Source organism: Lactuca sativa, chromosome 3 (genome assembly GCF_002870075.4).
Source record: "Lactuca sativa cultivar Salinas chromosome 3, Lsat_Salinas_v11, whole genome shotgun sequence".
In the NCBI taxonomy this organism is placed as follows: domain Eukaryota; kingdom Viridiplantae; phylum Streptophyta; class Magnoliopsida; order Asterales; family Asteraceae; genus Lactuca; species Lactuca sativa.
This window is the reverse complement of record NC_056625.2, coordinates 290,849,797-290,921,885: the sequence shown is the minus strand read 5'-3', so window position 1 is coordinate 290,921,885 and position 72,089 is coordinate 290,849,797.

The following is a 72,089-nucleotide window of genomic DNA, read 5'->3' as shown; positions in this document are numbered from 1 at the left end:
TGCCACCTTCTTATTGCATGGTGGACATCCATGCAATGTCACCTCACTTCTCTCCCCTCCTTCTATTCTTCTTATCTCTCGTCCAAAGGAAGAACACACACACACACACACACACAATTTACTTAAGTTTTCTCTCGAGAACTCACAACAACTTCTCCTTTTCTTCATCAAAATTTTGAGATCTTGGAACATTTGAAGGAGATTCCTTCACAAAAAAATCATTATCCTAGGTAAGTTGATGCTTGGATCCATGATCTATATTCTTTGTTTTATCAAAATTCTCTTCTTAACTCATATAAACTCATGATCATCATCCTAGAAACCCCTAAGATCGAGATCCACCCAAGAAGGCTTGCTAGGACCAAATTTTCTTCATTTCTTCCTTCAAAACCGTGAGCAACAAAGCAAGGTGAGTTCATACCCCTCTATTTTCGGTTTTCACAAGTCTTATGGGAGAGAATACAATTAAAATGTGTAGATCTATGTGAATGTGAATGTTATGTGTGATTTCAAGTGTTTATGTGGTATATATGTGCCAAAAAAGAAAGAAATCTCGAGATCTATAGCTCAAGGAGGAAAATAAACATGATCTAAGATATATTACATTAAACAAGACAATAAAAATTACCCTCTAAGGTTATATTAAACATATTACAACATAAAACTCATTTTTCGGCTATATTTGTCAAATAAACAAAAGTTGGGTTAAAGGTTGTCATTCACCGTTTTCATAAGGACCAAAATGGTCAAAAAAAGTTAAAATAAATGTTTTTATGAATATTGTGCTCTTCAAGGGACTAGAAATGTAAATTGTAGCCTAATGGGCCAATTTTTGGGCTTTTCGGCCCATAGGCCCAAAATTGCAAAAAAAATGTGTTTTAAGGGGTTGAAATGGTAAATTTCTAAAAAAAAAGTGGGTAAAAGGGTAAATAAATATATTTCAGGGGTTAAAATTACCTTTTTTCCAAAAAGGATCAAAAATGCAAAGTTTTTTGATTTTGGGTCAAAATTGTAAAGTTTGCAAACAATTTGGACTTTAAATGAAAATTCTTTACTAAAGGGGCTGAAATGGCCAAAGTGTAAATTTTGAGTTAAAAACATTATTTAAACAAGTCTATGGGCCAAAAATGTCAAGAAAATGGTTTAAGGGCCTAAAATGTCTTTTTTATTATAAAGAGGGACTAAGATTGTCATTTTTAGTGAAGAATAGCTGAATAGGTCAAACCAATATTTTGAGTCAATTATTTTATTATTAAAATATTTGGGTCAAAAATACCAAATTATAACTGATGAAACTAGAATGAAGAATATACATATATTTTCAAATATCGTTATAAACATTCGAAAAGCTTCGTGCCTTTGCGATTTAACAATTGTTCAATCAAACTTCTGACAATTATACTATACCTAAAACAAGTAAATATTCAAATTGTTAGACTTGAAAGATTCTAATCATGCTCATTGGGCCTTCGTGACCCATTAACATGACTTTTGGGCCTAGCGATAACAATACATGTCTATTGGGCCTCTTGTGACGCAATTATATGCTTAAGGGACCCTCAATGGCTTTTACGTGCTATTGGGCCTCAGTGGCCCATTAGCATTGCTAGTAAGGTCCAAATAAATCATATGCGAAATGGGCCAACGCTTCCTTCGTATACCCAACAGCCTTAAATAACACACATAATTAGCAGGACCTCATAATCCTCTTCTCCTCGTGTCTTAGGCTTACCTTCAATTCAAGTAAACAAATACAGGTCGTTAATCAATGGTAATCAAATTCGTTTGGATTAAGTGAGTAATAACGGGCGACACCTTTAAATGTCCTTCGTAGTTGTAGTTATAATCAAATTCTCCTGGAGGGAGAGCGAGAGTTTGTGTATAGATCTATACGGCGGTGACTCACCCACACCTCAGTTGTTCGCTACAGTTAGAATCAGTCAGTCTAGGGTGACAAAATCTTAAGATCAATTACGGCGTCCACTAGAATGCCAAGACAGACGAACTAGTCATTATCATTCATGGTTATAACGACTCACATAATAAATCCTATACTATCCGAGTAATCAAAGGAATTCAAAATCATTCGTTGTGACGGTATAATAATTCGAAACAATCATATTATATTATCAGAAAATATTGGGTTTTTCGAGGAAGTCAACACCATTCACTCGTATTTTTAATAACTATAATGCAAAACTTCGTATATATACACACTTTGAAATCATTCATGCATGAACTTATGGATCTTCACACTTTAGTATAAACAATTGTCGTTTCAGAAAATATCGGATTTTCTGGGTTTTATAAACTGCACAAAACATTTTCATAACAACCCTGCTTATGAACTCACCAACATTCCGTATGTTAACGTTTTCAAAATAACTTGTATTCTCAGGTAACTGGTAAGCTGAAGAGTAATACCAAGTATGTTAGGATGTTATGCTTTGAAAACTTTCAAACAATTTATGCTATGGATATGTAATATTTAGACAATGTACTTGATGTGAACAATGTCAGTTGTAATGTATTAATGCATGGTGATGTTTATGTTATGTTTCATGTATATTCATTGTGATGATATTCAATTTAAGTCAAGCGAGCCCTCGGACGTTTCCGCCGTCTGGTTCGGGGGTATGATAATATCTTTTAAGATTACCATTGACCTTTTGACATATAAGGTTCCCTTTGTCAATAATCATTTCTTCACAAAACAAATATTCAAGAGTTGGTGCAGATTCTTATCAAGTTAAACACTTCACACAATTGGTCTTAGTTGGTCATTGTTTTATCCAAAACATCACAACTTACCAATTTCAAATGTACAAGAGTAAGAAACATGTTACTCTACATTTGATAAGTGTTATAAACATTCTAAATATTATGTCACTCAAGTTACAATCTTGGAGTATAACTCTAAGACTTGATTCTGGAACGAAGTATGATTTATCTTTTAATTTAACCATTTCAACAATTCATGATTTCCCTCCTTAACCAAATAAATGCACTAAGGTGACCTTAGAGGATCAACTGTGATATGGTTTCATAATCACTAAGATAATCATAAAACGTGATACTCAAGTACTCTCCCATATCTACAGATTGGCGAAATTTTTACCTTTCTGCCTAATTTGATTCTTCTTATCCGTCTTGCCATACATTTAAACTTTTCCAATGTCTCAGAATCACACTTAAACTTGTAAGAATAACCATATTTACTAAACTTTAGTAAATCATGACGAATAATCTTGTCGAGCTTTATGGTGGACTTGACCATCTCACAACCTAGTGTACCCGATGCCCTAGTCCTTCACTTGACTCACATATACATGTGAGCAAGGACTTAGTCTTAATTTCCCAAAGTTGAACAAATTCTCATTCATCATACAGTTAAAGTTACATGATTCCAAGTTTCTAGCCAACTGAAACTTGGGTGATGAGAATATTTCCTGATTTGGTAAATTATGACACTACCACAAATGAAAGAATCAAATCCGTTTTCCAATATTGCTTATCAATGGAAACATATAAACAACATTTTTCACAAATGGCATTGTAAGGATACTTAAAACTTGCGGAAAAACATATCCTTACAATGCAAATACATATGAAAAACATGTTGTTGTGTATTTCTAAACAATATATCATAACTCTTAAGTAGTAGCTCAAAATTCTGATCACCGAACCTTGCGATCGAAATCCATCTTTGTGATCAGAAGCAACATACTCTTTCTTTAGGTTTCCTTTTATTCTTCAAAACATCAATATGTAATTACATTATATCATATATTAAGAATATCCAAAAGTGACTTCATAGAGTTAGATAATGGACTTTAACCTGAAGCAAATTCAAAACCTTTTTGACTTTTACCATCCTTATGAACTTAAAGGTAAATTCGGAAGCTTTGCAACCAATGCCCCTTCCTTTGGCAATAGAAAGATATGGACTCTTTTGTAATGGTGCATGGGACTATCTCAGAGTTGACTAATGCCCCTTCCTTTGCTATTCTCTTTACCATTTGGTCAACCGAGTTGACTATGGTGGATCCCTTTCTATTGGGAAGAGAAACATTTTCTAGATATTCAGTGTTACCATTGTCAATGTCCATGGAAGTTTGGGAAGTTGATCTTCTTAATCAAATTTACTCTACCAGTGCTCCAAATCATTGTTGATTCAGCAGCACCAAGCAAATAGATAGGATCATTAAGGGTCATGTCATAGTCTTTCACATAGTAGTCCCAAAGAACACTCACTATGAGACTTAGAAAGTGATTGAACAACCAACTTTCTCAAGACTCTGAAACCCAACTCTCCTAGCTTGTCAATATGTGACTTCATCTCCAAGATGTGAGCACACATAGACTTTGCTTGCCAATGGGATTGAGTGACTTGGAACTTTTCAAGCTTTGAAACTTGTAGGATAGAGAAAATAATTGGAGGAGGTGGAGGAGGTGAAGTATGATTCCATTCATATTAACGCACAACAAAGGGATTAATCTTTCACCTTGATTGCCATGTGGGATATCATCTTCATTAGGAAAGCCAGTTCCTAAAGATTTGGGAAGACCATAGCTGTCTAAACTAGACATTTATAATGGGATAAATTCAAGTTAGTTGATTTAAAGTCCTTAATATAACACACAATATTAAATATTAAGGCTAGGACCCAACAAACTATTTATAATTGGAAGAGGGATGTCGTAAACCAAGTTATAAAATATTTGAAGGTAGGTAAATGACAATTTACCAATTTCCACCATGAAAATGAAATATGAGTAAGTTTTAATTGGATTTGAAACTCCTAGATCTTTTGAGATACATTGAACTTTCAATGGCATGTTTGAATCTCGATTGTGCCCTCTCAAGTTTGTGACTGGGATGTCAAGGATCACAAACAAGGTGTGTATAACCATGCAAATTGACTTGGTACCCTTAATTTTATCACCCAATCGATGTGCTAGTTAACCACACACGCTCTATCGATCTATGATAAAACTTAAGTCACCCTTTGCCACACATTGTCAGTCCCATGTTAGTGTGCCGGTTAACCACACACGCTCCACTAACGACTTAACAAAGGTGCAAAGTGCAATTTCATGGGTTAGCACCATTTCACATTTTCCCAAGTAACTAACATTGGGAATTTGTAAGTGTTTAGTTACTTAGTATTTATCATTATACTTTTAATGAAGGGAGAATTATAGTCCTTTCCTACCCATTTGGACACCCATTAAACTACCATTTTATAAGCAGTTACCTTATACCACCCTTAGAGACTGGCTTCGTGAATGAGGCCTAATAAAGGTAAGATATACTTTATGTTATACATATCTATATAATTAAAATTATAATAATAGTATAAGAGTTGAATTTTAAACTTTTAAAATTCTAGGGTTTGATTTGGAATTAAAGCATTCATGAGGGGTAACTTTACAAATTCCAAAACATGAGGGCAAGTCTTGAAACTATTCAAAACTCTTGGATTTTCATAACTTATTAGTTTAATTAAGGTTTTAAAATTTTTTAATGAAGAGACTCTTGAACATCCGTAACTTGAGGACAAGTTATGGAGTTCATAAAACTATTTATGACAAAAACACTCTTTATTTTGTAACCTATGGCAATTTTATGAGTTTTAAGATTCATAAATGTGACTTTTCATATAAATTGAGAACAAGTTACAAAAAACACATTTTATGAACTACTTTTAGATCAATTTGGATTGAAAACAACTAACACATAATGTTTTTCATCAATCTAAACTAACTCATTAAACAAGGTAACACAAAAAACTTTTTGGTAATTCATAACATGAGGACAAGTTATGGAGTCCATACAATTTCATTAAGATCAAGAATTACACTAACAAACTACTTGCACATAATTCCTATGATCTACCAAAATTCATAAGCATGAATAATTCATATCAACAATGTTCAAGAATCATATAAACATATATAATACTTGAAACTTATATAATAACTTTAAAATTGGTTTACCATTATCATTACAACATCAAAAAACAGGTTTTATAAGTCCAAAACAGTTTAAGGTAATGATTCTAGACCAATTCCAGCCTTAAAACTCGAAGATATGTTGTCTGAGGGTCCAACTCGTCAAGTGCATGAACCAAATCGACGAGTTGGATGATTTTACACATGGACTCGTCGAGTCCATCAGTGGACTCGGTGAGTCCCCAGCCCAGAACAACAAAAACTTCGATTTTCAGCAAATATAAGCAAGTATAATTGAAAACAAGCCTAGGTTCTGATACCACTTATGGGTTTTGAGCATTCTAACACTCATAAGGTGTACATGCGACCCTAAATACCTTGGATCTATTTTTTCCCTATTATACATGCAAATATCAATTTTTCAAGGTATTACCCTAACTAACATACAATCATATGTACTAGGATAACAAAACTAGAGAGAATACATACCTCTTTGTTGTAGTTGGATTCCATGGAGCTTGAGAGCCTAGTTCCCCAAGTGTGACACCTCAAATGGTTCACAGAACATCAAAACAACTTGGAATAACCATGAGAAGAGATACAAGTCTCTAGAAATTGGCTTTCCCTCTTGTGTATCCACTAGTGCCCATTTCACCAACTAATGTGATCTTTATATAGTGTGCCCATTAGGGTTACACCATGTAACCCATGTCTATACCCATTCCTTATGCTCTATGGGTTTTAACCTCCAAGGAGTATCCATGGGTAACCTCATGGATATAGCCCAACATAAGGAATAATGGATCATAGGCCCACGTATATAAGAATGAATGATTTACACAATCAATCCCCATATATTTAATTAGTCTCTGTTGATCACAAAATTATTTCCAAATTAATTCTTGATCAATACTAATTAAGTAATATGATTTCATATTAATGTATTAGAACTTATAATATATTAACATGTCAGAAATATCCTCTTCTCACAAAAGGTCTATCCAAATGTTCTGATTCCATGCAACCCAAATGGACCATGCCGGGTCGGGTCAAGTATATTCCAATTATAGTTATAGACTTACACAATAATCCACACATGCATCCCACATTCCATGTGTCAAAGTAAACAAGTACCTACACCCCAAAGAGGAACTTGTCGTGTCGAACCTAGTCATCCCATGTGATTTGTGACTTCTACTCTATGAGTCGAAGGACCCTGACTCGACGAGTAGAGGTTGTGCATGAGAATCCTAAATTTTAGGGTTTGCACCCTATTTAAAGAACTTATGGGCCGTTTCCAGCCTCCCTCTTCGTCATTACAGCCAGAGGAAACCCTAGATCAAGTCCTAAACTCCCATTGTGTGTTTTGAGAGCTTGAAATGTGTTATTTGTTGATTTTGGATGGTTAACTTGAAGAGTGAGGAGCTTGCATCGAAAAGAAGGAAGTGGATCTGTCATTTACTTTCTTTTGGCAACCAATCTAAGGTATAAAGCTAATACATTGACCCTTTCATGCTTAGATCTTCTTCTATGGACACTTATGGTCATTTTGGGGTTTAATAGAGGCACTCTTGGTTTTGAGATTGTCACAAGGACATGGTGTTAGATCTGGACTCCTCAAGGCCCCAAATTCATAAAGTTATCAACTTTATCTTGTATTGGCCATTCTCCATGCCCTAAATCTCATCCTAGACTTGGTTTTGGTGTTTTAAGCATTTGAAGACCTTGCATGCACGTAAAGTTAGCAACTTTACGTGATAACTTTACCTTGGGAAGCTAGATCTATAATTTGGAGCTTTGGAGTAGCTTAAAAACGTCTGAATAAGAAATGGACTGAAGGGACTCGACGAGTTGCATTGTCAGCTCGACGAGTTAGATGAAGATTGGCCATTTTTTATTTATGCATGGACTCGACGAGTCAGTGAGATGACTCTACGAGTTAGTTAGGGTTTTCCCAACATTATGGACACCACAAGGACACGGCGAGTTGTCTAGAAACTCAGCGAGTCAACTGGGGTTTTCACGGTTTCCCGAGTTTTGAATGATCTCGACTAGTCAGTGGACTACACTTAACGAGTTGGGTCAACATGGACTATTAACCTTGACCCTTGACTTTGACTTTGACCAAGGGTTGATCAGTTTGACTTCTGGTGCTATTTTAGTAATTTGGAAATTTGTGGAAGTGGATCATTGGTGGATGTATGTGTTTGAGTTGAAGCTGTGTTTGGGAGAGTTTGACATTATCATCCCGAGCTACTTGTGACGTGAGTTGTCCTCATTATACTAATAGGTTCGAAGGCACCAATGCAAACCCTTTTTAGATTTGTATATGGGGTTATTGCATAATGATATGTTTAGTGACCTGGTGGGTTGGTATCCTGGTATATAGGATAATGTTATGTTAATGACAGGTTAGGTTGGTATCCTGGTTATAACATGTTACTATATTAGTGATCTGTTAGATTTGTATGACTACCTATACATGCTAGCTAGCGTATGATATTTATGTGCACATGATTGTTTGATTTGGGGGTTGGGTTGAGGCGGATATTCTTTATGCCGAAGTCCAACATACCTAGGGCAGACCAGATAGACTGCAGGCCCGGTAGGGCATACTAGTCTGGCTGAAGGCCCAATGAGAGGTCCGGATAGGTTGAAGACCCTAAGAGGTAGTGCAGACATGTCGATGGCTCGAAGAGCGGTCCAGATAAACTGATGATCCTGCGAGGTGGTCGAGTCAGGTTAATGGCTCATTATGCATGCTGTTTGTTTATATGATCCAATTATGGTTTGTATAGCGTTGGTATTTTGGGGGAACTCACTAAATTTCGGGATTACAGTTGTTGATTTTGTTTCAGGTACTTCTAATGATTGCGGGAAGGAGAAGGCGTGATCGTGCACCCCTTAAGTTTTTATGATTTGATTCTGGGAAACTCTAACATGAAACCATTTTGAAAACAAATTTGTAATAATTACTGGTTTTTTAATAAATTAAAAAGTTATAAATTAGCATGATTTTTATGTGTGTTACATGTAGATAGACTGATCATATGTGTAGGTAATGCCTCCAAGGTGCACTGATTTGCTTTTATTGCAATCAGAAATGCAATAAATATGCCAATTGCCTGAGGATGATGGGAGGAGCCATGTCTGCACCTACACCATCCACTTTGAGGATTACTGATGGTTGCCAGGGCAAGGTTTAGACACTTGTGTTGAAATGCAGGACATTTCAGCTGACGGCTGAGGAGGCGAGAGTAGCACCAGATGTGGTCACTTGTAAGTTTTCTTATCTTATCCCTTACTATTTCTTATTTATGCTTATGTCTTATCTGATCATGTATAAGGTCTTTCTTAGTCAATGTATGAGTACTCATGTCCTATTCGATTTGGGTGCTACCGATTCTTTGTATCTCTTGCGCTTAGAACGAAATTTAGTGATGCTCCCGAGATTCTGGATTATTCATTGGAGGTAGGGATTGCTGATGATCATTCTGTAAGTGCTTTGAGGGTTCATCATGGGTGTGTTTTGAAACTGTATAATGAGAGATATTCTACTAACTTAGTTTCGATTCCTCTACGAGGGTCAAAGGTTATCATAGGGATGGATTGGTTTGGTCCTAATGGGGCCATGACTGACTGTGAGCACCAACTAGTGAGAGTTTGAACCCGAAGTGCAGGAGAACTAGTTATTCATGGGGAGGGAAGTCCACGTGAACTGACCCTCTCTTCAGCTGCAAGGGCGAAGAGATATCTTCTGCAGGGTTGTTCTTGGTTTTTGGCTTAAGTGGCAAATACACGAGTTAGGGGCACGATGACGTTGAGTTAGGTGGCCATCATTTGGGATTTCCCCGATGTGTTTCCTAAGGATTTACCTGGAGTGCCTTCTGAGAGGAAGGTTGAGTTCCGAATTAATCTTGTTTCCTGTGCGACTCTTATAGCCAAGGCGTCATATTGTTTAGCACCTCTGGCGATGTAGGAGTTGTATACGCAACTGCAAGAGCTGTTGGACAAGGGGTTTATTAGACTGATTATTTCACCATGGGTAGCACCATTCATGTTTATGAAAAAGAAGAACGGATCATATAAGATGTGCATTGACTATAGGGATTTGAATAAGCTAACGGTGAAGAACCGTTAACCACTTCTGAGGATCAACGATTTATTTTACCAGCTTCAAGGTGCATCTTGGTTTTCCAAGATTGATTTGTGGTCAGCTTACCACCAGATGAGGGTCTGCGATTAGGATGTGTAGAAGACGGCCTACATGACTCGTTATAGTCATTATGAGTTCGTGGTAATGCCAATCGGGCTCACCAAAGCACCAACAACATTCATGGATTTCCTGAACTGTGTATGAAGACCGATGTTGGATCAGTCAGTGATTGTGTTTATTGATGATATTCTAGTCTACTCCAACACCAAGAAACAGCACGAAGAGCATTTGCGGAAGGTATTGAGGACTCTGAAGAGAGAGAGAAAGAGAGAGAGAGAGAGAGAGAGAGAGAGAGAGAGAGGTTGTATGCCAAATTCTCCAAATGTAAGTTTTGGTTGCGCGAGGTGCAGTTCTTGGGGCACATCATCAACCGAAAGGGTATATTGGTCGATCCGTCCAAGATTGAAATCGTGATGCGGTTGTAACATCCCAAAAACATGATCCAAAAATTTTATTTTTAATTTAAGTAAAATCAGTATTCCAAACATTTCCATACAACCCAAATAAAATAAGTGTATCAAACATCATAAAAATCAGAGTGAAGTCTCAAGTGAAGAATCCATATGTTGTGTGTGATGCAGTCAACTAGAGCTCTTTGGAACCGGAAGCACCTTAAACATAAAATGAAAACCGTAATCACAAAGCTTAGTGAGTTCCCCAAGATACCGCAATCGAAACATTAAACACATAACAGGCCTCGCCCAAATTGTTTAACGGTCCCTACCCTAATTCGCATAATGGGCCCCACTCAATGGGTAGAACAGGCCCCGCCCTATCTGGCATACTAGGCCCCGCCCACATATATATCATATCAAATAATAGCATACAAGATAATCATCGGGCCCCGCCCAGACATAGAAGCACATACACATACTGGTGTCACACAGACAATGAGTATTCTAACATATCAAATCATATATTGGTATTCGTGCCTTCAACCTGCTATAGATGGTGAGGAAACTCACCTTGGATGTTGAAACTCACTGAAGATCCCTAGCTGTTGTCCTGACGACTCCCCTAGCTAATAGTACAAAATGACACCCAATTAACACTTGGGTTCCAAACTATATCCAATTATCCATATTTGGAGTAAATTGACCAATTTACCCCTAATCTAGTTTAATCCACAACTAAGGCCCAAATCCACAATCTAAGAGGCCCAAAACCAAATAATCCTTCATAGCCTATTTTGATGGGTTTTAGCCATAAGAACTTTCCTATGTGCGCATGCAAAACCCTAATGCTTGGATCTAGGCTTTCTAATTAAACATGCTTTGAATCCAAGACTTCTAATGGCTAATTAGGTTAAATAACGACATTGAAACAAATCTAGAACCATACCTTGGAATTCCTTGTTGATCTTGTAGTCTTGGAGCTTCTAGAGTCACAATTGTCACTCCTCTAATGGCTTACAAACACCAATAGCAAGGAAGATGATTTAGGAGAGAGGAGAGGGGAGGAAATCAGCCAGGGTTCTCTTACTTTAGGTGAGGTGCCGATTTCCCTTGCCCATGGGGTCTATTTATACTTGTAGATTCCTTAAGGGTTACAACCTAAACCCTAATTGGATAATCTTCTCTTAAGGCTATCCAAATCCTTTCCTTAGATAAGTCATGGACGATTTTGAAGCTATCCTAGCTTCTAGAATCCGTCCACTATATATCTATAAGGATTTATAGTCTAAAGCTTAACTATCAAACAATTGACAGTTTATACCCCTTTATTTAATTAACCTCTTTAAGTCACCAAATTAATTCCAATTAATTCTATGACTTATATTAATCAAATAACAATATATTATTGTTTATATTATTCCCATAATATATTAATAATATTTACTCTCTCTTAATAAATTATCCTATCAAGTTGCTATGGTGAAGGCAACCCAAAAGGACCATGCACAACCGGGTCAAATACTTGCCTAATATAGTTGCAGCCTTAGACACTATTCCAACAGTCTCCCACTTGGATAAGTCTAGTAACTATATGCACAAGTACAATTCGGTTTGCAATCGTAGCTCTCAAAGACGCTGTCAAACTCTGATCTAATCAATCTTGTCCTTTAGATAAGGGATCGTACAGTCCTCTGTTAGATATCATGTTGACAATCCTATGGAATGGTTAGTCAAGCATTTAGGTTTCTCGATCTCTGATTTATTTGACATAGAACTTAATCGAACACATCAATTCAGTTCTGACCGGGCCCGACACATAAGTCAAATCAAATCATCGAGCGGCCGAGATATCACTTTTACCTTCTTAGATAAAAGTTACAGATAAACTTCAACTTATATGCATTTACTTATTCATTAATCATCTATACACAACAATGCGTTTTATAACACCGAGTTACTGATGCGTTTTCGCATTATCAATGTACAATCAATTAACAAATAACAAACCATATATCTAGGTTTTAAGACTATATGATATTATCGTCTTGCGATCACCCTTTTATATCATATTCCATAAGGTGATTCCAGCAAGCGCGGGTTTGTTCCAATGCTCAAAACTAGTTCATAAGCACTCATGAACGTTGCAGCAACCCTTTGCTATGTCTAAAACCATTTAGACAATCTAGACACCCATTCATGACAATCTTCAATTATATCTACTTCCAACATATGAACGATTGTGGACAATTTGAATAATTCTATTATTCCTAATAATTTCAATTATTCTGGAAGTCAAAACATGCAAAGTGAAACAATAGTTAAACAATTAACATAAGATAGTAACATTACTCATAAATAAAACTCCTTTATTTAATCATCAAATGTTTATTACATTTATCTATTACACGTTTCTAATACTATCTAATCTATGCTAATATCATCCTTCAGCCCAATACTCCTAGCATGCTGCAAGTGCTTAGCCCTACTCAGTCCCATCGTAAGCGGATCTGCTGGGTTATCTTCTGATGATATCCTCTTCACTACGAGTTTTCCTTCTTCTACACGATGTCTAATGAAATGATATTTTCTGTCGATATGTCGTGATCTACCATGATCCCTCGGTTCCTTGGTCAAGGCAACCGCTCCTTCGTTATCACATAAAATCTCCATGCGCTCCTTTATAGTAGGTACAACTCCAAGATCACCGATGAAGTTCTTTAGCCATATTGCCTCCTTCGACGCTTCGTTCACTGCAATGTACTCTTATTCGCACGTTGAATCAACTACGGTCTCCTGCTTGGAACTCTTCCATGTCACTGCTCCTTCATTTAGGGTAAAGACCCAGCTCGACTGCGAACGATAGTTGTCCCTGTCGGTCTGAAAACTGGCGTCACTATACCCTCGCACCTTCAAGTCATCACTCCCCTCGAGGACTAAGAACCATTCCTTCGCCCTCCGAAGGTACTTAAGGATATTCTTCACCGCAATCCAATGTGCTCTGCCAGGATTCCCTTGATATCTGCTAACCATGCTCAAAGCGAAAGCTACATCAGGGCGAGTACAAGTCATAGCGTACATGATTGAGCCAACTGCGGAAGCGTATGGTACTCGGCTCATTTCTGCTATCTCAACTTCGGTACTCGGACTTTGAGTCTTACTCAATTTGGCATTACTCTGTATTGGTAATTCTCCCTTCTTCGAGTTTTCCATACTAAATCGTTTTAGTAATTTATCCAAGTAAGTATTCTGACTAAGTCCAATTAGTCTCTTACTTCTTTCTCTTACTATCCTTATTCCCAAAATGTAAGAAGCCTCTCCGAGGTCCTTCATAGCGAAGCACTTCCCGAGCCAGGACTGAACCTCCTGCAGAGTCGGGATGTCGTTTCCTATGAGTAATATGTCATCGACATATAGAACGAGGAAGCTTACTATACTCCCACTGGCTTTGACATATACACAAGATTCGTCTTCGCTTCGTACAAATCCAAACTCTTTGACTTTCTCATCGAAGCAAAGATTCCATCAGCAAGATGCTTGCTTAAGTCCATAAATGGACTTCTCAAGCTTACACACTCTATTCGGATGCTTCGGATCCACAAACCCCTCTGGCTGAGCCATGTAAACATCCTTAGCCAACTTTCCGTTAAGAAAAGCAGTCTTGACATCCATTTGCCAAATCTCATAATCATGAAATGCGACAATTGCTAGCATCACTCTAATAGATTTAATCTTCGCAACTGGTGAGAAGGTCTCATCATAGTCAACTCCGGGAGTTTGAGTAAAGCCCTTCGCAACCAATCGTGCTTTATATGTGTGTACGTTCCCATCCACGTCGGTCTTCTTCTTGAAGATCCATTTGCACCCAATGGTCTTACGTCCGGGCACATAATCAACCAAAGTCCAAACTTGGTTATCATACATGGATTGGATCTCGCTATCCATTGCCTCTTTCCATTTCACAGACTTCGGGCCTGCCATGGCTTCCTTATAGCTATTAGGTTCATCAAGATTTATTAGTGTACCATCACTAATATACGTGTCCCCTTCGGTAGTAATATGAAAACCATAAAACTGGGGATGAACTCTAACTCTATCGGAACGTCTAAGAGGTAAGGATTCGTCAATCGGTTCAACTGGAGTTTCCTCCTCGGGTTGAGTGCCAGCGGTAGAGGTTCCTTCATCTATCGACTCTTGAATCTCTTCAAGCTCGATTTTCCTCCCACTGTCTCCTTGGCTTATGAGTTCTCGCTCTCGGAAAACTCCTCTCCTCGCAATGAAGACAACATTGTCCTTCGGTCTATAGAAGAGATATCCAAAGGATGTCTGCGGGTAGCCGATGAAAATACATCGCTCACTTCGAGGTTCGAGCTTGTCGTGAGTACCTCGTCTTACGAAAGCCTTGCAACCCCAAAGATTGATATGTGCCAATGAGGGAGCTTTCCCTGTCCACATCTCGTGAGGTGTTGTGGCAACCTTCTTAGTAGGGACTCTGTTAAGGATATGGGTGGCAGTCTCTAAGGCATACCCCCAAAAAGAGATAGGTAGTGAAGCACGACTCATCATAGAGCGAACCATATCCAATAAGGTTCGATTACGCCTTTCTGCCACACCATTCAACTGCGGTGTCCTAAGAGGCGTCAATTGCGAAACTATTCCACACTCCTTGAGATAATCGTGGAATTCAAGACTTAGGTACTCTCCTCCTCGATCGGACCGAAACATCTTGATTTTCCTGCCCCATTGATTCTCCACTTCATTCTTGAACTCTTTCAACCTTTCAAAGGTTTCTGACTTTTGCTTGATTAAGTAGATATACCCATATCTACTATAATCATCGGTAAAGGTCACGTAGAAGCGGTTTCCATCCTTCGTGGTTGATCTAAACGGTCCACATACATCGGTATGTATTAGGTCCAATAGACCTTCACCCCTTTCACACGTACTCGTGAAGGGTGATTTAGTCATCTTTCCAAGTAAACAAGACTCGCATGTGTCATCTTCCCTAAGGTCGAATGACTCCAACACTCCATCCTTTTGGAGTTGGGCTATGCGTTTCTTGTTGACATGTCCAAGACGACAATGCCACAAGGATGCTTTATCCATACTAGTTGAAGAATCTATATTCAAAACATCATTTCCTAAGTTATCAACAATCATAACAGTTTCATATATTCCATTACATGGTATGGATTCAAAGTAAAATACACCATTTAGATAAGCCAAAATAGAACCATTCTCATTATTAAAAGAAAATCTAAATCCTTGTCTATATAAACCATGAAATGAAATGATGTTTCTAGCCATTTCTGGCGAATAGCAACAATTGTTCAAATCTAAACACAAATTATTCCTAAGCACTAAAGAATACACTCCAATCTTGGTCACAGGTGACGATCTTCTGTTCCCCATGATTAGATTGATTCTTCCTTGCTCCACATCCCTACTTCTTCTTAGTCCCTAAACATTAGAACAAATGTGGTAACCACAACCGGTATCAAGAACCCAAGAAATAGCATGATTAGAATTGTTAGATTTAATTGTGTATATACCTGCAAAAGATGGCTTGATCTTTCCTTATTTGATTGCTTGCAGGTACTCTGGGCAGCTTCTCTTCCAATGTCCTATCTTGTGGCAGTGGTGGCACTCTGCCTCCTTCGGGTTAGGACAGGGCTTAGCGGGATCAACTTTGGTCCCACTAGAAGAGGCACCATCTCGGGCTTTGACCTTGCGATAGTTCTTCGATGAAGCCTTCCTCTTCTTTCCCTTTCCTTGACCAATAGCCAAGACAGGAGCAGCAGGTGGATTGGGAGTTGGTGCAATAAATAGACTTGTCCTTGAAGTTGCTCTCAGCGACCCTCAAAAGACCTTGGAGTTTGCTTAGGGTGACCTCTTCTTTGTTCATGTGGTAGGTCATCCTAAATTGGTTGTACATAGCAAAGAGTGAAGCACCATGTCGATCGCCAAGTCTTCTCCAAAGTCAACAGACATACCTTTGCATCTTTTGCAAGTGCACGGTAAGAGATTCTCCATGACCCATCTTAGCGGAAATCATGTTGGTGAAAATCTCATAACACTCTTGTCTCGCGTTCTGGTGGTATCTCTCCAATAAGTCTTGGTGCATCTCGTACGGGTACATGTCCTCGTAGGACTTTTGGAATTCGGAGTTCATGGCGGCAATCATGATGCAATGTACCTTCGTTGCATCTCGCTCATGAGTCTCAAAAGCGGTGATTTCGGCCGGAGTAGCGATTTCGGGGTTGATTTTCTCGAGCTTCTCATCGAGGACATACTCCTTATCCTCATAGAGAGCAATGGTGCGAATGTATCTTATCCATTCGCTAAAGTTCGTTCCATCGAAGGTGACCTTTTGGCAAAGGATCATCAACGTGAAAGAACTAGCAGCAGCGTTGTTTGCGTTCGACATCTACAAAAGAAAAAGGACAAAGATAGATTAGAATAAGAATCCCTAATTATCACCCAATAAGAAAAATTAGGGCTAGGATCCAACAATAACATTTACATACTAGAAAAGGGATGCCATAATCTAACATGCAAATAAATTGAAGGTAAGTGAATGACGATTCACTAATTCTCCATCACAAAACTTAACTATTAGTCCTAAGTGTATTGAGAATTCCTAGGTTCGAATGAGATTCATTGAAACTATTCAATGGCATGTTTAAATCTTGATATGCCCCTCTTGTTTGTGACTGGGATACCGAGGATCACAAAGCGGGTGTGAATTACCATGCAAATTCACATGGTGCCTTCATTGTAACGATCACCTATTCGATGTGCCGGTAAACCACACACGCTCCATCGAACTATGATAAACAATGAATCACCCTTTGCCACCTTTTCTTAGAACCAATTAGTGTGCCAGTAAACCACAAACGCTCCACTAACTTCTTAGCAAGGGTGCAAAGTGTAATTTCATGGGATTGCATCAATTCACTTTTCCTAAAGTAACTAAGATTGGGAAGTTTTAAAAATGTGTAGTTACTTTGTATTACTTATTATACTTTTAATGAGAGGATGAGGTTGCCCTATCCTACCCGTTCGGCTAACGACCCTCCACCAATCAAGCAAGCGGTGGGTGTGAGTGTACACCCATTAAGCGCCATTTTATAGACCGCAGCCTTATACCCACCTTATAGATCGACTTCGTGAATGAGGCCTACTAACGGTAAGACTAGCATTTAGTTATACATACATATATATATATATATATATATATATATATATATATATATATATATATATATATATATATTATTCTAGTAATATCACATTAGTATAGGGTTGTATTTTAAACCTTTTAAAATCTAGGGTTTGAAATTTAAGTTGTCTAAATTAAAACTTTTAATCACAAATATAAATTTCAAAACTTGAGGGCAAGTTTTAAACATTTAAAACATAGAGGACCAAATAACAAATAATTCCAATTAACAATTAATATCCTTATTATCTATATTTGATTTTATTCAAGATTTCGTTGAAAGATAATTACCAAAATAATTAAAATAATTAATTAATTATCATATAAGGAAATTAAATATTTTATTAGTTGATAAATACCTTTAACTAGATCAAGATAATAGTCATATATATCAAAAATCGGATTTAGGTTGATCTATTATGATTAAGGTAAGTTTCCATAAGATAATTATGAAAAAATCCCGAATCTGGCCATTCCTGACGCCTGGACTCGCCGAGTGCACAAAGGGACTCACCGAGTCAGGCCTACTCGCCGAGTCCACTTTGGAACTTGCCGAGTCCATGACTCAGAAACCAAAAAATCGAATTTTGCAGGTTTGTTTCAGTTAATAAAGCAACAATTTAAAGAAAACAAAGCAAGGCTCTGATACCACTGATGGGTTTTAGCCATAAGAACTTTCCTTGTGCGCATGCAAAACCCTAATGCTTGGATCTAGGCTTTCTAATTAAACATGCTTTGAATCCAAGACTTCTAATGGCTAATTAGGTTAAATAACGACATTGAAACAGATTTAGAACCATACCTTTGAATTCCTTGTTGATCTTGTAGTCTTGGAGCTTCTAGAGTCACAATTGTCACTCCTCTAATGGCTTACAAACACCAATAGCAAGGAAGATGATTTAGGGGAGAGGAGAGGGGAGGAAATTGGCTAGGGGTCTCTTACTTTAGGTGAGGTGCCGATTTCCCTTGCCCATGGGGTCTATTTATACTTGTAGACTCCTTAAGGGTTACAACCTCAACCCTAATTGGATAATCTTCTCTTAAGGCTATCCAAATCCTTTCCTTAGATAAGTCATGGACGATTTTGAAGCTATCCTAGCTTCTAGAATCTGTCCACTATATATCTATAAGGATTTATAGTCTAAAGCTTAACTATCAAGCAATTGACAGTTTATAACCCTATATTTAATTAACCTCTTTAAGTCACCAAATTAATTCCAATTAATTCTATGACTTATATTAATCAAATAACAATATATTATTCTTTATATTATTCCCATAATATATTAATAATATTTACTCTCTCTTAATAAATCATCCTATCAAGTTGCTATGGTGAAGGCAACCCAAAAGGACCATGCACAACCGGGTCAAATACTTGCCTAATATAGTTGCAGCCTTAGACACTATTCCAACATATTTATGGCCCAATTTCCCTAATTGGGTCCAACCCTTTCATGGGCCTTACCCTAATCCCAATAACTTTTCCCAAGACTAACACACTTGTTCTAAGAAGGCCCAAAAAGAGCTCATAAACCCAAGCCTGCCAGGAGGCCCAAACCCTTGGCCCAACTCACAAAATCCCTCTAACTGGGTATGCAGGCCGTACTCAGTCGTACGATAAGTGTACTCACTATTTGGTTTGTATACTGCGTGTACGAGATTATATGCCCAACATACTCATCCATTAAGCCAACTTTTCCATTAAGCTCTTATTTATTACTTTCCAATGGTCCAAACCATATATCTAAGTCATAATCAACGTCTAGAACCATAAAGTCACTGACTTTGTGACTTTACATGCCCCAAATGAACCCAAACTCGAAATATAACATTTTACTTCCATTAAATGAACTCAAAATCACACACAGGTGAGTTCCAACCCAAAAGATGCTAATTTTAAAACTTAGAAAGCTCAAAAACGTCAATAGGGTAAAATCACAACTTCTGGTATTGCATCAAGCCACCAAAACTCTCTCATTGGACCAAAAGTTAACCAAAATAAAGATAAAATTAGATCTAAGATATGCCACATCAAGTTCAGAACTTTATACCTCCAATGAGTGCGAAATGATGATGATGTTCTGGATCAACAAGCTCTCACTCTTCCAATGAAGCTTAAAGATGATCTCCTTCCTTCAAAAGCACCAAAATACACCCAAAATGATCTTCTAAGCTCAAGAACATTCAACAATGGAGTTACGGTTTTGTGGAGGCTGATTTGGGACAAAAGGGAGACTGATAGAAAAGATCCTTGGGACATAATGTTCTTTACATAGTGCTTCAACCCTAAATATTAGGGTTTGGGGATCTGGACATGTATGTCGCGCGTACCAACTTGTACATTGCGCTTACGTGCATGACATCCACGACTCACTAACTTGTGTACGTCCCATGAACATGGGTGGTACGCCTCGTGTATGGTACGCCCAAGCCCAAAAGACTAAGTCCAAGATCATCATATCACAAAATCAAATTAAGTAACCAATTTAAATAAATAAATATCTTAGAATTACCGGGCGTTACAGCGATGGGAGGTCCCGAGGACATCATCTGAGATTCACATCTTTCTAGTTCTCACAGGTTATTATCAGAGATTTATCCAGGATTTCTCCAAGATAGTTGTGCCATTAACCCACTTGACGAAGAAGAATGTTACCTTTCAATGGGGGCTCGATCAACAAAAAACTTTTGAGACATGGAGACGAATGTTATGCAAGGCCCCGATTCTCACCCTTCCCGAGGGCATGGATGATTTTACAGTTTATTTTGATGCATCTATATCGGTTTGGGAGTTGTACTCATGCATATGGGCTATGTGATTGCTTACGCTTCAAGGCAGTTGAGGCCTCATGAGGTGAATTACCCTACACCCGATTTGGAGTTGGGGGCTATGGTTTTCTCCCTTAAGATTTGGAGGCAATATTTGTATGGCGTTAGGTGTACTATCTATACTGACCACAAGAGCCTGGTGGATCAGGAAAATTTAAATATGAGGCAGTGGAGATGGTTGGAATTGGGAAAGTATTATGATTGTGAGATCCTATACCACCTTGGGAAGGCCAATGTAGTGGCTGGCGATTTGAGCTGCAAGGCTACTAGTACATCCCTCATAGATTTGTGTTTGAGGAAGGTCGTTATTTTCCCATTGTTAGATATGATAAAAAAAGGCTTAGGTTGAAGAAATAAAGAAGGAAAATTGGAAGGGGAGCGAATTAGGGAACATATTCTACTGTTTTTCCGAGATAGTTGGGGCTTGTTGACTCAGTGTAGTAGGGTTTGTTTCCTGACTATCGGTGGAGTTAGACACACAGTGATAGAGGAAGCTTATAATTTGGAGTTTTTGATCCACCAAGGGGCCACAAAGATGTATAGGGATACAAAGTTGAGTTATTGGTGGCCATGTGTGAAGATGGGGATTGTATGGTTTGTGGATCAGTACTTGACTTGCCGAAAAGTCAAGGCTGAACATCAGAGACCCCACGACAAGATGTAGTCGTTGCTTATTCCCATGTGGAAATGGGAAGAGATCACCATGTATTTCATCATGAAGTTGCTAAGGACGACACATGGGGTTAATTCTATTTGGATTATTGTTGATTGTTTGACCAGGAGTGTTCATTTCATATTGATTACCAAGTCTATATCTACAGAGAAAACTGACTGAAATTTACATTCGGGAGGTGGTGGTTTGACATGGGGTGCTGGTTTTGGTGGTTTTGGATCGGCATGCTCGCATCATTTCCAGGTTTTAGAGGAAATTTCATGAGGATTTTGGTACCCAACTGCATTTCAGTACAACTTACCACCCAGACTGATGGGCAGAGTGATCGGACGATTCAGACGCTCAAAGATATGTTATGGGTGTGTGTGCTAGATTTTTGTGGGAGTTGGGATAGTTATCTTCCACTGGCCGAATGTTAGAAATGTGGCATATAGAAAGGATTGGAAATTCTAAGAATCGTGTTTAACACTTTCATATTAAAGTATTTAGGTGGTACACCCAATTTTATTTAATCGGATAAGACCAGAGTGACAAGAAAATATACTGTTTTTTATGATACGATTTTATGTACCAGAAAAAGAGACCGAAAACTAATTTATGATCTCTGTCTGAAAAACTATCATATGGCAGTTTCAAACTATCACAAACCACCAAAAACGGTCATAAAACGAGCATTCAGATAAATTCAAAAATTGCATCAATTCTTAAAAAAATGGATTTATGATGCGTTTTTTATATAGCAACCTAACACATATAACAGATTAACCTCAGCCAGGGGCTCTGCCCCTTGGACCCTGCCAGGGGCTACTGCCCCTTGGATCCCGCTCAGAGGGGCTCTGCCTCCGGATCCCCGTTCGTTCAGGGGCTTCGCCCCTAAATGACAGTGTACTTTGAAACTTGATCAAATTTAAACAAGTGTGCACTTCACACCTCCCTTAATTGTTTAATATTTATCAAGATCTTTTTTGGTCAACAAATTATTCATATTTCACTTAAATAACATTGATTATAACAAAATCACTAACACCGAGTTCTCCTATAATAACAATTATCATTCCAGTATTGATCAACCACCTTTCGAGATGCTATACAGAAGGAAGTGTTGGACCACAATTTGTTGGGTTGAGGTCAGACATCGGGTCATGGGGAGTACTGAGATAGTATTCAAGTCCACTGAGTTGATACAATAGGTGTGCGATAGGTTGTGGATCATGCAAAGTCGACAAAAGAGTTATGCTGACCTGCGATGATCAGACCTCGATTTCATGGTGGGGGATTTTATACTAATGAATGTGTCACCTTGGAAAGGTGTCATCTGGTTACGAAAGCAGTTCAAGTTTGGCCCCTAGTTTATTGGACCCTTTAAGATTATCGACCAGTTGGGCAAGGTGGCATACCAACTGGATTTTCCTGATGATCCCAGTCAGATTCACAACAATTTCCTTGTCTCTCGATTATGAAAGTGTTTAGCCGATGATTATGTGGTGATCCCTTTGGATGACATTCAGTTTGACGACCGTCTGAATTACATGAAGAGACAAATTGTGATCCTCGATAGGAAGACAAAGACTATGTGCAAAAAAGTGGTGAACCTAGTAAAGGTGTTGTGGCAACACCAGAGGGGCTCTAGGTTGACTTGGGAGTCTGCGCAGGAAATGGGAGACCATTACCCGAAATTATTTGTAGCAGCGAACTTCAAGGGGGAATTCCAATTCAAGTGGGGGAGAGTTGTAACATCCAAAACTTGAGCTACATTTTTTTATTTATAAAAGTTGATTTTTTTAAGTCGCCACGGCATGGTGAAGGATCGCCACAACATGGTGGGTAAATTTTGAGTCGGAGACTCATTTGAGCCACCACGACGTGGCAGGTATAGACCGACGTGGGCACCGCTGGTGGCTACTCCCTTGTTCTTTCGGGGTTTGCACGCTATTTAAAGGAATGAGGAGGCTAGGGTTTGCTCACCCTCAACCTCCATCAACCTCCTAAAGATCTGAGGAAAACCCTGACCTCCTTCCTCTATTGTTGAACACCTTTTTGTGTTCTTGGAAGCCTTTGAAGGAAGAAGGAAGAAGTGTAATGTGACAACCCGAAATTTCCATTCTGGACAAACCATATCAAGTCAATAGAAGTTAGAACAGTTTTAGTAAATTCTCAGACTTTTGGTATAAGTTTGAGTATTTCAGAATTTACACTTTAAGGGATATCAGGAGAGAGGATGCACTAGGGTATTGTGCAACTCTGTTATTCCAAAACTCTATAATATTAGAGTTCAATGCGTGAATAAAATATTTTCTGCCAAAAACCCCAGGAGTATATATAGGATTCTAAGCCATATTTATTCATTAGTTACAATTCCAACCAGAGAAAAGCCAATTTCTCTCTGAAGGATCTTCCGACTTTCGTCCCAAATTATGAGTACATATAGCTAGCTGTATTATATAGCTTGTTATGTGCTTATTAAACTAGAAATCATATCCAAACATCAAGATTTAAGAGTTTACCGCCCAAGAACATCTTGGACCGTAAACCCTCCTTTAAGGCACAAATGAGTGCCTAGTCCCTTCCTCTTGCCATGCAACTAGCTTAGAATCTTACCCTAATCTGTTTAGGACTAGAAAACACCCCTAGAACACCAAGAGTAAGGTGTTCACGGCCCAAGGAGTTCTTGGACCGTGAACTCCAAAAAAAAGTGCCAAAGTGTGCTTTTTAATCCTCCAAAAGCCTTGGACACTAGCTTAGATTAGTTCCAAGTTAATTTAGGGACATGAAATCACCAAAAACACCCTTCCATGGGAGATTACGGCCGTAATCTCCAAGGGATTTGGTCCCAGGGCCGTGAATTCCTCAAAGGAGTTAAATGATGCCCTAAAATCTTCCATAGACCATGCCATTAAGTAGAAATGCTTCTTAGGGTCATATAGAGCTTCAAATATCAATTGGTCATGCAAGTATGAGCTTACGGCCGTAAACTCATGAGTTTACGACCGTAAACTCATTTGTTGGTGACAATAGGGCCGTGAACTCCCTTATGGAGTTTTCCTTGAACCTTACACCCACTAGCTTGTCCCTACAACACTTTGATGCAATCCTTGAGGCTTAAAGCACTTGTTAAAAGTGTTTAACATGTCCTAGGATGTCTTGACATTGTGTATTAGTTGTTTATAGACTAATTTGATACATATATGTGATATTATATGTTAACTAGGATCATAGAGTGTGTTCAAGACTTCACTTGACACCTAGCAATCCTACCTCTTCAGTTCAGCCGTTGAGACGTGGTCTGGTGGGATATCGGGTATCCGTCCGAAGGTCGTTTAAATATTAGTTATATATCATGTGTACATATATAGTCATAAAGGTTCTTCCAGTTCATTCAATACCCTTGGGTAGCAAGGGTACACTTCCATGTTCATACGTACCAGTTACATTACTAGTAAGCTACCATAGGGGTAGTTCAGGAAGATACTAGAATGCGATATCATATAATGAGTCAGTTCATTCATGATTCAATACTTGCTAGATAGAGAGAGAACACTCGTTACATGCTAGTACACACAGTACATTACTATACATGCTAGATAGAGAGAGAACACACATTACAGCTAGCACACGTAGAACACAAAGTACATTACTATACTATTACATAGATACGTTTACATGAGTACGTTTACATATATACATTTACATGAGTGTGTTTACATATATACGTTTACATGGGTGCGTTTACATATATACGTTTACATGAGTGTGTTTACATATATGCGTTTACATGGGTGCATTTACATATATACGTTTACATGAGTGCGTTTACATATACGATAATAAGACAGACATCACTAGGTGCTATAGCATAGAACAAGTTCAGGATCTAACTATACCGATGAATCACAATGCATTGTGATAGTTATATTGGGTATACATGATCATAGTAATGTGGATGTTCACGGCTTGCATACATGCATGGATCGTGTGTAGGTCCCAAAATCTCTTTGACAGGGGAGCGTTTAGCCTGGGATCTAGCCATCACATTAGGCCTTATCCCTCAAATAAGGCAATAGGAGTACAGAAGTAGTCACTTATTATAAATACTACAGTACTTACGAGATTACGATAGATTTAAGGTAGTTAGTACGGTGGTAGTTTTGATACTACACCATAGTACTATTTTCTTTTCCCATTACATTCACCACGTGAACATTCACACAATGCATGGTAATATAGTAGCTATATTTTTTGTTAATTATAGCCGGATTTGGGAAATACACACTCTCATAAGAGACACACACATGGATACTAGATGCCTTGGTAGAAGGATACAATTAGTAGGAAACATAGGGTTTTCTAAGGTGTTCATATACATACACATACTTACAGTTCATACACACACAAATACTTACAGTTCATTTACATACAAGTACATACATACAAATTAAGACACTAAAATACTTATGATCTCATCAGCTTTAAAGCTAATACTCGCTTTCAAAATAACTTGTATCCTCAGGTCAACCATAGACAGGTACCGATGCAAGGTTCAGAGAAGATGGTGCTCATTCAAGACTCATCTTTCATTTTGATTTATGCTTTAGTGTTTATCATAATTTGACAGAACACAATTGTATTAAAATTATATTATTAATGAAATGGATGATGTTGTTTCTTGTTTACTACTTTTCATTGTTGTGATACTGTACATGACGTCCTCCGCCCCAGAACATTTCCGCCGTTCATGGTTTTGGGGTGTGACAGATTGGTATCAGAGTATTATTTATAGTGAATTAAGTATATCAACCCATAAAAGATATATGCATACTATAAATACAACGGGATAAAAATACTCTGACCAAGAGTTTATAATTTAAATAATAAAATATTTAATTAAGTATACGTGCCTGCATTTATACTAAAATCAGTGTCACTAGGACAGTACAAAAGAATTACGATTGTTGGGCAAAACAGATGGAATTAGAGACATATGGTAAAAATTGGGAAGATATAGCCTGATCAACTATATTATCTGAGGGTTGACTAGCATGTGCCTAAGTGTAGTTGTGTAGTTGCAACAAGTCTAACATCTTACCAACAATACCACAATGAGAACAGTAGAACATAACATTAAACTTAAAATACTATAGGAGTATTTGGTGTTACTATAAGTACTTTATACTTGAGAAATAAAACGGGATCTTCATTACTAAGTTGATAGTTGCTAAGTGGATACATTAAGGCTATATGTAACTAGGATGTTATAGACTTAGAATCTGTGAAAATTTTGCTTTACCCCTATTCTTTGTGAATTTGGAGTTAAGGTCACTTATTCGAAGGCCTATCCTGTTTCGATTACATATAACTGGTATGCACTTCACAAATAGTGATGTAACTAATGAAGATTTTCAAAGTAATTATCTAGATAGTTCGTCTAATAATTATTTTCTTACCTTAATTCTCGCGTAGATTACATGGCTGGACTCCATCCCCACGGCAACCAATACCTTCCGAACGAAGTCATTACTGGTTGGTTTGGAGAAGAACCAGAGAATGATCATCCTATCCCTTTGAATGATCATCATGATGAAGACCTTTCGGACGGTGTTAACTCCGAACCCGCGGTTGAGAACCTACCCTAGGCAGCTCCAGTTCCAATTCCTAACACTCGTCCGGCTTTTCATGGCCCGACGCCTCCATGGGTGGAATGCTTGGAAACATGGAGCCAAGGACAAGATCAGCCCATGCCATTTAATGGTGACCGAAGCTTTTATAACCTAAGCAATGGGGGCTCAGCAGACAGAATCTTGCCAATCTTGGTCCGCAGAGTGGCCCGAAATGAGATTCAAGGCAGGATAGCCCTACATCAGATCACAGAAGTTGTCACCAATGCGAGGATGCATACCCTCCGCACCATTTGTCTAGAAGATGCTCGTGAGAGATATGAAAGAGACCATGAAGCCCTGCTTCAAGCACTGGCTGAATCACGAGCCGAAGTCATAGAACTCCGTGTACGCCAGAGGGTGTACGAAAGACACCTACTTGATGTGGAACGTCAACTGGCTGAGCTGAGAGTTCACCAGAGGGATGACCGTCGTCAGTATTAGATGCCTTACTTTATTTTCCTTATTAAAAAGGAATCATTTTTCTGTCTATGCCCGATGTGGCATTTTCTATGAAACTATCTTGTACTGTAAGTACTTTTGGTTAGGTATTTATGTTGTCAAGGACTATCTTCTCTAGGTATGATGTAAGACCTTTTACAAGGTCATTTTTCCCAAACGTTTACATCATGAATATCAAAGATATTGACAGTCGACTAACTTCCGTTTCGTTCATTATTCAAGTACTCGTATCATACTTTCAATGGAGTCTATCTGAAACAAGCTTTAGTCAAGACATTGGACTATAACTGTTGGATAAGGTGTCTAAGTCCATAACTATTTCTGGTATGTACTTGACCCGACCCGGCATGGTCCATTTGGGTTGCATGGCACCATGCAATTGGATAAACTAAATGAGAGAAATAACGCTTGGAGATTATTAATATATTATAAGTTCTAATATATTAATAATATTATTTGATTAGTTGATCAAAGAATTAATTTGGAATTAATTAAGTGATCAAAGGATAACTAATTAAATATATGGGTTGATTATGTAAATCATCCATATCTTGTATAGTGGGCTAAGAGGCTCCATGGATTATCAAGTTGGGTTCTACCCATAGGATGCTCCATGGATGCTCCATGGGAGTTACAAACCCATGGGTCATGGAAATGAAGAGTCATGACACATTAGGGTTTACATGGTGTAACCCTAGATGTGTCAACACTATATAAGGATCATATTCTCCACCAAAATCGGCTACACAAGTTGAACACACTAAGGAATAAGGGGGCTTGGCCGATTTTGAAGAGTGTGTATTCTCTCATAAGTTCTTCCAAGAGCATTTGGTGTTGTGTGAAGCATTTGAGGCATCACCACTTGAGGTGCTAGGCTCACAAGGTTTCAAGGAACACAAGCAACAACAAGGTAAGTTATTCTATCTATACTTTATGTTAAAATTGTTCCCCATGTATGCTAGATAGGATATAACCTTGGAATTCAACTTTGCATGACAAATTAGACAAACATAGATCCAAGGTTATTAGGGTTGCATGTACACTTAGGAAGTGTTAGAATGCTCAAAACCCATCAGTGGTATCAGAGCCTAGGCTTGTTTGTTGTTATTTGTGCTTAAAAGTTGAAGAAAGTCGAAAATCTTGCTGTCTGACTGATGGACTCGGCGAGTCCATGGGGAGGACTCGACGAGTTCATGTGTATCTTCAACCTACTCGGCGAGTAGGTTTATGCACTCGGCGAGTAGGGTCGACAGAGTGCAGAATTTCGACTTGTGTTGCTGGAAATGGATTAGAATCATTACCCTAAAAAGTTTTGGTACTTGAAAACTTATTTTAGAAGGTGTAATGTCTTTTCTAACTCATTTACAACAACAAATTATCAAAATTACAAAGATTAAATGTGATTTTGATTCTTGAAAGTGTTCATATTCATATTCTTGTTCTTATGATGTTTAGATGATCATAGGAATTATTTGTAACCTATGTGGTAGAATTAATTCATGATCATAATGTGTTTTAATGGAGTCCATAACTTGTCCTCAAGTTATGGAAAACCAAAAGTCTCTTGGATTAAAAAAAACCATTAAAAGAACACAAGAGTTAGAAAAATGAAAAGTCCTCATTTTATTACTCTATTAAACTCATAAGTTACAAGAAATGAAAAGTTTTGAAAGATTACAAAACTTGCCCTCAAGTTTTGGAACAAGTAAAGTTAAGTTAAAACTTTAGTTCCAACCCCTAGAATTTTAAAAGTTAAAATTCAACCCTTATACTTATATTATTATGATTTAATAATTATATATATATATGTATAAGAACAAAGTCGTCTTACCGCTAGTACGCCTCATTCACGAAGCCGGTCTATAAGGTGGGTATAAGGTTATTGCCTATAAAATGGTGACTTAATGGGTGTCCATTCTCACCCACCGCTTGCTTGACTGGTGGAGGGTCGTTAGCCGAACGGGTAAGACAAGGACTTATAAATTCTCATTCAAAGTATGATGAATATATAAAGTAACTAAATGTTTATTAAATTCCCAATCTTAGTTACTTTAGGAAAAATGTGAATAAGGTGCTAATCCATGAAATTACACTTTACACTTTGTCTGAGTCGTTGGTGGAGCGTGTGTGGTTAACCGGCACACTAACTTGGACTTAACAAGGTAGGTAAAGGGTGACTTAGGGTTTATTATAGTATCGGTGGAGCGTGTGTGGTTAACCGGCACATCGATTGAGTAATAAAATTTAAGGGTACCAAGTGATTTGCATGGTTACTTCACACCTCGTTTTGTGATCCTCGGCATCCCAGTCACAAAACTTGGAGGGCACACTCGAGATTGAAACATGCCTTTGAAAAGTTCATTGAATCTCAAAGAATCTAGGAATTTCTAAGAACCATTCAAAAAAAACCTAATAGTAAAATATTGCGGTTTTCGTGGTGGAAATTGGTGAATCGTCATTCACCTACCTTTCAAATATGATATAGCTTAGATTACGGCATACCTCTTCTAAGTTATATTATATTGTGATTGGATCCTAGCCTTAATATTACATTTGGGTGTTTTATTAAGGACTCTCTTATATCTAAACTAATCTTGTCCTCTTTCCTTCAGATGTCTTTCAACAATGCTTCTGGCTCTAATCCTAATGGCTCCTTTTCCCTTATGAACTTGTGTGGGAAAGTCACCTTTGATGGATCCAACTTCAATGAGTGGATCAGAAACATCAGGATGATTACCCGCTACGAGGACAAAGAATATGTCCTTGACAAGGAGCTTAAGGAGATTGATGAGTCCACTGCAACTCCTCAGGAGATCGCTGAATTTCGGGCACATGAAAGGGATGCTACGAAAGTGGCTTGCATCATGACGGCCACGATGACAGCGGAACTCCAAAAGTCTTATGAGGATTTCTACCCTTATGACATGCACCAAGATTTGATGGAAAGATACCATCAAAGTGCAAGACAAGAGAGGTATGAAATCATCTGCTCCATGATAACAACCATGATGAAGGACGGGGAATCCGTCACGAGCCACATGCAGAAAATGCAAAGGTATGTGGATCGTTTGCTGAAGCTTAATGTGAACTTCCCGGAGGATCTTGCAATAGATATTATTTTGCATTCCTTACCATCGTGCTATGATCAATTCCGCATGACATATCACATGAACAAGGAAGAAGTCACCCTCAGCAAACTTCAGGGACTTCTCAAGACCGCAGAAACAGGTCTTAAGGGGAAGTCGGTTGCTATCACTCCTAATCAAAACTCTACTCCGGTTTTGGCAATCGGGAAAAGTCGAGGGAGGAAGAGAAAGAGCTCTTCTAAGGGTACCAAGGCTCGGACCCTTGATGGCTCTTCTTCAAGTGGAACCAAGAAAGGTTTCGTTACTCCTTCTTCTGACCCAAAAGAGGCTGAATGCTTCTATTGCCATGAAAAAGCTCATTGGAAGCGGAACTGCCCAAAATACCAGCAAGATGTGAAGGATGGGAAAGTTAAACCCAACCATGCAGGTATTTACACTATCATTTCTAATAACTCACCCCATTCTAATTCTTGGGTCCTTGATACCGGGTGTGGTATTCACATTTGTTGTGACTTGTAGGGACTAAGAAGAAGTGAGGATGTGGAGCAAGGAAGGATAAACTTGATCATGGGGAATAGGAAAGCTATACCTGTTACCAAGATTGGAGTTTATACTCTATCGCTAAGTAGTGGGTTTAGTTTAGATTTGAATAAGTGTTGTTATTCGCCAGGAATGGCAAGAAATATTATTTCCTTTCATGCTTTGTACAAACAAGGGTTTACCTTTTCATTTAATAATGAAGTTGGTTCTATAGATGTTTTCTATAATAATGTCTTTTATTTTAAAGCATTACCTTGTGATGGTGTGTATGAAGCTGTATCTGTTGTAGATAACTTGGGAAATAATGTTTTGTGTATTGATTCTACTAATAATAACTTGGATAAAGCATCTTTATGGCATTGTCGTCTTGGACATATAAGCAAGAAACGCATAGGCCAACTCCAAAAGGATGGAGTCTTGGAGTCGTTTGACCTAAAGTCAGATGATAGTTGCGAATCATGCTTACTTGGAAAAATGACAAAGTCACCCTTCACAGGTTCGTGTGAGAGGGGTGAAGGTTTGTTGGACCTTATACACACGGATGTGTGTCGACCATTCAAACATGCCACAAGGGATGCTAATCGTTATTATTTGACTTTTACTGATGATTATAGTAGATATGGATATGTCTACTTGATCAAGCATAAGTCAGAGACTTTCGAGAGGTTTAAGGAATTTAAACAGGAAGTCGAGAATCAATTGGGCAGGAACATTAAGATGCTTCGATCCGATCGTGGTGGTGAGTATCTTAGTTCAGAGTTCCTCGACTATCTAAGGGAATGTGGGATAGTCTCACAATTGACACCTCCCAGGACACCGCAGTTGAATGGTGTGGCTGAGAGGCGTAATCGAACCTTGTTGGACATGGTTCGTTCCATGATGAGTCGAGCTTCGCTACCAATCTCATTCTGGGGGTATGCCTTAGAGACTGCCGCCCATATCCTCAATCTAGTCCGTACAAAGAAAGTTGCCAAAACTCCTCACGAGATGTGGACTGGTAAAGTACCTAAACTAGACCACATCAAGATTTGGGGCTGCGAGGCTTTCGTGAGACGCGAGACTCATGATAAGCTCGAACCCCGAAGCGAGAGGTGTATTTTCATCGGCTACCCACAGCATTCCTTTGGTTACCTCTTCTACAGACCTAGTGACAATGTGGTCTTTGTAGCAAGAAGAGGAGTCTTTCGAGAGAGAGAGTTTATAAGCCAAGAAGACAGTGGGAGGCAAGTTGATCTTGAAGAAATTCAAGAGTCAAGTGGTGAAGGAACTTCAAACTCTAGCCCTCAACCTGAGGAGGAAACTCCTGTTGAGCCAATTGACGAATCTGTACCTCTGAGGCGCTCCACGAGAGTTAGGAGTGCACCTGAGCATTACTATGGATTCCATATTACTGCAGAAGGTGAGACACTTATTAGTGATGAGACACTAGTAAGTCAAGATGACCCTAACAGCTACGAGGAAGCCATGGCAGGCCCCGAGTCTGCTAAATGGAAAGAGGCTATGGATAGCGAGATACAATCCATGTATGACAATCAAGTTTGGAACTTGGTTGAGAATGTACCAGGTCGAAAGACTGTAGGGTGCAAATGGGTCTTCAAAAAGAAGACCGACATGGATGGTAAAGTACACACTTATAAGGCTAGGCTGGTTGCAAAGGGCTTCTCTCAAATTCCTGGAGTGGACTATGATGAGACCTTTTCTCCGGTAGCCAAGATTAAGTCTATTCGGGTTCTGTTAGCTATAGCCGCATTTCATGACTATGAAATTTGGCAGATGGATGTCAAAACCGCTTTCCTTAATGGAAAGTTGGCTGAAGATGTTTACATGAGTCAGCCAGAGGGTTTTGTCAGTAACGAGTACCCTAATAGAGTGTGTAAGCTTGAGAAATCCATTTATGGATTAAAGCAAGCACCTCGCAGATGGAATCTTTGCTTTGATGAAAAGGTCAAGGAATTTGGCTTTTCTAGGAGTGAAGATGAATCTTGTGTATATGTCAAGGCTAGTGGGAGTATAGTTAGCTTCTTGGTTTTGTATGTGGATGACATACTACTCATAGGAAACGACATTCCAACCCTGTAGGAAGTGAAATCCTGGCTTGGGAAGTGTTTCGCTATGAAGGACCTTGGTGAAGCTGCCTATATTCTAGGGATAAGGATCTTGAGAGATCGGAGTAAAAGATTAATTGGACTTAGTCAAAGTACCTACTTGGAGAAGATTCTGAAGAGATTCAGGATGCAAAACTCCAAGAAAGGAGAGTTGCCCATCCAGAGTAGCACCAAGCTGAGTAAGACACAAAGCCCTAGCACTGAGGCTGAGATAGCAGAAATGAGTCGATTACCTTATGCTTCGGCTGTAGGTTCGATCATGTATGCTATGACGTGTACTCGACCTGATGTAGCCTTTGCCTTGAGCATGGTTAGCAGGTTTCAGGGGAACCCTGGCAAGGCACACTGGATTGCGGTAAAGAATATTCTCAAGTACCTGCGAAGGACTAAGGACTGGGTCCTTACCCTCGGTGGGAGTGATGACTTGAGAGTTGTAGGGTATAGTGATGCTAGCTTCCAGACTGATAAGGATAACTTCCGCTCTCAGTCGGGCTGGGTCTTTACCCTAAATGGAGGAGCAATTTCTTGGAAGAGTTCCAAGCAAGAGACAGTGGCAGATTCTACTTGTGAATCAGAGTATATTGCAGCTAGCGAAGCGGCAAAGGAGGCTTTATGGCTGAGGAACTTCATTGGAGACCTTGGAGTTGTACCAGCTATTAAAGAGCCAATGGAAATTTTCTGTGATAGTGAAAGTGCTGTTGCCTTAGCTAAGGAACCAAGGGATCACGGGAGATCCAGACACATCGACAGAAAATACCATTTCATCAGACATCGGATCGAAGAAGGACTCCTTCATCGGATGAGAACCCAGCAGATCCCCTCACGAAGGGACTGACTCGGGTTAAGCATCTTCAGCATGCTCGAAGCATAGGGCTGAAGGATGATATTAGATTTAGTAGTTAGATAACCCAGAAATTTGTAAAGTGTAATTGACATTAGATGATGAATAAAAGGAGTTTTATTTATGAGTAAAGTGTTGCTATCTCTTGTCGATCGTTTACTATATTTCTTTTGCATGTTTTGACTTCCAGAATAATTTTGTTTGGTATAACATATTATTCAAACCTCCACAGTCGGTCATATGTCGGAAGTAGGTATGAATCAAGACTGTCATGTTTGGTTGTAGAGGTCTGGGACAAGGCTACGACAATCATGAGTGCTCATAAGTTCTGAGCATTGGACTCAACCCACGCTCACTGGAATCACTTCATGGAATTCTATCTCGAGTGATCGTGAGACGGTAATATCATATAAGTCTTTAAACCTAGAGATATGATTTGTTACTTACGAGTTGGTTATGCATTAATTGTACGAAAAATGCATTGGTAACTCGATGTTATAAAATCGTGCTCTTATGTGTAATTCAGTGAGTAGTAGAACAAACATATGAGTCGAAGTTTATCTGTTCCTTCTTGGATTAGAAGCTGATATCTGGGCCCCTCGATGATTTTGTTTTGACCTATGTACCGGGCCCGGTCAAAACTGAGTTGATGTGTTCAATTAAGTTCTATGTCAAACAAATCGGAAATCGGGAAACAAACTGCTGGACAATAAGTAAGACATTGTTCCATGTATTTGTCCGGCTGATATCTAGAACGAAGGATTATATGATCACTTATCTTAAATGGCATACCATCGTCTTCTCAAGTTTCGAGAAACCTTGTAAAGAGCTACGATTGCCGATCGGTTCCTGAAGTCATACTTGCAGTAATAGTTACTAGACTTATCCAAGTGGGAGACTGTTGGATAAGGTGTCTAAGTCCATAACTATTTCTGGTATGTACTTGACCCGACCCGGCATGGTCCATTTGGGTTGCATGGCACCATGCAATTGGATAAACTAAATGAGAGAAATAACGCTTGGAGATTATTAATATATTATAAGTTCTAATATATTAATAATATTATTTGATTAGTTGATCAAAGAATTAATTTGGAATTAATTAAGTGATCAAAGGATAACTAATTAAATATATGGGTTGATTATGTAAATCATCCATATCTTGTATAGTGGGCTAAGAGGCTCCATGGATTATCAAGTTGGGTTCTACCCATAGGATGCTCCATGGATGCTCCATGGGAGTTACAAACCCATGGGTCATGGAAATGAAGAGTCATGACACATTAGGGTTTACATGGTGTAACCCTAGATGTGTCAACACTATATAAGGATCATATTCTCCACCAAAATCGGCTACACAAGTTGAACACACTAAGGAATAAGGGGGCTTGGCCGATTTTGAAGAGTGTGTATTCTCTCATAAGTTCTTCCAAGAGCATTTGGTGTTGTGTGAAGCATTTGAGGCATCACCACTTGAGGTGCTAGGCTCACAAGGTTTCAAGGAACACAAGCAACAACAAGGTAAGTTATTCTATCTATACTTTATGTTAAAATTGTTCCCCATGTATGCTAGATAGGATATAACCTTGGAATTCAACTTTGCATGACAAATTAGACAAACATAGATCCAAGGTTATTAGGGTTGCATGTACACTTAGGAAGTGTTAGAATGCTCAAAACCCATGAATAACAAGTTAGCTCCAAAGACATTTCCAAGTCTCTTTTAGTGGTTGGATCATGTTATTCACCAACCATCGATACCTCGGCTTGAACGACAAACGTCTTGAGACCATTCTACGAACTAGGACTGCATCATATGGATGTAGGTCAAACTTTCATGAACGCACTTCCACTCTGTACTAGGACTGCATCATAGGGATGTAGGTCAAACCTTCGTGAACATACTTCCAATCTGTACTAGGACTGCATCATAGGGATGTAGGTCAAACTTTCGAGAACATACTCTTACTCCTTACTTGAACAATTGAAGTACATCTTCCGTAAACCAGAATCGCTCACAAAATCCTTATCTTTCATGTTACAGAATCATGTTGTCATCCGGAAACAGTTAGTCGAACAACGAAACCACGGCTCTTCCTATGGACACCGCTACTTTCCAAGCCGTTGTGATGGTTGCTGTGGCAGCTGTCCTTGTGCACCATAGTGCTATCGGCACAAGCAATGCTGATGATGGGGTTGAAGATTCCAATCGTAGTATCAATCCAGGAAGTCATCAAACAGTAACAGTCACAGGCTCGCAAAGTCGAAAAGCGGAGAACAAGAAATGAAAGCACCAAGCCCAGAAAGAACGCAAGAAATCCTAAAAGCTGGCCATGCAACAACAAGTGGAAACCCCTGCCATCCCCGTACCGAGCAGACTATACGAGGGAAAACTCCCGAAGTGTGATAAGTGTAGTTTCCATCATCATAGGGCTTGCCATGAGATGCAATGTTGTAATTGCCTAAAAATAGGGCACCATGCTCGTAGCTGTGGAGCACCGGCACGACCCATCACTCAAGCCCCTGACATCAGAGTCAACCAGGCTTATGATGGTGCTGTTAAAACTAGACCCTATGAAAGGAAAATTTCAAAGTGGATGAACAATGAGAACGCTCGTATCCACGTCACTCCTACTCGACATTTCACATCCATCACCACCGTTGGTACTGTCCAGATATGTCACCAATGTGGTGAAATTAGACACCTCAAGAAGGACTGTCCAATAACAAAGAACTCGGGCGCAGATGGGAAGATTCTTAGGATCACAGCTACAGGAGAACCTACTCCGGACCCACGTTAATGTAAATTAGGCGTTTCCTTGTAATAGACTTATAAACCATCCAAAACTAGTGCAACCGGAGTCTCATCTTTTTTGGGATCCTGTCGGTATAGGGATGCTCGTGCTACGTATACTTGTCTTTTGTAGTATACCTTGTTAGCAGCAATAGTCTTGTAGTAAGTCTAAAGTATTGTAACTCTGTTGATGGTTGCGCGGTTGTGTTTTGTCTGTAATGCTTTATGTTCAAATCTAATGTCTTTTAAGTTTCTTTATGATTCCAACATTACCGTACGACTAGATGCAAGTTGATCCGCTCAATATCAGCCTCTTACGTACATCTCTTTCTCAGTAAACGTCTTTTTAGCGAAGCCGTCATTTCATAACTCGGAAGTACTCATGCATTGAGTACCTCATATTTCTTATACTTTCTGAAGAAGCCTCAACAAACCTCCTCGAAGTACCACTCGCACAGTACGTCAAGTTCAATCCAAAGATTCATACAGTTGACCTATCGCTGAAGAATGTATATGTAGGGGTGATATATAATCAAGGTTCTACAGGTTTAGAATTGATGATTCCACTCTAATTTCCTTCCCTCGTTAGGATGTGAATGTGGAACAAGAGTCAGTTATTCGACTATCTTTTCAATCTTAATTATATACGACTCGTATACACGAGATTGTGATCGTTGAACCGTGTATGAATTCCAATATGAACTTCAGGACGGAGAACTGCCCAAGATTACGAGTAATCGCATCGTCATGTGAACAAACTTAGAACCCAGTATGACTCCTGTAAACAGATCGCCCTATAGTCTAAACACCTACGGAGATACAAGAACAGCCCGAACAACTTAGTGAACTACACATAAATGGAATAGGAAGACTAGGCTTCTCACCCTAGAGAACTCCGGTCTTATTCTTCCAAAGATCGAAGGATTGCATCGTATGTACCTCGGCTATCGAGGACTCCGTCAAGATTTTCCATTACAAATCGTTGTCTCTGCCTCGTATAGATGAATTGGTTGAGCAAACGCAAGGAGCGAATTACTTTCAGAAATGGACCTGAGATCTGAATATCACCAGTTCGAGTGTTAGGGAAGGATGTCCAGAAGACTACTTTCCGAACACGATGCGGACACTTCAAGTCCGTAGTGATACCCCACGGATAGGACCAGTACGCCCGTTGCATTCATGAGTTTAATGAATAGGGTCCGCCTTTCTTACTTGGATCAGTTCGTCATTCTCCTTGTAATAACCTATTTATCTACCCTCATAGTAAGAAGGAACACATGGAAACATTACCTTCGAAGAAACTTTCGCAAAGTTCTCTGTACACGAGTTTTGGAATCGAAGAGTCGAATTCCTAAGACACACTATTAGTGATGTGGAAATTCTTGAGTACTCTTGCAATTTATCAAAACCATTGAGAATTTGTCGACACCGAGGATGCCGACATAAATTCGCCAAATTCTAGGTCTTGCAGACCTACTGTCGTATTCCATTCAGAACTCCTCACAAATTACAGAAACCCTTACGACTTTAACCCAGCAGAGGGTGGCCCTTGACTGGGAAGATATAAAAGAAACCTTGGAATTCCAAGTGACAGACCAAATTCTTGAGGAAGTCTCGCTTTGGGAATGGCTTGATACGCTTCATAAAGCGTGGGAAGCTGAATCCAAGATGGTTAGGACCTCCGAGATTCTTACCAGAATCGGTCCTGTATCTCACAAACTAGACCTACTCTGCGAGCGTAGTAACGTACATTTTACTCGTCGCGTCTCGATCTTGAAACTGTACATTTTCCGTCAGGACTCTCGTAATCCCACTCGACGAGATCGAGATTCACAAGATCCTCGTCTTCGTACAAGAACCGTAGTGACCGTCGACTGAGAGGTCAAGCGGACGAAGCAACGTCACCTCCCATTAGTGAAGGTTCATTAGGATACCAACCGAGGACCCGAATTCACTTAGGAGCACAAGAACCAAACGATTAGGAAGTTCCCAACTCATGACTCGATCATTCCTACCTACTTCCTTACATAAATTCTAATTTCAGGACGAAATTCCCTCTAACAGGGGGATGATGTGACAACCCGAAATTTCCATTCTGGACAAACCATATCAAGTCAATAGAAGTTAGAACAGTTGTAGTAAATTTTTAGACTTTTGGTATAAGTTTGAGTATTTTAGGATTTACACTTTAAGGGATATCAGGAGATAGATGCACTAGGGCATTGTGCAACTCTGTTATTCCAAAACTCTATGATATTAGAGTTCAATGCCTGAATAAAATATTATCTGCCAAAAACCCCAGGAGTATATATAGGATTCTGAGCCATATTTATTCATTAGTTACAATTCCAACCAGAGAAAAGCCGATTTCTCTCTGAAGGATCTTCGGAATTTCGTCCTAAATTGTGAGTACATCTAGCTAGCTGTATTATATAGCTTGTTATGTGCTTATTAAACTAGAAATCATATCCAAACATCAAGATTTAAGAGTTTACCGGCCAAGAGCATCTTGGACCGTAAACCCTCCTTCAAGGCACAAATGAGTGCCTAGTCCCTTCCTCTTGCCATGCAACTAGCTTAGAATCTTACCCTAATTTGTTTAGGACTAGAAAACACCCCTAGAACACCAAGAGTATGGTGTTCACGGCCCAAGGTGTTCTTGGACCGTGAACTCCAAACAAAAGTGCCAAAGTGTGCTTTTTAATCCTCCAAAAGCCTTGGACACTAGCTTGGATTAGTTCCTAGTTGATTTAGGGACTTGAAATCACCAAAAACACCCTTCCATGGGAGATTACGGCCGTAATTTCCAAGGGATTTGGTCCCAGGGCCATGAACTCCTCAAAGGAGTTAAAGGATGCCCTAAACTCTTCCAAAGACCATGCCATTAAGTAGAAATGCTTCTTAGGGTCTAATTGAGCTTCAAACATCAACTGGTCATGCAAGTATGAGCTTAAGGCCGTCAACTCATGAGTTTACGACCATAAACTCATTTTTTGGTGACAATAGGGTCGTGAACTCCCTTATGGAGTTTTCCTTGAACCCTACACCCACTAGCTTGTCCCTACAACACTTAGATGCAATCCTTGAGGCTTAAAACACTTGTTAAAAGTGTTTAACATGTCCTAGGATGTCTTGACTTTGTATATTAGTTGTTTGTAGACTAATTTGATACATATATGTGATATTATATGTTAACTAGGATCATAGAGTATGTTCAAGACTTCACTTGACACCTAGCAATCCTACCTCTTCAGTTCATCCGTACCACTCACTACAAGTGAGTTCATACCCCTTAATCAATGTTTTAAATGATTTTAAATATTTTATGGGGGGATACAAGTAGAATCATGCTAGTTATTATATCAATCACATGTGATTAATAAGCTGCATTCAAATGATTTACTACTCATTGGCTGTTTTACCAAACAGTTTTCTTCAAATGATTTTCATGAAAGTGTTATATGTTTAAAACTCCTTATTAAACTGTTCATTTTACACTGTATGTTTCATTTCAAACCTATTTACAATTGTGTTTCAAACAAATGTTTCATTGTACTTAAAACTGTTTTGTCAGACAAATACTCTTAACCCGTTTTGTAGATTGACATCAAGTCGATCTTTTCTTAGATAGTAACCATGTTGAAAGGTTTTACAAAACTTATTTTAGACGTTTATATTATCAATTCCATGTTTAAGTATGTGTAGTTATATAAGCAATGTTTAAAAGGCTTAGGAAGGCCTGCCCGCCCTATTTCCTTTTAGCCGTTGAGATGTGGTCTGGTGGGATATCGGGTATCCGTCCGAAGGCATCTAGTATATAGTTAGTAGGAAACATAGGGTTTTCTAGGGAGTTCATATACATACACATACTTATAGTTCATACACACACAAATACTTACAGTTCATTTACATACAAGTACTTACATATAAATTAAGACACTAAAATACTTATGATCTCACCAGCTTTAAAGCTGATACTCGCTTTCAAAATAACTTGTATCTTCAGGTCAACCATAGACAGGTACTGATGCAAGGTTCAGAGAAGATGGTGCTCGTTCAAGACTCATCTTTCATTTTTATTTATGCTTTAGTGTTTATCATAATTTGACAGAACACACTTGTATTAAAATTATATTATTAATGCAATGGATGATGTTGTTGCTTGTTTACTACTTTTCATTGTTCTTATACTGTACATGACGTCCTCCACCCCAGAACGTTTCCGTCGTTCATGGTTTTGGGGTGTGACATGTAACATCCCAAAAATTCTGAGTAAAAATTTCATTTTAAATAAATCAAAACCATTCATTCATTATCCTAAAATACGATTATTATATAAGTATTCTCAAAACATCATAGTAAAATCATAAATAGTCAATACGGAATAAATTTTGAGGGGATGTAGTGCGATTAAGCCGACGCTTCCTTTTGAAACTAGAAGTACCTGAAAACACTTTAAATATAAACTATAAGCGCAAAGCATAGTGAGTTCCCAAAATACCACAAACCATAAATACAATGGGCATCGCCCGACATCCATCGGGCCTCAACAAGCATCAGGCCCCGCCCGGTACAGATCTGTTAGTAACATGCGATGGGCCCCACCTAATACATTCATCAGGCCTTGGCTGACATCGGGCCCTACCTAATACATACAAACACATACCATACATGCAAAAGTCATATAGACAGCTAGCATTAGGGTTGCAAACGAGCCGAGTCGAGCCCAAGCCTGTCCAGGCTCGGCTCGGGCTCATTTAATTTATATGAAGCTCGAGCTTGGCTCGATTCGAACTTTCTTGTATTGAGCTCGGCTCGAGCTCGTAAAGAATTATACAAGCTCGGCTCGGGCTTGGGCTCGACTCACTTTTTATCTAACGTGCCTAAATAAGCTTAAGCTCGGCTCGAGCTCGTTAAGAAGCTCATTTACCAATACCCTAAATCCATAAATCCCCTAATATGTGTCTATTTTAATATATATATATATATATATATATATATATATATATATATATATATATATATATATATATATATATATATATATATATATATATATATATATATATATAATGAATTATATTATATAAAGGCTCGTTTAGGCTCGCGAGCCTAATCGAGCTTAATGACATAGGCTTGAGCTCGAGCTCGTTTAATAAACAACCTTAATATTAAGCTCGAGCTTGGCTCGGGCTTGTTTAAAATCAGTTTTTAGTCGAGCTTTTAACGATCCGATCCCGAGTAGTTCGTGTGTAGCTTGGCTCGTTTGCACCCCTAGCTAGAATCCTATGAACAATAATCAATGAGTTGACATTGGCGCCTTCAACCCACCAACACTGTGAGAACACACACCTAAACTACTCAACAGATGCCCAACAGCTACCTCAACATCAGAATAGCCAACCCACACTTCCTAAAACAAAACCGAGACCAATCCATAATCAAATACTCTATTATATCCAAGTTCGACCAAAAGTCAAACTGAGCCAAAAAGTCAACGGGTCAAAAAGTCAAAAAGTCAAATAAGGTTAACATAGACTGAGTAAGGCCAACATACTCAGTCACTATGCTCAGCTTGGTACACTGAGCTTACTACCAGGTACACCCAACGTACACGACTAGTTCCATTTTCATTCTTTAACTTCTTATTCAATTAAGATCTCACGTCTAAAGCTCAAATCTAGTCCCAAATAATACTCTAAGTCATAAAGTTTCCAATTTTATGACTTTCCATGGCTAGAAGGAGTCCACACACCAAAACCCTAACTTAATACACAAACCAAGGCATGATACCTCTTTCACGAGGGGAAGAAAGGGCCCAATATCACATTTTATGGTTCCGAATAGATCCATAACGGATAAAGTTTCCAACTTTATCCATTAGGATGGTCCAAATAACCAAGATCTAGTCTTTAAGTCTAAAAGTGAACAAAAACTGCATCTTTCTCAACTTAATCTGTTAAGTCCAAGCCTCCAACCTTCAAATCTGAATCAATATGATGTATAGATGGATAAAGTTTCCAAGTTTATCCATAACAAGGTCACAAACTTTCAAGATCTAAATTTATGCACTAAAGTGGCCAAAAAGTGAAAAATATTAAAATTAACAAGATCTATGAAACTAAGCAAGTTTGAAGCTTTTTACTCACAAAGGTCTAGAAATGATGTAATCTTGATGGATCTATGCTTGAATCCTTCTTCCTTACACTTTCCCATCACCTTTATCTTCAAGATCCCACCTTCTAATGGAGAAATAAGCTCATGAATGATGTAAAGGATCAAAATACGTGAGAGGAGGCTCATGATAGGAAGGACTCTCAGGGGTTTAGAGACCTTAACTAGGGCTCAAAACCATGAAAATATTGTTTTTAAGCTGCAGTGGTACACCCAATGTAACGCGCTAACAATGCATTCCTTCAACCTAGTATGCCCAACATACTAGCTAGTGTACGCCTAACGTACTGTCAAACTCACTTATTCCAACTTAACTTCAAGCAGTCATAACTTCCTCGTTTCAACTCCGCTTTTGATGATATATATATATATATATATATATATATATATATATATATATATATATATATATATATATATATATATATCCACGAAAAGGTATCGATGAGCTCTACAATTCTATTTTGATAATTATGACTCAAAATATATCGAACAAAAACCATTAATTTATGCAAGAAACCCGAAACATAACCTTTCCCATTTTACCCCTCGCCTTCCATCGAACAATCCAAGGTTTAAATCACTTGTCGAACATCATATACCTCCAATAGAGTCTACTCTCCAATCCATTGAAGCCTAAGGCCTTCATTTGATCCATTTGTTCTCCATAATCCTAAAATAAGAACTTCTCGAAACATGATGTTACAAGAAGAAGTGATCAAGATTCAGCAAGCAAATCTTCATTTTTCGTCCTAAAACTCTTATGGACCTTTGTAAGTGTCCAAGACTTGATATCTATGATGAAAAGTTGGTAGATCTTGAGTTTTGTCCCTAAATCTTCATATTCTAGTTAGTTGGAGCTGTGAGAACTCATAAAGTTTGCAACTTTATGAATCTCTAGATCTTTTGGTATAATTATGGATTTGGATCTGAAGTGTTGTTAAGTTTTTGAGACATGGTTGTGATTTTTTTTTTTTATCAAAAACCCTTATTTTGACTCATTAGGGCTTCAAGACATGCATTGGACATCCATGTCTATAAAGCACTGACTTTTATGATAGTTTTGGTATAAGAAAACCTTCTAGAGTAAATGAATTAAGGACTTTCTAGAATAAGTGCTTAATGGGTGAATCCATGTCCTATTTAGCTTCTTTGGAACATAGGGATTGAGATGTTGACCTTATGGGGTAGTCTTAATGGATAAATTTGGAAACTTTATCCTTCTAGACAATGTTTCAGACTAGATCTGAGCTTTGGAGCTCTTAGAATCGAAGAAAATGGCATAACCCACTAAGTTGTTGGAAACTCAGTGCCCACAACGTAACAATAGGTCGCCAGGCATGTTGAATGGGAGACTTGCGACTGTTTTGATGTATGAGGGCCATGGTGTGGCCATGGATATATATGATGTGGTGGTTGATTAAAGTCAATGTTAACCATTGATGTTGACCGTTGACTTTTGGCTTGATTTGACTTTTGGTCAAACACCTAGTTTTAGAAGAAGAGTTAAGGGTTTATCTAGTTTGACTGTATAGGTGGTGTGTAGCAGCGGTTATCTGACAGTGAGAGCAGTAGCAGTTGAGTATTATCTAAGAGGTAAGTCTTCTCATTGTACTTGTGGGTTCGTAGACACCAATGTTGGCTCAGGGTTGGGCCCTAGGATTGGACCTATTATTACATATTCAGGTTGAAACATACCCATGGATGGGCCCATGTTTGTACGTTGGTTTATAATATACCCTAGGTTTGGGCCCAACTATATGTATGGTAGGTGGTAGTTAGGGAACTCACTAAGCTATGTACTTATAGTTTATGTTTATGGTTTCAGGTACTTCTGGTACGAAAGGGAAGGGCTCAGCGTGATGACACCACATCCCCCTCATGATTCTACACTTATGATTATTTTTACTCTAATGATTTGATATTTTGTATTGTGGTTGACTTTGGGACATTTGATGTATGGAATTAATGGTTTTTAAAATGAAAAATTTTACTACTGTTTCTGGGATGTTTCATAATGAAAAACATTCGAAAAATAATTTGAGAAAAATACAAACCACACCAAAAAAAATCATGAAAACCGCCCCAAGTAAAGAAATAATAGCAAAAAAATCCATCCCACCGGAAACGACCCTTAAAACACCATCATCTCTATCACATGTTTGATGCTGAGAACACAACAATCACCAAGTCATACCATTGTTCTCCGCCATTAACCATCGTCAAGCATTTCTACATCGACCACCTTCATAGTCGAGCTCACAAAATAGTAAAGCACCACCAGTTGACACCATCGCCATATGCCTACCTTAGCCGGAAACCACCATTACAGCCACGAAAAATACCCTACGACCCTGTGACCATCGTTTTTTCATCCCTTACCATCTTTTTTTTCTTGAGAACAACAAACCACCACAAGTTGACACCATCGCCATCTTACCACCTCAGACCAACCATATACCACCTGCCATCTCCACCACTTACCACCAAGATCAATGTCAATAGAGACCCTGGCTTTGCGGAGAACCATCCAAGTACCACCATCTCTTACATATTTCCGATCCACCACCCTTTTTCCACCTTAAAAAACCAAACATGAATTAGAAAAAGAAAAGAAAGAAGAAGAAAAGACATTGGTTTATCTGTTTACCTACTATCTCAAAAACTAACCATTGAGAAAACTAGGAAAAATGTCCCTACCTTCGCCGAGAACCATCAACGCACCACCATCTCCTACATATTTCTGATCCACCATGACTACTACCCTTATTCCACCTTAAACAAACTAAACGTCAATTAGAAAAAGAAAAAAAGGAAGTAGAAAACACATATGCGTTTTTGTGTGTTATCTGCAAAGGGGGAAAACATACACAATATAAGGCACACATATCTATTGATGTGGTGTCCAATTTTTATTGGTGTGATTTATTAGAACGAAAATCCAGGAGGGAAATGAAAATTAGAATGGATTTTTTAGAAGGAATAATAAATTAATGGTGCGGTCCCAAAGGATGTTGTTGTTATTCTTTGTTTGTTTTTTTAATGTGGTCACTATTTTTATAAATGTGTTTAATAGTGTGGTTTTGAACAAACGCATCTAACAATGCGTTTTTAATGTCTTTTGATACGGATATAAGAAAACCACACCAACAAATACATACGGATATAAGAAAACTATACCAACAAATACTTTAATGGTACGGTTCCTTGGTTTATTAATGTGAAAGTGTTTAATAATGCGAATGGTATATTTGCTGCTACCACTAAACCACTTTTTGTGTTAGGTGTTGTTTGTTTTTTTGAAGCAAAAAATCATGAAGTCTGCGGACCACCTCTGCAACCATCTGCAATAGAAGAGGTAGACTAAACGGCTGTTGACTATAATAAGAAGTGTGCTTTGTTTTTTTTAACATCTGCGTGTTACTGCAGATATTAAAAAATGAAAATAAATTGATTTTTTAAACCAAACATAATTTTTTAATACCGAAAATTTAATAATGTATGACATTTCAGCAGGAATTTATGTTATTTCAACAAAAAATAATGATATTTTAACAAAAAAAAAACCATATATTTTAGCAAAAAATTATAATATTAAATCAAAAAATTATCATTATTCAATATAAAAAAAAACGAAAAAAAAAAAATCAACAAGAATAAACAAAAAAAAATGTAAAGGAAGATTTCAACAAAAAGCTTAAAAGGTTGGAAACGGGAACTTTTTTTCTCTTTCTTATTTTGCCACGGAACTTCTTTCTTTTCATTCTAACCCCACGATTTCCTTCTTTCATTACCTCCCTTATTACCTTCCACCCCTTGTGTCGTCTTTATATTTCCACCGCCTTGCCTCACCAATCAGATGCAAGAAACCCTTCTCCAACCTTCTTCTACCTTCCTTCTAAATAATTTCTCCGTCTTTGTTTTCTCCATTTCGACCTCCAGCTTCCCAGTGATACAATTTTTCCATTTATGTGATGATAGAATTTTGTGTTTCTTCAGAAGCAATCGGAGTTGTCTCTCCTTTTAAAAACCTCAACTAATCAGACCTCTTCACTCTAAAAACATCTGCTAAGGCAAGACCGGTCCAAGCCGATTTGGGGCCCAGGGCGACAGCAAAAATGAGGCCCCTTAAAACACGAATAATTATAGTCAAATAACTACAATTTGTAGTTCAAATCTGAGAAGCTTCTACCAAAACACAAATGAGACCCACATTGAAACTTTTTATTGATATCTTCAAATGACACATTCTATATTGCACCATATATCTATAATAAGACTTTTTATGACACCACATAAATCTTTTTTTTATGACAAAGACAAACAAATAAAACTACATTAAGAAGCTGGAGTACATAGTAGAAAGAAACTAAAGCAGCCAACATAGAGGCAAAAAAAATAATAATAACATCCAATCAGCTAGACAAAGCTTCTAAAACAACCCAGTTAAAAGTGTCAAAAGGATTTTATTGGAAACAACCCAACACAACATGAGTAGAACTAGAAGATGAGAGCAACACCAAATTATCGGGGCAAATCTTTCCAATGCAAATTAAGGGCAAAATAGAGTTTTTTGGGTAAAAACACGTATACTTTCCTAATGTAATGACATAAGTCATAAGAACATAGCAGCCACATCTCTTGATACACATACCCCAAAAGGAAGTGAAAACTTATAATATTAATGAAATAACATTTACGAGAGATCAAAAACATAAGAAACCTTACAAATACACTTTTACACAATAAATTTTAATTCTTGAAGAAGTAAAGTGTAACATCCTAAGGTTCAGGTGCAGCTATTCAACCCCCTTCTTTTCTCTTGTTGTCAAGCTTAGCCCATTAGAGGAAAATGTGCCAAATGAGTACGTTGGGCGTACTCGGGAGTACGCTGAGCGTACTCATGCGCTTAATTTGGACGCGGAGTCACAAAGGTACGCTGGGCGTACCCTGAGTTAAGCCGGGCGTACCCAGCCCAGGTGCAAAACCCTAATTTGGCTTGTGCACTATTTAAAGGGTGCTAAGGCTCATTTCTCAGCCTCCATATCAGTGAGTGAAACCCTAAGAGAGAGCCTCACATCGTTTTTAGTGTGTGTGAGTGTTGTTGGAGCTAATTGTGCATTGGTGGCTTAGTGAAGAAGAAGGAAAGGAGCTTTTGGAGGCTAAAGCTTGAAGTGCAAGTTTGGATATGAGATCTACAGAGAAAGGGGCTACACTTAGAGGTATAAAGTTCAGAACTTTCATCTCCTTTTTGGTTTGTTGTTGCATGTGTCATTTCTAGGGCTAAAAACCCCAAAGGTGGAGACTTTATGAGTGTAAGGTGCTCCATGGTCCGAGATCTGTCCCTTTTCAGTAGTATTAGTGGTTTAGATCCATAAAGTTTCCATCTTGGTTGTTGATATGAGGTTATGCTTGAGTAATAAGCCTTCTAGAGTTAGAGAATGGGATATTATGGGAGTTGGTGACTTGTTCAGCCATGCAAAGGCTTAAAGTCATCAACTTTATGGATTAAGAGGCTTAGAAGTGGTCAGATCTAGAATTTGGACGTGGGTCTTAACTGTTTAAGACCTCAAGAGCTAAAGGGCTGAAGCAGGAGAGTACGCCGGGCGTAATCCCAATACGTGCCGCGCACTGGGTGGTATTCCCCGATTCTGAGAAGATGCCGGGTACACTCAACGTACACATCTAGTACACGCAGCGTAACCCGGAAAGTTGACTTTTGGTTGACTTTTAGGGTATGGTCTATAGTGGGGCCTTTTGAGTTATGAGAGGGGTAAAATGGTCTTTTACCCTTCTGAGAGTGTCATAAGAGGACATAGTCTAGCCTTTGAAAGTTATATTAAATAAGGTACTTATTTCATGTGATTAGGCGGAGGCTAGACCAGAGTTTACCGAGTCAAAGATTTACCGAGCTACCAGAGGTGAGTCTTCTCACTATACTTTACCTAGAGTGGTAACAGAGTTATGTGTAAGAGATATTATATGTTATCTATGTGAAGTGCGGCACTGCATCATTTCTATGTAATTTATGCTATGTGTATATCAGAGTTAGGACCGGAAGGTCCACAGAGCTAGGACCAGAGGGTCCGCAGAGTTAGGGCCCAAGGGCCCACGGAGTTATAGCCTCGAGTGGCTAATATGTGCTATATGTGGTATTTTTAGTACTATGTGCCAGTGTATTTGTATGCTATTTATGTGTTGAGATTTATTGTGATATGTGATATGCATGATTCAGGGTTACCAAAGTTAGGACCTTTGGGTCCATAGAGTTAGGGCCAGAGGCCCACAGAGAGCTGGGACCGGAGGGTCCCACTGAGACACACTGATCGGAGGGTCAACAGAGATTATAGCCTAGAGTGGCTAATATGTGTTAGAGTGGTATTTTGGGGAACTCACTAAGCTTCGTGCTTACAGTGTTTTGTGTTATGTGTTTCAGGTTATCACATGATCACGGGACGGCATCGGCTCGATTGTACACACCAGAGGAAGCGTTTGTTTTGAGGATCTTGGTTTATTAGATGATTGAACAGAAGAGTCATGTATTACAACTTAAACAAAAAAAAGATTCTTATGAAAAGTGTTAAAGAGATAAACGATTTTAAATGAAAATTTTGTTTTGAAAATTTCGGTGTTACATAAAGAACTTGGATCATATCACACTCACATAACTTGAAGTTTTTGTAGTTTTGAGTAATCATCATAGAACAAATGAGAAGCTTATAAGTAATCATTAGTATCTGAAAACATGAAAATTTATTATCCAATCGAAAGGGTCAAATACAACAGGAACAAGTGTCAAAAGAGTCAAATTCACGAGCCCAGATCGGAAGTCATAATGAAATATTTTGGTTACACTATTCAAAAACTCGAATCAGATGTTGTTTAACAAGTCGTTTAAAAAATGTTGGATTAAAAAACACTTACACTTACTAAGGTATTGAGAAATCAGAAGATTCATAAATCAAACATTGAAGAAGAAATTCACAAATAGAAATTAGAAATTAGAAATAAGAACTTAGAAACCCTTTATTATGATTATCAGATATCGGTTAGGGTTGGGTTTAAAATCAACCTTCAGATTTTCGTTTAATGTTATTGAGAAATCATAAGATTCGTAAATTAAACATTGAAGAAGTTCAAAAATCGAAATTAGAAATCTAACTTCACCATCACATTCTTATCAGGCAATTCACATTTTGATTTGGGAGGAGAGGATTGGGAGATTCACAAGAAGCCTGAACCGAGTAATTAAGAGACAAAAAAAAAACCAAAAGTAAGTAACATATAAAAAAACCAAAAATAAGTAAAATATAAAATAAAACTCCTTTGTATAATACAAAGGAACGACTAAAAGGTTCGATCGCGCGCGCCTCTTCTGTGGGCTTCACCTAGATAAGTGCCTAAACCATCTCAACTAAAGTTGGGTTTATTTCGTAAGTGCATCTTTATATTTATATTAACTAAAACTATATATACATAAATCATAAATTTTAGGGGTCCCGAGATTTAGCGAAGCCCGGGGCGATCGCCCAGCTTGCCCTACCCTTAGGGCCGGCCCTGTGCTGAGGCACATAATTCTTTGTTCATTTTATTGAACAAAACTCCAATTTGACTATTTTTTTAATGGACGACTCATCCAAACCCTTCTTTTCTTTGTTGTACTTGTGTGATCATCAAACTCCTGATTGACTATGTTCGTCGATGCCTTTTCTACTTGGCTGAAGATGAGGTATAATAAATCAGATAATAAACCGAAGGAGGCATCAGTTTATTTATATTTGGTTTTGTTTTTGTAACATAAAGTTTGCAGTTTGCTCTTCATCTTATCCGAGATAAAATCAATCAAATTTTATATTTATCATGCTTAGATTGCTCAGTTTTATTTATTTTTTATTTCTCAGGTATGCATTGTTTCATGAAGGTTGAGTTAAAGACAATTAAAAATAATTTGAGTTGTGCTCCCCTATTTGCATCAATATGGTAAAGTTTATTGAGGGCTTTGTTGATGTGGACACTGATGCTACCTTTGTTTATCAATCTAACTCTTTAGGTTCATGCTTCTTTAATATGGATTAAATAAGGTGGGCATAGTCTATGTTACTCTCTACAAATAACAGAGCCACCAATCTGTTAAACTGATGGTAAGTACATAGCTTTATATTTTCCATAATTTCCAACCAAATCCTCATGTCTTCTGATGGGAAAATATCAGAACAGATTAAATAGAGGTTGAAGATGTCTTGCATTTGCAGGTTATTTATAATTGTTAAACCTCCGTTCCTATTTAAGTTATAAAAAATATAATACTTTATGGTTGTTTTTGTTTTTTTTTATAAAGAATACAAGTTGAAGTTAATCAAATAGTGATTTGGAAAAGTGAACAAAGATGAAAAACAGAAAACATTATAAGTTGCCTTTAATAGAAGTTGAGCAGGGAGTTTGGCTGCTAATAAGCAATTCCTTATAATGAGAGTAGGACAAATGGAAGTGGAACCAATCCCACAATAACTACCTTTTTGTTTTATTGTTATTTTTGTTGTTTAATAGGTAATTAAGAATTATAATATATTTTAACTTACTAATTTAATTAGTTTATATATTTTATTTAAATCATTATCCCCTCCAATTTATCTACTTTTTTTTCTATTTTTTTTAAGAAAAAAGATTATGTCTTTTTAAGTAAAATTTTTGACTTTTTTCAAACAATTCAACCATGGAATGAAATCTTAGATTCCTATTCCGTTGGAATTTGAGAACCAAGCGCAGTTGTGGAACATGAATGAGATCCTTCCACCAATAAAAAAAAATAAGATTTTTATTACTTTTAATTTATCTTGATGGTCGGTTCTAATATTTTGAATATGCAAGTTTTTCGACAGACTACACCTAGCATGGAAATTCCTATAGATATTGTTTCTTCTCGTCATGCCTTGCAACCAATGGTAAATCAACTCAAAACATTTTTACTTTTTTGGTTCTTTTCTAGGGTAAAATACAATAAATAGCAACATACTTTCAATGATTTGTTTGTTATATGAAGACCCCTTCTGTATATGTAATATGTTCCGATTAATATTATACTATGTTCTACCATTTGGTACAACTTTAAATAAGCAAAAAAACAAACACAGCGCCAACGGCACACATAATTCCCCTCTAGTTAAGATTCAAGCAAGAAAAAAAAGGAAAAAGAGATTGGAAGATGTTGGAAGAGGTAATACAACTGTTGTGCCAAACAGAACACGCACAAAAGTTTTTAACTCTGAAGCCATCTAGAAAACAAACAACTATGAAATTAAAAATATTGCATGTGTGCTGAGTTGGACAACAATAAAAGGACTGAAAATGTTTTTTAAAAATAACAAACTAACACCTTAATATATTTGCATGATCAGAATATATTGAATACACTACCATCTTTTTAATCTAAATTGGAATATACATGAAAGTTATTATAGCAAATTAACCATCTCACACGATTTATAAAACATAATATAAATAAAGCAACTAGCATGACGTAATATATATAACTCAGGAAAATTGATGGGTTTTGGTTATAAGACATCCTATGTGCCCATACAAACCCTAATGCTTGGATCTAGGTTTCTCTATTGTACATGCAAGTAATCCAAGACTATAAACCCTAATTCTAGCATTCAAGTAATCATATTAACATGAGAATGGGCTTAAGATATTACCTTGATTGTTATGTAGCAATAATAATCCCAATTCTCCTTGTATTGACTTTAGAAAGCTTAGAGTCACAAATGTCACTCCTCTAATGGTTCACAAACACCAAGAGCAAGAGGATGAAGAGGAGAAAGGATGGAGGCTACCCAAAAACGTCTACAAACCCTAGAGGAGTCTTGTCCACGTTTTTGGTCCTTTAGGGATCTATATATAGTGAGGCTATTAGGGTTATCTAACAAGGAAACCCTAATTTGGATGCTTAAGCCCTAAGCAACCCATGGACCCCTTTCCTTAAGGCCTTGGACGATTTCCTTATGGGTTTCCCCATAGAATTCGTCCATCCCTTGATACAAGGCAATCCATGGCCCAAATTGCAATTATCTTATAATTACAATTCCAGCCCCTTAAGTTTAATTAATCTCTTTTAGTCACAAACTTAATTCTTATTAATTCTTGACTAATATTATTAAACTATATGATTTCTCCTTTAATATATTATTCTCATAATATATTAATAAATCATATTTAATCCTTTCTCTCCATAATTCATCCTATCAAGTTGCTTTGGTGAAGGCAACCCAAAAGGACCATGCACCATCGGTTCAAGTACATACCAAAACAGTTATGGACTTAGACACTAATCCAACCGTCTCCCACTTGGATAAGTCTAATAACTATTCTGCGTATGACTTCAGATCCTGATCTACAATTGTAGCTTTCCAAAGCCGCTGTCAACTCTGATCCTATCAGATACGCGTGTCCTTAAGATAAGGGATCATATATTCCTCCATTCTAGATATCGTATGAGACATGATTTCAAATCATTCTCTTTGTACTATATCTCGATTCCCGATTTATGACGACTGACTAATTGAACAAATCAAATTAGCCCTAGCCCGGCCGAGCATGTACGTTTGTCATCACTAAATCATCGAGGGGCCCAAAGATATCGCTTTTATCCTACTTTGGATAAAAGGAACGGATAAACTTTGATACAATGCTTGCTTGCACTCACTCACTGAATCACACACAATAATATGTTTTATAACACCAAGTTACTAGTGCATTTACATATTATCAATGTGCAACCGATACGCAAGATACAACTTATACATCTTGGTTTCAAGAATATAAGATGTTATCGTCTCACCAATCACTCGTGATGCAATTCATGGAGTAATCCAAGTGAGCGTGGGTTTAATCCAATGCTCAAATCATATTCATAAGCACTCATGAACGTTGCAGCAAACATTTGTTTATGTCTAATACTCTTTTAGACAATCCACACACCAATTCACGATAGTCTTCATTCATATCTACTTCCAACATATGATCGATTATTCTTAATAAATTCAATTATTCTGGAAGTCAAAACATGGAAATGTGAAACACAAGAAAAATACTAATCCCATATGGCCTCAAACCTTTGAGTATGAATAAAACTCCTTTTATTTATCACCATATCGATTACTCATTATTTGTCGTTTCGGGTAATCAACTCCTTACTTGAATTACTACACTTGTCCCATGCTCTTAGCATGCACACAATGTTTACCTATGGTTCTTACTTTTCTGAAATAGATCAAATTGAACACATTTACAACCATTCTCATTTCACAACTCCAAATCCTTTATTCATAAGTGTAAGAATATCAAATTCTTGCTACTTATAGAATATGCTAGATTCTAACATTTTATGCAATTGTCCTTTCGTAAATTCACTGCACCAAAGTCACAAAGACTATTGCCAATGATATTACAAAGTCCTCTATCAGAGATTGTTACAAGACAATTCCTTAGATATGATGTCTCTCACTCAAATTACATTCCTTTGAACATCCTTTTGCATAAAAGTTTCTAATCTAGACATAGATTTTCAATATTCAATTTCCAATATGGTCATGCTTCCATATTTTCCATATGACAATTCATTCTTAATAGAATCTTATCTATTCGTAATGATGTCGATATGGTCAATCCAATATGGAAGCATTTCCATAATTTCCATATGACAACTCATTCTTAATAGAATCTTTTCTATTCATAATAATGTCGATATGGTCCATCCAATACCATGCTTCCAACTACTCACAAGCGACCAATCCTCGTCAAACTTTGGATTGTCCTTTGATAGTTGATTAATTATTTTAGTCAAACCCAATTCTTGTCCTTTTTCCCTCTAAATGCGCTAGACATTTGGAAAATTTTAGAATGGTCAAACATTAAGGCATTTGCAATCGATCCTATACCCGAAGCGTATGGGACACGACGCATAATGTTTTATTTGCTATGTTCTCAAAATTTGAATTGTGAAGAGGAATGTCGTAATCATAATTGAAATTTTAAGAACACACTATGTACCCTTGACTAAATTTATTAACATTTCTCAACCTAATCCTTTAGATTTTAAATGAAGCATAATATTCTCTCCCTTAATTATAGCAAAACAACTTTTCAACTATTGCGACCTTGCAAAGTATGACTCTTGTTTTCTATAATTAATATTGGTAACCTTGAAATACTTTCCTTAATAATCATACAATCATAACATTTATGCTCCCACTATCATGATGATTATTATAACACTTATGCTCCCACTAGCTTTAACATATATTCAGAAACAACTTAACTTTCAGAAAAACAATGCTTATTGAATTTCTTAAGTTCATGTTTCTAATACTTAGTGCTTTGATAATCTTTTATCAAGGCTTCTTGAACTTATACACCTTTGCCTTAAATAGTTCATATGTGTGTCTAAACAATTTCCAAACCTCACAATTCAAATCATGGAAAGGGATACCGTAACCATGATCGAATTCGAGAATGCAATTTTACAATCACTATCTTCTTAAAATCTTTCTTAGTGAAAGCATTTCCTCACAATCATTTTCATGAAGGAGGAAATCTTATGACACTTATATTTAAACGGTGTATGTGTTCCTATCCATGTGAATTTGTTAAAACCAAGGTTTACGACAAATTCAAACTCATATGGACAGAACTTTCTTAATCTCAATTTCTTGCCTTATGGTAGCACAGCTGCCCACCATGTCTTCCAAGTAGTTAAGCAGCTCACCCTTTCCTATCAATGTACTTTCCATTGATCAAGGTCCTTTCCTTTTATGCATTCAAATGAGAACTCATAGGACTCACATGCATAATTAACTCGATTGGATCGGCACAGAAACAAAATAATCTCAACACGATAGGTTGTAAACCTCAACTTGTGTGCTAGTGATGACCGATAAGGTCTATTTGATTTTTTCTTGAAACCTTTCAAGACCAATAAGACTCCCACTGACTCCTTGACATATAAGATTATCTTGTCCACAACCATTTCTTGACAAACAAATATTCAAGAGTTAGTGTAGCTTTTATCAAAACACTTCATAAATTGGTCCTAGTTGGTCTTTGTCTTATCCAAGACATCACAACTTTCCACATTTGATGAATGTTATAAACCTTCTTAATACTTATCACTCAATGTCACACTCTTAACATTAAGACTTGTTTTGGAGCGAAGTATGATTAACTTATTGATTTAACCATTTCTTCAATCCTTGATTCCTCTTCTTAAACATACAATTGTACTAAGACTCACTGAGAGGATCAATTGAGATATGGTTCTTAATCATTAAGACCTAACATAAAGCATAAAAGGTACTCTCCCTTCTTCTTAGAATGGAGAAACTTTTATTTTTTTGCCTACTTGATTCTTCTTATTCGTTCTGCTATTGATTTAAACTTTTTCAATCAAATCAGAATTACAATTAATCTTATAAGTATAATCATGTTTACTAAACCTTTAGTAAATCATGAAGAATATCTTTGTTACTCTTATGGTGGACTTGATCAACACACAACTTTGTGTATTCGATCTCCATGTCCTTCACTTGACACTTTGTCAATGAATTAGTCTAATTTCCAAATATGAAATTTCTCATTCATCGTGCAACCAAGTTGCATGATTCCAAGTTTTTGTCCAATTGAAACTTGGGCGATGAGAAACTCTCCCTATTTGGTAAATTCTCGACTTTCCATAAATAACATAATAAGAACCAAATCCATTATTGCTAATATTCAAACATCAATTTTTCATATACGCCATTGCAAGGATAAATAAATAATATAAAATCAAATTTTATTTTATTGCGGAAAAATTTGTCCTTACAATGTAATTCATTGAAAAACTATGTTAATACATCTTTCTTAGCAGTCTAATTCTAACTCTAAGTAGTAGCTAAAGAATCTAATCTTTGAGAAATGCGATCGAAATCCATTCCTTCACGGTTAGATTCTGCTCACTTCTTCCCTTAAGCTTCCTTTCTTTTCTTCGATCCTACAAAACATCAATTGTGATCTTATTACATTATGTATTAAGGATCTAGAATAAAAGCTTAAAAGAGTTAGTTAATGGATTTTACCTATATTAGAGCCATACGTTTCGACTCTCCCATCTCTTAGATCTCTTAGGTAAATGGGGCAGCTTTGTCTCCAATGCCCCTTCTCTTGGCAATAAAGGCAAATAGACTCTTTTGGAACATGACATGGAACTACTTCAGACATTGCCTTTCTCTTATGATCAAACTTTCCGATCATAGCATGTCTTTTGTTGTCATTGTCTATATCCATAGAGGTCTTGAAGGCAGATTCACCAATCAATTTTGCTTTTCTATTGCGCCAAACCATTGCTGATTCAGCAGCAATAAGCATATAGGTGAGATCTATAAGGGTCACGTCACGGTTCATCATATAGTACTCTCGTACGAACTCACTATATGAGTTAGGAAGTGACTGAAGAACCCAATCAACAGCCATCTCCTCACCGACAACGGATCCCATCATTCTTAACCTATCAATGTGTGACTTCATCCCTAGGACGTGTGCACACACCGACTTTCCTTCTTTATGTTTACTTGCCAAAAGGGCTTGAGTGATATTGAACCTTTCAATTTTACGATCTTGTGGGTTAGGGAGAATAATTGGAGGGGGAGGAGGAAGTGAAGCATGATTTCTTGTTCCTCGATCGAATCGAGGAATACCATCTTCATGTGGAATGCTTGTTCCACGGGATTTGGGAAGACCATAGTTGTCGAACTTTGACATCTACAAAACGGGAGAAAACGAATTCAAGTTAGTTGATTGATTGAGTCCTTAGTAAATCACCCAAATAAGATACTAAGGCTAGGACCCAACATAATATTCTACAACTCGGGAGAGGGATGCCGTAACCCAAATTGCAGAACATTTGAAGGTAAGTGAATGACGATTCACTAATTTCCACCATGAAAAACGAAAAAGAAATTTAAGTTTTAAATCTATGAAAACTCCTAGATCCTTTGAGATTCATTGGACTTTCAATGGCATGTTTAAATCTCGATATGCCCCTCTTGTTTGTGACTAGGATGCCGAGGATCACAAAGCGGGTGTGAATAACCATGCAAACATACATGGTGCCCTCACATGTTACAGTCACCTATTCGATGTGCCGGTAAACCACACACGCTCCACCGAACTATGACAAACATTGGGTCACCCTTTGCTATCTTTTCTTAGAACCATTTAGTGTACCGGTAAACCACACACTCTCCACTAACGTCTTCGCAAGGGCACAAAGTGTAATTGCATGGAATTGCATCAATTCACTTTGCCTAAGTAACTAAGATTGGGAATTTGAAAAACATTTAGTTACTTTAGTAATTCATTATACTTATAATGGAAGGTTTCGTCCTATCCCACCCGTTCGGCTAACGACCCTCCACTAGTCAAGAGTGCAGTGGGTAAGAGTGGATACCCATTCAATCGCAATTTTATAGGCAATTTCCTTAAACACCCCTTATAGACCAGCTTTGTGAATGAGGCCTACTAACGGTAAGACTGACTTTTACTCATACATATATAATGTTAGACTTTTAATTGTTATATATAGTATAGGGTGTATTTTACACTTTTAAAATACTAGGTGGTCTAATTTAATAATTATACCTTTAATTCAATTAAATTGTAAACCTAAACTTTTATGGATTTATTAAACCTCTTTTAATTATACTCCTTAATTAATTAATAAAACCATAAGGGTATGATTTGAACTTTTCAAAACAATACTAGGGTTTTAGAATTTAACATTCCTAATTAAACTTTTAATCAACTTTTAAATTCCAAAACTTGAGGGCAAGTTTTGAAACATTTCAAAACATTAGGGTTTAGAATTTAAATATACATCAAAATTAAACTATTAATCAAAATTTAAATTCCAAAACTTGAGGGAAAGTTTTGAAACCTTTTTCAAAACATTAGGGTTTAAACTATTTAAATTTCAAAACAACAAAACTTTTGGGTTCAAATTTAAACTATAAAACCTAAAGGGGAAAATATGAAACTTTTCAAAGCACAAGTATCAAATAACAAATAATCTAAATTAACATTTAATCACATAATTATCCATATTTCATTTATTTAATGATTTCTTGCAAAACAATTTACCAATTTAATCAAAATAATTAATCAATTATCACATAAGGAAACAAATATTTTATTAATTGATAAATATCTTCTATTAGATCAAGAATATAGTCAAATATATCATAAAATCGGATTTATATTGATCTAATATGATAAGGCAACTATCCTTAAGCAAAAACAGCAAGAAATCCCGAAGTTTGCTCCATTTGACGAGTTGACTCGTCGAGTTAAGCATGGACTCGTCGAGTCAGCATGGACTCGGCGAGTTCAGCCTCCAGAAACCAAAAAATTGAATTTTTCAATCATATAATGCATCAATACAATAGAAACCAGTCAAGGCTCTGATACCACTGATGGGTTTTGGTCATAAGACATCCTATGTGCTCATACAAACCCTAATGCTTGGATCTAGGTTTCTCTATTGTACATGCAAGTAATCCAAGACTATAAACCCTAATTCTAGCATTCAAGTAATCATATTAGCATGAGAATGGGTTTAAGATATTTCCTTGATTGTTATGTAGCAATAACAATCCCAAATATCATTGTATTGACTTTAGAAAGCTTAGAGTCACAAATGTCACTCCTCTAATGGGTCACAAACATCAAGAGCAAGAGGATGAAGAGGAGAGAGGATGGAGGCTACCCAAAAACGTCTACAAACCCTAGAGGAGTCTTGTCCATGTTTTTGGTCCTTTAGGGATCTATATATAGTGAGGCTATTAGGGTTATCTAACAAGGAAACCCTAATTTGGATGCTTAAGCCCTAAGCAACCCATGGACCCCTTTCCTTAAGGCCTTGGACGATTTCCTTATGGGTTTCCCCATAGAATTCGCCAATCCCTTGATATAAGGCAATCCATGGCCCAAATTGAAATTATCTTATAATTACAATTCCAGTCCCTTAAGTTTAATTAATCTCTTTTAGTCACAAACTTAATTCTTATTAATTCTTGACTAGTATTATTAAACAATATGATTTCTCATTTAATATATTATTCTCATTATATATTAATAAATCATATTTAATCCTTTCTCTCCATAATTCATCCTATCAAGTTGCTTTGGTGAAGGCAACCCAAAAGGACCATGCACCATCGGGTCAAGTACATACCAAAACAATTATGGACTTAGACACTAATCCAACAAAAATGACTTAGGAGGGTAACTATCTCTTATCCGTGTTCACATATTGGCAACTTCTTTTTTGTACATAATAAAGCAACTAACTTGTTTTAACTGTTTAAATTACACCAATATTACCGGCTAAAACAGGTAACTCAAAGGAAAAATGATTTACGAGGGTAATTACCTCTTATTCGTGTTCACATATGGCCAACTTCTTATTTTTTGTACATAAGAAAGCAACTAACTTGTTTTAACTGTGTAACATCCCAAAAATCATGACCAAAAATTTCGTTTTTAATTTAATACTAAAACCATAATTGTAAAACCATTAATTTAATACTCTTGCATCGGGCCCCGCCTGGCATCGAGCCCCGCTCGGTATACAGATCTGTCTCTCTTAGGCCCCGCCTGTCTCCGGGCCCTGTCAGCTAAACACATATAATCATATAACATGCTAACACATAAAGAAACATACTCTACTATATCCCTGTCCTAAGAAACATACTCTGCTAATAATGAGATACTGAACATCATCCGTACTCAGCTAGTGATGAGATACGAGACCTCGCCCACACTCACCTCTCTACCAGGCACATACAAGTATCACACAGACAACAAGTATAATCTAACATGCAAACATTCCTCGGGCACCAGCCCAACATCAGACCTTGGTCTGGAATAACATATTAGCATACAATGCCTAGGGCTAACCCTCGGGTCTTCCTACTCATTGACTACATGGGCTGGCATTGTAGCCTTAGATCCATTCAAACAGTGAGGAGACTCACCTTGGAATGTTGAAGTCTTGGTTGGAACTAGCTTAGTACGGACGAAGTTCCATATCTCATAATTAACAGAGTATGTTTCTTAGGACATGGATATAGTAGAGTATGTTTCTTTATGTGTTAGCATGTTATATGATTGTATGTGTTTAACGGGCGGGGCTCGGAGACAGGCGGGGCCTAAGAGAGACAGATTTGTATACCGAGCGGGGCTCGATGTCAGGCGAGGCCTGATGCCGGGCGAGGCCCAATGCCGAAGTATTAAATTAATGGTTTGATAATTATGGTTTTAGTATTAAATTAAAAAAGACATTTTTGGCCATGATTTTTGGGATGTTATACAGTTAAAACAAGTTAGTTGCTTTTTTATGTACAAAAAATAAGAAGTTGCCAATATGTGAACACGGATAAGAGGTAGTTACCCTCCTAAGTCATTTTCCTTTTGAGTTAGCGGTTAAAACAGGTATTAGATGGTAATATTTGTGTAATTTAAACAGTTAAAACAAGTTAGTTGCTTTATTATGTACAAAAAAGAAGAAGTTGGCAATATGTGAACACGGATAAAAGGTAGTTACCCTCCTAAGTCATTTTCCCTATATAACTCATTCGCATTCATATAGAATAAAGTTGTTATTTAAAAATAATTTGTCACAACTGAAAATTTTGAGCCATGTAATATATACATTCAAGTTAATGTGAATCAAAAACTTCAATCAAATACATCATACAAGTACTACAAGTAGTCATCAAACAATTGGAAAACCCTAGAAGTTCTTGTTAAGTCTATTTTGGACTAGAACTTCCTTATTGGATCCAAATGGACCAATAAGCTTCCAATTAGACTATCATGGGCTTAGAACCCTAATTGGGCTCTATTTGGACCCACACTAATTTATTTCAATATTATGGGCCATATTGGGCCTAGAATGAAATAAATTGAAAGCTTTGATCCATAATTGACCTAATTTGACCCTAACAAGTTATAAAAATCACCTTTATATTTATTTGGACCAAAAATCACTCAACTTAACCATGAGAATTGGGCTTAAGCATTTAAGCCCCAAATTTTTCTTTTCCCTTCCAAAATCTCGGCCCAAGGCCCAAATCCAAGAAAGAGTTGACTATTTGCTTGCCACCTCACTATTACCCATAGGACTTCCATGCATTATTTCCCATTCTTCCATGCAAATCACTTCAAGATCACATCTCTTCTTCTCTCCTCTCTCATTCTCGGCCGAGAGCAACACCACACACACACAAAACACTCACAAACTCTCTCTAAAATTCACTCAAGACTTCTTCCTCTTCTCCATCCAAAATCTCGAAAATTAGGAAGCATTCAAGGAAGTTCTTCCACAAAATCATCATCTAAGGTAAGGTTTTGCTTGGATCTATGACTTGTATTCCTTATTTATCAAAAATCTCTTCCTAATCCATGCAAAAATCATGATCTTGCACTCTAGAAACCCCATAAACTCGAAAAGTTCATCAAGGAGTGCAAAGGCCAAAAATCACTTCATTTCTTCCAATCTTTCTTCAAAAACCGAATCAACACCCAAGGTGAGCTTCATACCCCCTATTTTCTGTTTTTATGAGTTTTGTGGGGGGGGGAATACAAGTGAAAGTGTAGATCTATATGTGTTTATATGCCTTGTATGATTTCCATGCTTATATGTATGCTTTTATGTGTTTTAATGTTGGATCTAGCCATAAAACTCCTCAAAACCGAGATATAACTTAATTTTTATGATTTTAGCATGAAATGTATTTCTACATATAAAGTGTTTCAAGAAAGATAGCTAAATGGTTTAGTAGCAATTTTCTTTAAGCTAAAAACACAAATTTTGGGCCAAAAATGTGAAAAATACAAAATTAAGGGCCCAAATTGACATTTCACAGATTCTGATGGATGAAGTGTGCCAAAACAGTTTCCATAAAACTATTTCTGGAATTATACTCAATTAGAGGATTAAAAACATAAATTTCAAGCTTAATGGGCTAAAAATGAAAATTTCGGCCCAATGAGGCCCATTATTTAAATTTTTCTGTTTTGGAGGGCCAAAACTGTGATTTTCTGTAAAACAGTGGACCATAAGTGATTCAAGTCCTTTTCAAAGGTTTAAAATGCTTTTTAAATTTAAAAAGGACCAAAGTTGCAAAAAATTTTCAATTTGGACCAAAATTGTCAAAATTGCGAAAAGAAGGGTATTAACCGAGAAAAACTGAAATTTCAGGGACTTAAGCTGTTTTCTATGAAAAATATGCTGGAAAATATTTATCTCAATAGTTTTTGGTGTTAAAATGTCAAGAAAATTGATTTAAGGACCAAACCGGAAAGTATTTTAAATAAAGGGTTGAAAAAGTAAATTTTACAAACAAGGAGGGGCTGAAAACAGAAAATTTCCAAGGCTAATTCAATACATGCAATATGATCAAATAATGGTACTACTACTATCGACAAAATACAATACACTACAACACCAAAAGTCGTTGTTAAACGAATTGGTTCGGTCTCGAACCAATAAAAATCCGAAACCACTAACACAACGATACTATGATACTACAATACTATGATTCATACAAATAACGATTCGGAATTCATTATACATGTGCACAGACGTCTACGCACTATCTTTGGGCCCCACAAGTGAAAATATTGTTCGTTGAGCCTAGCTAGCCCGACGACCTGATCTTAAGGCCCAAAGACTTCATCTTACGAAGTGTTGGGTTTTACCAATCCGACACGACGTAACCGGACTTTCAATGGTTGTAGACTACTGGTCCCCAAGGGTCCTTTAGTGTCGCTAGTAGAGTCTGCCTTTTTGCGAGGCGGGTCTGGGACCCCTCGTACCTTTTTATCCCCAACCGGCTAATGGAGTCGTCGAGGCCTTCGTGTCCTCCTTCTCTTCGGATGTGGGACTACATGTAGTCAGGACGGTTGGATAACGTGATTAGTACGGACGACGCCTTCGGGATCATTAGTATTGCTATAGACTAGTCGTTTGTGTAACGCGTGTCTGTAGCAGATAATCATGCTAAAAAATAATCCAATGTCGTATGGAATGATAACTTCATGCGTTGCAATGGTTTCAAAGTAATTTCATGGAATTCAAAGAATTAGGAAAACATCGGGTTTTCCTAGGGTTTTCAATACATACAATTTCAGAATACATACGATTTCAACAAACAATATTTTACAAGTATAGAAAACAAACAAGCATACCTATGGATCTCCACAAACATTTTCGAAAGTTTTTCATCTCAGAAAATATCGGATTTTCTGGTGGTTTTCAAACAATACAAACATTGGATTTCAAACATTACTTATGAACTCACCAACATTTCATATGTTGACGATTACCAAAATACTTGTATTCTCAGGGAACCAGTGAATCAAGGGAAATCATATTCAGTGACGGTTGCAGTTTAGTTTTGTATGAATTGAACAAATTAATTTTTGGGAATGTAATGTTTAAACAATGTATGACATGTAAACAGTTTCCATAAAACTATTTCTGGAATTATACTCAATTAGAGGATTAAAAACACAAATTAAAACTACTGGTTGTAATATATTAATGCACGGTGACGAATGTTGTTATGTTTCATATATATTCAATGTTATGGTATTCAATTGAGTCACGACAGCCCCCGGACGTTTCCGCCGTCTGGTTCGGGGGTGTGACAGGTTGGTATCAGAGCTTTGTTTATAGTGAACTAGCATGTCGAGCCATACATTGATATGCAACTATAAACCAAAAAGAGGGACTAACATAACTCTGAACAAAACAAGTAAATAAACCACACTTGCTTGCATTAGAGATAAGAACCTAACGCCGAATCAAACACAATAACACTGGTATCTCGGTTAATTCGGGACTGTTCTTAGTGATACCAAGGAGTGAATGTAGCCTGATCAACTACATTCTCTCCAAAGTAAAACTAACACACGTCTTGATGAGATTGGGATAGCTAGGTAACCTAAAACTATACCCTTTATCATCAACAAGAGAACGTTTGCTTGGTCTGTACAATAGTCATAGAACCTAGGAATAATGTTAGCATATTCACGTACTCGCGCAGACAGCATAGCTGGTTTTCATCACCCTGGAGACCCCTATTTCCCTAATCAGGGAAACAACGGATGGCTAGAGGAGGAGGAGCCTGAGGAAGAGCAGCAGGGTATCCAGCTTCATCCGGCTCTAGTAGCTCAAGAGATAATTGGGGAGGAACCGGAGGAGAATCCGGGGGAAGCGCACGGTGTCGAACCCGACGAATATGTAGACACTGACTACGAGTTTGGAGAGGTCGACGACGACGACGAGGAAGGTCAGGTCGGGGATCAGGACCCCGTCCCACCATGTGAGATCGAGACACAGCCAGATCACCCCGCTCCGCCAGTGAATTCCCCAAGAGAGAACCATTCTCTCGAAGCGGAGATCGCCGCGCTGCGACAACAGCTGTACGCTATGGAAGCTCGGGCAGTGAGAGCAGAGCACGAGAGGGACGAAGTTATAGGAGACATGGCAGAGATGGCGCAGCTACTGGCGCAACATTTCGGCATATGACCTCGGCACCACCTCCTGACGCAGCTCATCGCAGTTAAATAAACTTTTATGTGTTTTGCTATGATATTACAAGATGTTATGCGTTGAGAAGTATTGATTGTATGCTTGACAATAGTAATGTTTAGGTTCGTACCATACATCTAGTTAGTAGGATCACGACCTCACAGAGACCACATACACTCAACATCTTTCCGTTTCATGACAGAAAGATGCCTCGCCGAGCTACCCGCGGAAATCCCGAGCCAACATTGCCCGAAGTCGACACCACTGCTTTCCAGGCAGCCGTGTCCGCTGCAGTCACCGCAGCTATGGCACAACTTCACCGAGGGAACAACGGAGGAGGCAATGGTCAAGGCTCCGGAAGTTCGAACAACGGGACGAATCAAGGACCCACTAAAACGTGCACCTACAAGGACTTTGCGAACGCTAAACCCCGAACTTTCAACGGCACGGGAGGGGTGATTTCCTTGAAAAGATGGATCGAGAAGGTAGAGTCAGTGTTTGAGATATGCGAATGCCCCGAGCAGATGAAGGTGAAGTTCGCGGCCTGCACTTTCGTGGACCAAGCCCTCACTTGGTGGAATGGACATGTGGAAGCTATGACACTCCCTGTCGCCAACTCTATCCCATGGGCAGAAATGAAAGAAATGTTAATGGCTGAGTACTGCCCCCGAGGCGAAATTCAAAGGATGGAGCAGGAACTATGGAACCTCACGGTGCAGAATGCTAACATCGACGCCTACATCTCGAGATTCAGCGAATTATCCCTATTGTGCCCGGGTATGATCACGTCAGAAGGGAAGAAGGTTGAACGATTCATTTGGGGACTGACATCCCCCATTCAAGGAAATGTGATAGCTGCGAACCCTGAAACATTTGACAGTGCAAAGAGATTGGCCAAGAGGTTGTACGATCATAACAACAAAAGAGGCGAGAAACCAATGGAGACTGAGAAGAAAAGGAGGGTGATGGCAAGAGAGGGAAGAACCCCAAGAGGAAAGGGCATCAGGGCCCAGAGACCTCTAAAAGGCAACAAACAGTGGCAGTTAACGCTGTCACCACACCGGTTCCAGTCACACCACATGCTCCAGCCTCAGCTGCTTCAAATGCTTCAAGACCCTACTCCGGTAATCTTCCTAGTTGCAATAAGTGCGGCCTCCACCATCACGGCGAATGCAGGGAACTCCATTGCACCAGTTGCAACCGAAGGGGACACACTGCAAGATTCTGCAGAACGTACCCTCCTAGGAACCAGAGTCAGGGGAACAACCAGAACAACAACAACAACAACAACGACTACCGCAATAACAACAACACCAATGCCGGCGGCAACAATGCAGGGCCTAGCCACACCTGTTTTGGGTGTGGAAGGACGGGACATTTCCGTCGAGATTGCCCTAACAACAACAACTCAGGAAACAGAGGAGCAGGGAGAATGCTGACTATGGGTCAGAGTGATGCAGTTCAGGACCCCGCAGTTGTGACCGGTACGTTCCTCTTAAACCACACTTATGCATGCATCTTATTTGATACTGGAGCGGAGCGAAGTTTCGTAAGCGAGAAGTTTAAACATTTACTAAAACAACAACCCCAGAAGCTAAATGAAACCTATACGGTGGAAATGGCCAATGGGAAAACCGAGTCCACTAGGGAAATCTACATCGGATGTACCCTAACCCTCAACCAACACGTCTTATGAATAGATCTGATGCCAGTATCAATTAGGAGTTTCGATGTGATTATCGGCATGGATTGGTTAAGCCCCCACCATGCTGAGATTATGTGCCACGAGAAGGCCGTTCGCCTTCGTCTCCCAAATCACGAAACCCTAGTAATTTACGGAGACAAACCCATTACGAATCTCCGCCTCATCTCGTGCATCAAAGCACAAAAACACCTGCGAAAGAACAATTTGGCGTTCCTGGCTCACATAGTGGACAGGACCAAAGAAGAAACTAACATCCAAGACATTCCAGTAGCGTGTGAATTTTCGGACGTGTTTCCCGAAGATCTTCCGGGAGTACCCCCAGAGAGACAGGTTGAGTTCCGAATCGACCTCGTTCCAGGAGCGACTCCTCTCGCTAAATAACCATATCAGTTGGCTCCTGCCGAAATGCAGGAACTGTCCAGCCAACTCAGTGAGCTTCTAGACAAGGGATTTATCCGACCTAGCTACTCGCCATGGGGAGCTCTGGTGCTCTTTGTCAAAAAGAAGGACGGATCTTTCAGAATGTGCATCGATTACAGAGAGTTGAATAAACTCACTGTCAAAAACCGCTACCCACTCCCACGAATCGATGATCTATTCGACCAGCTCCAAGGAGCTAGTTATTTCTCCAAAATAGACCTACGGTCCGGATACCACCAGCTCAAGGTCCGAGAAGAGGATATTCCCAAAACCGCTTTCCGAACCTGCTATGGACATTATGAATTCGTCGTAATGCCCTTCGGTCTAACAAATGCACCTGCCGCATTTATGGACCTAATGAATCGAATCTGTCGACCGTTCCTTGATAACTTCGTCATTGTGTTTATCGATGACATTCTCGTCTATTCACGAAGCAAAGAGGAGCATGGCCAACATCTCCGACAAATCTTAGAGACTCTGCGAACAGAAAAGCTTTACGCCAAACTCTCCAAGTCTGAGTTCTGGCTCCGGAGTGTGAATTTCCTAGGCCACGTAGTTAGCCAAGACGGAATTCATGTGGATCCTTCTAAGGTCAAAGCTGTGGAAGGATGGGCAACTCCGACTATGCCCACATAAATTCGTCAGTTTTTAGGCCTAGCAGGCTACTATAGGAGATTCATCCAAAACTTCTCTAAGATCGCCAAGCCGCTTACCTTGCTTACGCAAAAGGGCGTGCCATTCAAGTGGACCGACCGACAAGAGATTGCGTTTCGAACCTTGAAGCAAGCTCTCTGTAGCGCTCCTGTGCTATCTCTACCTGAAGGAACAGAAGACTTTGTAGTCTACTGTGACGCGTCGAATCAGGGCCTAGGCTGCGTTCTCATGCAACGTGGAAGAGTGATAGCATATGCGTCCCGCCAACTAAAGACGCATGAGGTAAATTATACGACCCATGACCTAGAACTGGGAGCCGTGGTCTTTGCTCTGAAAATTTGGAGGCACTACCTGTACGGTACAAAGTGCACCATCTTCACAGACCACAAGAGCCTCCAGCACATCTTGAATCAAAAGGAGCTGAACATGAGACAGCGGCGATGGGTGGAATTACTAAATGACTATGAATGCGAGATCAAGTACCACCCAGGCAAGGCCAACGTGGTAGCTGATGCATTAAGTCGGAAGGAGTACACAAACCGCCATACGAAAACGCACTCGATAACCATTCAATCTCATCTGGCCACTCAAATTGCATCAGTCCAGTCAGAGGCTATGAAAGCAGAAAATAGAACTAGCGAGGCATTACGCGGAATGGAGAAGAACCTAGAAGTCAAGGAGAATGGGGTATACTACTTCATGAACCGTATTTGGGTCCCAAAAATCGGAGGGTTTAGGGAGACCGTTATGAAGGAAGCCCACAAGACACGATACTCCATTCATCCCGGTTCGGACAAGATGTATTTGGACATTAAGCAGCATTATTGGTGGCCTAACATGAAGGCGGAAATCGCAACTTATGTTAGTAAGTGCCTTACGTGCGCCAGGGTAAAGGTGGAATACCAGAAACCTTCAGGATTGTTACAACAACCGGCAATCCCTGAGTGGAAATGGGAGGGGATATCTATGGACTTCGTGACCAAGCTGCCCAAGACGTCAGACGGACTGGACACCATATGGGTAATAATCGACCGACTGACGAAATCTGCCCATTTCCTACCAATCAAAGAGTCCTACAAGATGGAGAGACTGACGCGTTTGTACCTACGAGAGATTGTAAGACTTCATGGAGTGCCAAAATCTATCATCTCGGATAGGGACAGTAGGTTCACGTCGCGGTTTTGGCAATCACTCCACAAGGCTATGGGAACTCATCTCGATATGAGCACCGCGTATCACCCACAAACGGACGGTCAAAGCGAACGAACCATTCAGACGCTTGAAGACATGCTTCGTGCATGTGTAATAGACTTCGGAAAGTCTAGGGATACCCACCTACCGTTGATCGAATTCTCATATAAAAATAGTTATCATTCGAGCATCAAGGTGGCCCCTTTCGAAGCATTGTACGAGCGTAAATGTAGATCACCGTTATGTTGGGCTGAAGTAGGTGACACCCAGCTAGCAAGAACGCATACGTCAAACAGGGCATTAACGGGACCGGAAATCATTCGCGAGACCACAGAAAAGATTGTCCAGATCAAAGCTCGATTACAAGCATCGCGTGACTGACAAAAGCGCTACGCTGATAAACGGCGAAAGCCTTTAGAATTCCAGGTCGGTGATCGAGTATTGTTGAAAGTCTCACCCTGGAAAGGGGTTATACGTTTCGGAAAACGGGGAAAGCTGAACCCGCGATACATTGGACCTTTCGAAATCGTCACCCGAATAGGCCCAGTAGCATACAGACTACAACTACCCGCGGAGCTAAACGGTGTACACCCCGTGTTTCATATCTCTAATCTGAAAAAGTGCCTATCAGATGAAACCCTTGTCATCCCTCTTGACAAAATCGAAATCAATGAGAATCTCCTGTTCGTCAAAGAACCAATCGAGATCATGGACAGGGAGGTGAAGCGTACTAAGCAAAGTCGCATCCCGATCGTGAAGGTACGGTGGAACGCAAAGCGTGGGCCAGAATTCACGTGGGAACGCGAGGATCAAATGAAGCAGAAGTACCCTCACCTATTCTAGCATTCTCAAATCTAGCTTTCAAACAGAATTTCGGGACGAAATTCCCTCTAACGGGGGGATGATGTCACAACTGAAAATTTTGAGCCATGTAATCTATACATTCAAGTTAATGTGAATCAAAAACTTCAATCAAATACATCATACAAGTACTACAAGTAGTCATCAAACAATTGTAAAACCCTAAAAGTTCTTGTTAAGTCTATTTTGGACTAGAACTTCCTTATTGGATCCAAATGGACCAATAAGCTTCCAATTAGACTATCATGGGCTTAGAACCCTAATTGGGCTCTGTTTGGACCCACACTAATTTATTTCAATATTATGGGCCATATTGGGCCTAGAATGAAATAAATTGAAAGCTTTGATCCATAATTGACCTAATTTGACCCTAACAAGTTATAAAAATCACCTTTATATTTATTTGGACCAAAAATCACTCAACTTAACCATGAGAATTGGGCTTAAGCATTTAAGCCCCAAATTTTTCTTTTCCCTTCCAAAATCTCGGCCCAAGGCCCAAATCCAAGAAAGAGTTGACTATTTGCTTGCCACCTCACTATTACCCATAGGACTTCCATGCATTATTTCCCATTCTTCCATGCAAATCACTTCAAGATCACATCTCTTCTTCTCTCCTCTCTCATTCTCGGCCGAGAGCAACACCACACACACACAAAACACTCACAAACTCTCTCTAAAATTCACTCAAGACTTCTTCCTCTTCTCCATCCAAAATCTCGAAAATTAGGAAGCATTCAAGGAAGTTCTTCCACAAAATCATCATCTAAGGTAAGGTTTTGCTTGGATCTATGACTTGTATTCCTTATTTATCAAAAATCTCTTCCTAATCCATGCAAAAATCATGATCTTGCACTCTAGAAACCCCATAAACTCGAAAAGTTCATCAAGGAGTGCAAAGGCCAAAAATCACTTCATTTCTTCCAATCTTTCTTCAAAAACCGAATCAACACCCAAGGTGAGCTTCATACCACCTATTTTCTGTTTTTATGAGTTTTGTGGGGGGGGGGAATACAAGTGAAAGTGTAGATCTATATGTGTTTATATGCCTTGTATGATTTCCATGCTTATATGTATGCTTTTATGTGTTTTAATGTTGGATCTAGCCATAAAACTCCTCAAAACCGAGATATAACTTAAGTTTTATGATTTTAGCATGAAATGTATTTCTACATATAAAGTGTTTCAAGAAAGATAGCTAAATGGTTTAGTAGCAATTTTCTTTAAGCTAAAAACACAAATTTTGGGCCAAAAATGTGAAAAATACAAAATTAAGGGCCCAAATTGACACTTCACAGATTCTGATGGATGAAGTGTGCCAAAACAGTTTCCATAAAACTATTTCTGGAATTATACTCAATTAGAGGATTAAAAACATAAATTTCAAGCTTAATGGGCTAAAAATGAAAATTTCGGCCCAATGAGGCCCATTATGCAAATTTTTCTGTTTTGGAGGGCCAAAACTATGATTGTCTGTAAAACAGTGGACCATAAGTGATTCAAGTCCTTTTCAAAGGTTTAAAATGCTTTTTAAATTTAAAAAGGACCAAAGTTGCAAAAAATTTTCAATTTGGACCAAAATTGTCAAAATTGCGAAAAGAAGGGTATTAACCGAGAAAAACTGAAATTTCAGGGACTTAAGCTGTTTTCTATGAAAAATATGCTGGAAAATATTTATCTCA